Source organism: Quercus robur, chromosome 2 (assembly GCF_932294415.1).
Source record: "Quercus robur chromosome 2, dhQueRobu3.1, whole genome shotgun sequence".
Lineage (NCBI taxonomy): Eukaryota > Viridiplantae > Streptophyta > Magnoliopsida > Fagales > Fagaceae > Quercus > Quercus robur.
Genome location: NC_065535.1, coordinates 30,669,248 through 30,740,490, shown reverse-complemented (window position 1 = coordinate 30,740,490; position 71,243 = coordinate 30,669,248). Strand labels below are relative to the sequence as shown.

General features: G+C 38.7%; 4 protein-coding genes and 1 long non-coding RNA gene across 7 annotated transcripts; 2 read left to right on the top strand and 3 right to left on the bottom strand.

Moving 5' to 3' along the window:
• Window positions 1-8,586: 8,586 nt before the first annotated feature.
• LOC126713301 (GDSL esterase/lipase At5g08460) lies at window positions 8,587-11,662 on the top strand. The gene is made up of 5 exons (XM_050413026.1): window positions 8,587-9,017; window positions 9,573-9,700; window positions 10,217-10,456; window positions 11,086-11,341; window positions 11,430-11,662. Exons 1-5 carry the CDS (start codon window positions 8,666-8,668, stop codon window positions 11,660-11,662), a joined length of 1,209 nt encoding a protein of 402 aa, XP_050268983.1. The 5' UTR covers window positions 8,587-8,665.
• A 144-nt stretch (window positions 11,663-11,806) lies between these two features.
• Window positions 11,807-14,487, bottom strand: LOC126713300 (calcineurin B-like protein 7). The gene is made up of 8 exons (XM_050413025.1): window positions 14,117-14,487; window positions 13,941-14,023; window positions 13,527-13,586; window positions 13,323-13,431; window positions 13,194-13,246; window positions 12,839-12,919; window positions 12,643-12,755; window positions 11,807-11,996 (listed from the first exon to the last, which is right to left on the bottom strand). The coding sequence occupies exons 1-8, from the start codon at window positions 14,184-14,186 to the stop codon at window positions 11,927-11,929; spliced, it is 639 nt and encodes a 212-aa protein (XP_050268982.1). The 5' UTR covers window positions 14,187-14,487; the 3' UTR covers window positions 11,807-11,926.
• A 1,355-nt stretch (window positions 14,488-15,842) lies between these two features.
• LOC126713299 (uncharacterized) lies at window positions 15,843-17,588 on the bottom strand. The gene is made up of 2 exons (XR_007651320.1): window positions 16,837-17,588; window positions 15,843-16,706 (listed from the first exon to the last, which is right to left on the bottom strand). It is a non-coding gene; the product is annotated as an uncharacterized LOC126713299 (long non-coding RNA).
• A 2,735-nt stretch (window positions 17,589-20,323) lies between these two features.
• Window positions 20,324-27,314, bottom strand: LOC126713298 (calcineurin B-like protein 7). 2 transcript variants are annotated; one of them, XM_050413024.1, is made up of 9 exons: window positions 27,171-27,314; window positions 25,471-25,597; window positions 25,256-25,308; window positions 23,572-23,631; window positions 23,071-23,179; window positions 22,849-22,901; window positions 21,618-21,698; window positions 21,412-21,524; window positions 20,324-20,833 (listed from the first exon to the last, which is right to left on the bottom strand). In XM_050413024.1, the coding sequence occupies exons 2-9, from the start codon at window positions 25,559-25,561 to the stop codon at window positions 20,779-20,781; spliced, it is 615 nt and encodes a 204-aa protein (XP_050268981.1). In that variant the 5' UTR covers window positions 25,562-25,597; window positions 27,171-27,314; the 3' UTR covers window positions 20,324-20,778. The 2 variants fall into 2 exon arrangements, with proteins under 2 accessions (XP_050268981.1, XP_050268980.1); XM_050413023.1 differs by lacking the exon at window positions 25,256-25,308 and adding an exon at window positions 23,823-23,905.
• A 30,250-nt stretch (window positions 27,315-57,564) lies between these two features.
• On the top strand, window positions 57,565-67,399 carry LOC126713297 (uncharacterized protein At4g10930). 2 transcript variants are annotated; one of them, XM_050413021.1, is made up of 15 exons: window positions 57,565-57,676; window positions 57,927-58,039; window positions 58,864-58,949; window positions 59,440-59,530; window positions 59,711-59,760; window positions 60,254-60,323; window positions 60,534-60,643; window positions 60,864-60,929; window positions 61,374-62,011; window positions 62,153-62,239; window positions 62,403-62,493; window positions 63,053-64,343; window positions 64,430-64,504; window positions 65,576-66,685; window positions 66,870-67,399. In XM_050413021.1, the coding sequence occupies exons 2-15, from the start codon at window positions 57,965-57,967 to the stop codon at window positions 67,092-67,094; spliced, it is 4,065 nt and encodes a 1,354-aa protein (XP_050268978.1). In that variant the 5' UTR covers window positions 57,565-57,676; window positions 57,927-57,964; the 3' UTR covers window positions 67,095-67,399. The 2 variants fall into 2 exon arrangements, with proteins under 2 accessions (XP_050268978.1, XP_050268979.1); XM_050413022.1 differs by lacking the exons at window positions 57,565-57,676; window positions 57,927-58,039; window positions 58,864-58,949; window positions 59,440-59,530 and having other exon boundaries at window positions 60,538-60,643.
• The last annotated feature ends 3,844 nt before the right edge of the window (window positions 67,400-71,243 follow it).

Sequence of the window (71,243 nt, the reverse complement as noted above, 5' to 3'; positions counted from 1 at the left end):
TGACCGTCCAGCAGGAAGCGACACCGCCGACCCAACCTCCCAGCTGATTTTACTTTTATTTGCTAGCTTATTTTTATTTTGTTTGGTTTTATTTGCCTATGTCACCAGGATGTGGTGACTGAACAATTGCCTTAATTTATTGGTTTTATTTGCCCACGTCACCGGGGTGTGGTGACTAAACAATTGCCTTTATCTGTTTAATTAGTAGTCCGTTTTCTTTTTCCGTTTCAATTTGTTGAATGAGTTTATATCTATTTATGTGTTTTGTTTGAATCATGCCAGTGTTATGGCCGCTTAATAGAATGGTACCCCCGAAAACCTGTTGTGCGGCTCTGTGGGTAATTTGAGAGCGCTAATGGACTTAGTTTTTGTAAAAGGGTTAGGTTTTCTTCAGGCTTTGGTTTGACCGAGAATTGTGTTTTCGTCCTTAGACTATTCGCTTGTAAGGTTTCCACTTGTTCGGAGATTTGAGTTTAACCGAGAATCAAGTTTCTGTCCTTAGGGATTTGTTTGTAAGGTTTCCACCTGCTCGGCGATATTGATCGAGCCGAGGGTCAGGTTTCTGTCCTTAGAGACTTATTTGTAAGGTTCCCACCTGCTCGGCGATATTGATCGAGCCGAGGGTCAGGCTTCTGTCCTTAGAGATTTATTTGTAAGGTTTTCACCTGCTCGGCGATATTGATCGAGCCGAGAGTCAGGTTTCTGTCCTTAGAGACTTATTTGTAAGGTTTCCACCTGCTCGGCGATATTGATCGAGCCGAGGGTCAGGTTTCTGTCCTTAGAGATTTATTGGCGATTCTCTTGGCGTGCGTTTACGGAGTCAAAAACAGCATATACAAAAAAGTTCATCATGCTCTTAATCTTAATGGAATACAAGTTCTGGCTTACACCGACAATTATGCGTAGAATTTCTTCAGGTTGTTGGCGTTCCATGGTCGGGGGAGCGGCCTCTCGTCCAGGTCTTCCAAGTAGTAGGCCCCTGCACCCGCGATGGCTGTGACTCTGTATGGTCCCTCCCAACTCTGAGCAAGCTTCCCTGCAGCCATGTCCCGCATGTTCCCCACTACCCTTCTTAACACTAGTTCCCTGGCACGGAATTCCCTGGCCTTTACATTTCGGTTGTACCTTTGGGCTAGCTTCTGCTGATACTCGGCAAGCCGTACGGTCGCGGCCTCCCTGCATTCTTCTAGCCAATCCAAATGCTCCATCATCAGGTCGTCGTTCTGTACGGGGTCAAACCCGGCGACCCGTGCACTGCATAAGCTCACCTCAGTTGGTATCACTGCTTCTGCTCCGTATGCTAGAGAAAACGGGGTTTCCCCCGTGGATCTCCTGGGGGTCGTGCGGTAGGCCCATAAAACACTGGGTAGTTCTTCTGCCCATCTTCCTTTCGCTCCATCCAACCTTCTCTTGAGCCCGTTCAAAATAGTCTTGTTTACTGCTTCAGCTTGGCCGTTGCTTTGTGGGTATGCCGGGGTTGAATACTTGTTCTTGATGCCGAGCTTGTTGCAAAAGGTCCGAAAAGCGTTGCTGTCGAACTGTAGCCCATTGTCTGTCACTAGCGAATTCGGCACCCCAAATCTTGTAACTATGTTTTTCCATACAAATTTTTTCACGTCAGTATCCCGGATATTAGCCAAGGCTTCAGCTTCAGCCCACTTTGTGAAGTAATCTACAGCCACCAATACAAAACAGTGGTTCCCCGTTGCTCGGAGGAATGGCCCGAGGATGTCAAGCCCCCATTGTGCAAATGGCCACGAGCTGCTGACAGGATTTAGACGTCTTGCCGGCTGATGGATCATTGGGGCGTGCTTTTGACATTACTCGCAACTCCGAACGTATTCGGTGGCATCCTTCTGCATCTGTGGCCACCAAAACCCCTGTGTCATTGCTTTGTGTGCTAAAGATCGTCCCCCAGCATGCCCGCCGCACACTCCTTCATGCAGCTCGGTCAGAAGCTCCTTGACTCTTTCAGGATGCAGGCACAAGAGGTAAGGGCCCGCGAAGGACCTTCTGTACAACTTTCGGTCCGAAGACAGCCAGTACCTGGGAGCCATTCGTCGAATCTTGTTGGCCTTGGCCTCATCCTCTGGAACTTTATCTTCGGAAAGGAAGTCTATGATCGGGTTCATCCAGCATGGTCCGGCCACCGCCACCTGCGCAACCTCTACTCCGGCCTGGTCGAGAACACTCTTCACACAGATGCTTGGCTCCCTTATAAGTTCTATCGTGATAAGCCTCGGCATGTCCTCGGTAGCCGATGAGGCTAACGTGGCAAGAGAGTCAGCGTGCTTATTTTGTGACCGGGCTACCTGGGATATCTTTACCGTTCCAAACTGACCGATAATCTGCTTTGCCGTACTTAGATAAGCTTTCATTCGGGGGTCCCGAGCCTCGAAGTCCCCAGTGATCTGATAAACAACCAGCCGAGAGTCCGAGTAGATCTCCACGTCCTTTGCGCCCAGATGCAATACTGCCCTCAACCCGGCCAGTAGGGCCTCATATTCGGCTTCGTTGTTCGAGGCTTTGAACCCCAATCTGAAGGAGTGTTCTAGTCGCATACCTTCAGGGGTGATTATGACAATACCAGCCCCGGCCCCCACAGCATTTGATGCGCCGTCCACAAATAACCTCCACGGGCGAATCTCCGCACTACAGATTACCTTGCCTTCATTCTTGGGTGTAAACTCTGCGATGAAATCGGCGAGAACCTGTCCCTTCACCGAGCTTCTAGGTCGGTATCTTATGTCAAACGATCCCAACCGAGTCCCCCATTTAGCAATCCGTCCTGTGAAGTCGGATCTCTTCAACAGTGATTGCAATGGATACTCGGTGAGGACGAACACTGTGTGTGCCTGGAAGTAGTGTGGTAACTTCCTCGTGGCGTGCACCAGGGCCAAAACCAACTTTTCAAGAGGCAGGTACCTTGTCTCGGCATCGACCAAGGTTTTGCTCACGTAATACACCGGCATTTGCACTCCCCGGTCCCTTAGTAACACAGCACTTACGGCATGATCGGTGACTGCAAGGTACATAAACAGATCCTCCCCGGGCTCCGGGGCCGTTAACCTCGGCGCCTTTGCCAAATATTCCTTTAGTTCTCGAAAAGCTTCATCGCAGCTCTCGTCCCATTGAAACCCCTTCCACTTCTTCAGAAGTTGATAGAATGGCCGGCAGCGATCGGCAAACTTGGAGATGAATCGGTTCAGGGCGGCCAACATTCCAGTGAGAACTTGCACCTCCTTAGGATTGCTCGGTGGTTTGAGGCGATTGACGGCCTCTATTTGGTCGGGGTTAGCCTCTATTCCCCGAGTGGAGATCAGATAACCCAGGAACTTGCCAGCCCCCACTCCGAAAGTGCACTTTTCGGCATTCAGGCGCAGCTTGTGCCGTCGTAGTATCTCGAATACTCCCCGAAGGTCTTCAGTATGCAGCGACTCTTTTCTGCTTTTTACCACCATGTCGTCGATATAAACTTCAACCGTGCATCCAATTTTTTCTCGGAACATCCTTGTCATCATACGCTGGTAGGTGGCCCCGGCATTCTTCAATCCAAACGGCATGACCTCGTAGTGATGGTTTGCGTTCGGAGATATAAATGCTGTCTTTTCTCGGTCCTCGGGCGCCAAGGCAATCTGGTGGTAGCCTTGGAAGGCGTCCAGGAAGCTCATTCTCGGGTGCCTGTACGTGGCATCTACTAGCTGATCAATCTTGGGCATCGGGAATGGGTCCTTGGGACACGTTCTGTTCAAATCTGTGAAGTCCACACAAACTCTCCATTTACCGCTCTTCTTCTTCACTACGACAGTGTTTGCTAGCCATCTCGGGAAGAATATTTCTTTTATGACCCCGGCTTCCTTCAGTCGCTGGACCTCCAGGTTTACTGCATCGACGTGTTCCTTTGACGCTCTTCTCGGTTTCTGCTTCTTCGGGGGAAATGATGGGTCCACGTTGAGTTTGTGAACAATGAACTCGGGGTCTACGCCGGGCACTTCATACGGGTTCCATGCGAAGACGTCTATGTTCTGCAACAGGAACAACAACATCTCTACCCTTTCCCGGTCATTCATGCTTGTACCTATCTGAAAATATCTGTCACTATCTGGAGGAATTCTTACCTTCAGCACCTCCTCGGCAACGTCCGCCCCAGTTTCCCGGGGTTTCTGTAATTGCTATGCAGTCTCTTTCTCGGTGTGCTCAGCTTGACCGAGCTGTTCCTTTTCCCACCGGACCGCGGCTACAAGGCATTGCTTCGCCACCTGTTGATTCCCCCTTACCTCTGCAACTCCATACTCAGTAGGAAATTTTACTTTCACGTGAAGGGTGGACGGAACAGCCCCCATGGCGTGAATCCACGGCCTCCCCAGGATTGCGGTGTAAGGTGCGAATGATCGGACTACTATGAATGTAACTATAACTCCCTTGCCTTCCATGTCCACTGGGAGAGAGATTTGCACCTCGGGAATCACAACTCTCCCGTCAAACGAGACCAATGGCGTGTCATACTTCGCCAAATCCTGGGTCTTTAACCCGAGCCCTTCGAAGAGGTCCAGGTACATGATGTCAGCCCCGCTACCTTGATCAATCATCACCCTCTTCACCAAGAATCCGCCTATCCGGGCTGTCACCACCAAAGCATCGTCGTGAGGTTGGATCGTCCCTTCCAAATCATCTTCTCCGAACGAGATGGCCAGCCGTCCAACTTTCTTTTTCTTCTTGGATGATTCTCCCTCCGCGCAAGCCACTGTCATTACCCTTTTTGCCGCTGCTGCTCTTCTTGGTGCGGCATGAATGACGTCGATTACCCCCAGGGGTGGTGGAAGGGGGTTCCTTTTCTGTTGGGCGCCCTGCCCGAGTTCCCGGTCAATGGAATCTGCTACAAACTCTTTCAGGTGCCCTGCCTTCACTAACTGTCCGAGATGATCTTTTAATACCCTACACTGCTCGGTGGTGTGCCCCTTGTCTCTGTGATAGGTGCAGTATAGGTTTTGGTTCCTCCGAGATGGGTCGCCCCCCATTTTGTTCGGCCATCTGAAGAATGGCTCGTTCCTGATCCGTTCCAAGATTTTGTGCACGGGCTCTTTAAACACCACATTAACCCCTTCGATCTGCACCTCTGGTTCCTGCATTCTGAAGTCTCTTTTCGGCTTTGGCGGCAAGATGCTTTGTTGAGATCTCCCCGCAAAAGGAGCTTTCCCCCTGCTTTGCAGCCGGTCATCCTCCAGGCGTTTGTACTCCTCTATGCGTCTCATCAGTTGCCTCATATCCTCCGGGGGTCTTCTTGTCAGCGACTCCCGCAATTCAGAATCTTCGGGGAGCCCCATCCTGAAGGTGCTAGCCGCAATTTTCTCGTTTCCTCCACCAATCTCGTTGTAGAGTTCCCAGTATCGGCTGGCATAACTCCGAAGGGTTTCCCCGACCCTCATTTTCATGGAAAGCAATGCGTCGACCGGCTGTTGCACTCGGCTGCATGTTACGAACCTACTGCCGAATTCCTGAATCAGCTCGGCGAAGCTGTGTATAGAACCTTTCCGCAACCCATTGAACCATCTCAGTGCGGTAGAGCCGAGACTAGAGGGGAATACTTTACACATCAATGCATCATTGTGCGCATGCAAAGACATCATGTGGATGTAATGACTGACATGCTCCACGGGGTCTGTCCTCCCCTCATAGGAATTGAATGGTGGTCGCGTGAATCTGCTCGACATGGGTGCCCGTTCAATCTCATCGGAGAATGGAGACCGGGCTGCCATCCGCAAGGCTCTGCTCATGGCGTCCATTGCGGCGTTGTGGTGCCGCCACTCCTCTGGCGACTCTGATCCTTGGTCATCATATCCATGCGATCGGGAACGGTCCCGTCTACGACGCGTCTCCCGGGAGTGTCGATGTGACTCTTGAGAGCGTGATCGGTCTCGGTATTGTTGCGTAACAGATCGGCTGGAACCCTCCTCGCCACGGTTTCTCCTGGGTTGGGGGTTGTGGTTCCTTTCGTGGCGCCGACCCCTTGCTTCCAGCTCCAAGTCCATTACCAATCTGCGTAATCGCTCCAGCTCTCGGTCTCTATCATCATATTGCCGATGTGCTGAGACGCCTGAAATTGTCCGGTGTGTCTGGGCCGATCCTTCTCCCAATCCGGACCTTTCCTCTCCTCTTGGATGCTCCCTATCCTCCAGCCGTTTCTGCCTCCTCTCCCTCCATGTCGATCCCCGAGAAGATCCTGCGGAATTGCTCGGAACATGCCCTCCTGAACGCTCCTCAGACATCTCCCTTGCTTGAGTCTCACTCGAACCACAGCTTCGTAGGAGAGCCCCACGGTGGGCGCCAATTGTAGGAACCAAGTACAAGACTTCTGGGCCTTAGGTCACTTGGGCTCACAATTTATTTGTAGTGGGCTTAAAGATTTCCTACAATGGGTCGTTCTCGGCAGAGAGACTCAAAGCAACACTCAGTTGATACTCTCTTCTTGATTGTTTTCTCTCAATTTTTCTGAACCCCTTCTTCTCCCCAATTTCTTCTATTTATAGCCAAGGTTGGTGGGGAGATCATGATTACAGCCACCGTTAGTGCTACTAAGGGTCCAATATTATCTAGTCAAAGTGGATGTTTAGGTGAGAGGGCGGTGCAGCATTTATAACCTTGGAACTTGGTTCTTGCTTGATGGATATGTTCGGCAACTCGGTCTCCCGTGCACATCAGGAGTTTCCCGCGCATGTCATGACTTTCCCGGACACGACCAATTCACTTGCCCGGGAAAGTTAAACTGATCGTCTGTTGGGACTCAGACCCCAAAACGTGTTTTCACGTTAAGGCAGTTTCAAGAAGGGTGTAGGATAACTGGGCCTTTCTGCTGGGCCTGTGCCCAAGGCCGGTATGGGACTGGGCCCAGGGCCTGTATGGGACTGGGCCCAGGGCCTGTATGGGCCTAGGATCTTGGTGCCGTACAATTACTTATTTAGTATAATAATTATATATATTCTATAAATTTTAACATAAAACTAAATTTTTAGAGTTTTAAAGAACTAAAAATGAATAGTATATGTGGGAATGTGTCTCCGCATTAAGCAGTTTTTGTCCGCTTTAGGGAGCCAGTCCCTCACGGTTTTGTCACGAAGGGGTGGGATTGTCCCACATCGCCTAAGTAACCCTCCCACTCATGGTTTATAAGTTTCTGGAGCGACCACAGTATACTAGTAGGACTCTAATTCATTTTTATCGTTAAATAGTTTATCTAAGAAAAAAAATACTACTTCACGTTAGTTTATCTCCAAAAAAAAAAAAATCACCTGCTTCACGTAACTATCATTAAGTAGTTTATCTAAGGAAAAAAAAATACTTCTTTTTTGTATTAACTTAAAAGTAAACAAAAGAAAAAAAAAGAAAAAAAAGAAATAAAAAAAATCTAATAACAATCTAGCTAATAACGTCAACTATTTTTTTGGGATAAAATATACCTAAACTTATTGATTAGGTAAGTTCCTTTTTCTTTTTGTTCATATCAAATTATCAATTTCTTCACAACTTAAAATTATCTAATATAAAAGTTAGGGTATACTACCATGACTCTAATTCACTCTTATCATTAAGTAGTTTATCTCCAAAAATGAAAAGAAAAGTGCTTCATGTCTAAAGTAAGTGTATATCTAAAAAAAAAAAAATACTTCTTCATGTTAACTTTAACGTAAAAAATAATAAAATAAAATAAGATAAAGAAAAAAAATCTAATAACAATCTAGCTAATAACGTTAACTATTTTTTTGGGATAAATTATTTAAAAAAAAAACTAATATGTAATTAAACCTAAACTTCTTGATTAGGTAAACTCCATTTTCTTTTTGTTCATATCAAGTTATCAACTTCTTCGCAACTTAAAATTATGTATTTGTTGCCATATTCTATAGCCATATTTCTTCTATGTTGCTTTGAGCTTCGATTTCTATTAGCTAGGTATCTGGCTATGGAGGTTAGGTTTGTAATCTAGATGTAGAACTTTGCAATTTTTTTTTTTTCATTTACACTAAGTTTATGTATTAAATTGTGCGTTGCATGGAAAAAATTAGAACAAAGGTTGTATTTCTCGAATAGTTCTATCTATTAAAACTGGCCAATTTTATGTTACTTTGTCTAAATATTTTAATCATTAATATTATTGTTAACAATATTGCAAATCACTTTTATTGTAGATTCATTAGATATATAATTCATATGCAAATAGTTTGATACATGTAACTACAAATGATATTATAGCACAATTGACATGTTAGAAGATAATTTTGTATTGAGGTGTTATCATTTTATATTTAATGTACCAATGCAATTTATTCCTTTCATTTAATAATTACTTATTTGGTAACTTTCAAAAAAAAAATAATAATTACTTATTTGGTATAATAATTATATATATTCTATAAATTTTAATATAAAACCATGCAACGCACCAACCTTTAACTAATAAATAAATAAATAGCAATTATTATAAAGTGTACTCTAAGTTTGAATCTTAAGAAGAGAAGGGAAAATGTACTTTCTGCCACAAAATTGGGCTACTATTAATTAGTCCCTCAGGCCCAAGCAAATCTAAAAGGACTTTGTTGACATTTCACAAACTTCAACTAATCTTTTACCCGCTAAAAATCTCTCTCTCTTTGTTGCTCAGAAAGAAACCATGGCGCTCAATCTTCTTGTTTCTCTATTCTCCATTCTCATCTCCACCATTTTCCCACAACCAAGAGCTCTCCAATACTCACAACACGACCGCTTCGCTTTCGGGCCAAACCTCATCCACTCCATTATCAGCCCCACAAGTTCACCCACTTCTTCCACTTCAATCTCTCCTCCACAACCCTCTTCTCTTGTCCCTGCACTCTTCATCATTGGCGACTCCTCCGTTGACTGTGGCACCAACAACTTCCTCGCCACGCTGGCACGTGCCGACCACCTTCCTTATGGTCGAGACTTTGACACGCACCGCCCAACTGGGCGGTTCTGTAATGGAAGAATACCGGTTGATTATCTTGGTAATGTTGGTTTGTATTTTTTGAAGACCCTTTTGTTTGGTTACTGAGAGAATGAAGAGGAAGAAAACTAAAGTTTGAGTCTTGTGGGATTACTTGTTTATTCGAAGACCCTTTTGTTTGGTTATTGAGAAAATGGAGAGGAAGAGAGGAAAAAACTCTAAATTTTGAGTCTTGTGGGATGTTTCTGTTTTCTTGATTTTGTTCATGTCTCCTGTTTAGTGACCCTATGTTTGGTCACTGAGAAAAAAAGAGAGAAAATATAATAAATTTTGGTCTTATGGGTACTTTTTGTTTTGGTTATTACTTTAGTTCGTTTGTAATTGTAATTTTCTTGGGATCTTAATGGTTAAAGTTCTAACTTTCTTTTTGTTTTACCAATTTTTGTCAGCAACTATACTGAGCATACATGTTTCTTGCTAGAGAGCCTAGAATGAAAACAAGTCGTGAATATGTTCTTGTTATTTGAAACAGAAGTTTAAAGTGTGGATATTGTCTTTGGATTTGTTTTATGAAATTTTTCTTATTAGGCTTTTCTGTGTTGGATACTTTAATCAGCTTTGCGGCTTGGGCTTCCCTTTGTACCAAGTTATCTTGGGCAGAATGGAAATGTTGAAGATATGATCCATGGAGTGAATTATGCCTCTGCTGGTGCTGGGATTATTTTCACAAGTGGTTCAGAATTGGTATGCTTTCCATTACTTTTAATGTTGATAACTTTGAATTAAAACACTGAAGTGATTAACTGTGCTTGTGAGTAAACAAATTGACTTTCAGTTGTTTGATAAAATGTTCTAATTGTATTGCAGATTTTATTGTTTGATTCTAGGGTATTGGGTTCTTTGATATGTGTGTGTGTGGAAATGAACTTATTGACTGTGGTTGTAAACTATCATGATGTATTAACTGCCTTAGACAGCCTTTAGTTTCTCCCGAAGTCAGGAAAAAGTATAAGAAAACTTGGAATTTTGATATAGCAATTAGCTGCTCTAACCCCAATCAGTAATGAGAGCCAAAGTGTATTTCTTTTCCTTATGTTTACTCGGTAACCTTTAGGATCACAAGTTAAATTGGATCTCCATCCATCTAAAATTTTGCCCCATGTGTTGGTTTTTGCATATGATCTGCTGAGCTGAGTAATTGGAATACTAATATACTATGAAGTATTAATTCTAAACATTGGTTGTTGTAAATTACTACAGGGCCAACACATCTCGCTGTTAGAGCAAATTCAACAGTTTACAGATACCTATCAGCAGTTTATATTAAGTATGGGTGAGCATCGTGCAGCTGATCTCATCTCAAATTCAGTGTTCTACCTTTCAATTGGAATCAATGACTATATACATTACTATCTGCGTAATGTATCTAATGTACAAAATCTCTACTTACCGTGGAGTTTCAACCAGTTCTTAGCTTCTACAATATGGCAGCAAATCAAGGTTTTTTTCCTAGTCTTTTGTTTCCCTGGAATTTAATTATTGATGATGGATGCTTTTGATCTCTGTACTAATATGCTTAGGAGGATGCCTTGTATTTTTGTGTTAATCTGTTGAATATAATCTAGCTGCCTTGTGCTTCTAAGTATTCCTTTTGTGTGCATCATTGCACTGTAACACTATTACCCAAATCGGTAAAAAGCATTGAATATCTTATAAATGCATAACATTCCAAACGGAGTCCAAATAGAAGCAAACCACTCTATGACAACAGGCCAATGACATTTAGGTCAATTAGCATTTCCTGCTGTTTCAAGATTCCAACAGAAACGTCCAGTGTTTGAATCCTCCCGGACCTCCCCCACTTGAGATGTATCAAAAATGGCTTGACAACAGAATATATCCTTCTGTACTGCTAAACTCTCCCAAAAGATGCATCACTTTTATTCCTTCTCAAATGTTTAGCCATTATCATTCAAAATTCTTATTGAATTAATTAGAGCATGGGTAAATTAATAATCATTGCTCTAAAGGCTGGAACAGTTTCCAAAATTCGACTCTCACTTGGATTTCGTTTTCTTTGCATTTGTCAGTTTGGAAACTTCCTTAACATTTTAACATTGATGTTGCAGAACCTGTATGACCTTAATGTCAGGAAACTGGTGGTCATGGGGTTGGCACCTATTGGTTGTGCACCTCACTACTTGTGGCAATACAGAAGTGAGAATGGAGAGTGCATTGAGTCGATAAATGACATGGTTAGGGAATTCAACTTTCTCATGAGATACATGATTGAGGAGCTTGGTGAGGAACTTCCCGATTCCAACATCATCTTCTGTGATCTGTTTGAAGGCTCCATGGATATAATAAAGAACCATGAAAATTATGGTGAGAGATGTTGTAAATTCTTATATTTTTTTACCCAAAAAATTGTCTTTTCTATTGTTCTCATACTATAAATTGTGCTCATGTTCAGGTTTTAATGACACTACTGCTGCTTGCTGTGGGTTGGGTGAGTACAGGGGTTGGATCTTGTGCCTATCATCACAAATGGCTTGCAGTAATGCATCCACCTATATCTGGTGGGATCAGTTCCACCCAACTGATGCAGTAAATGCCATACTAGCAGATAATGTGTGGAATGGCCTGCACACAAAAATGTGCTATCCCATGAACTTGAAGGAAATGGTACTTCTCAAGGAAAACTGATCCAATGCAAAAGGCTTCAAGAATGCAAACTACTCCAAATACGGACAAGTATCTGGTCTGGAATTTTTCCTTGGTTTACACATCCTCTACATCTATTACTAGCCCACATAGTGTAAAAAACTCTTTAGGATACATAGCTGAGACTGTAAGGATGATGTTATCACTATATAAATGTGAAAGTGAGCATACAAAATATTTGATTCATGTAAAGCTGGCAAATAATAGGGCATATTTCATTCTTTTAATAATCCAATGTCATCCTTTTCAAAGATTGTTAATATCATCTTCAAAGTCTGATCTCATCATGAAACTAGGAAATGCAGTTGTGATGTCCCTGCAATGAATGAAATTATATAGACAATCAGCTCTAAAATTGTAATAAATGAACCATAGTAGCAAACATAGACTATAAAAACACTGCTTTGTTTTACAATCCAGATAGATGGGCGTTTTCGTTAGACATAAGTACTTTCGATGCGACCTATCTCTAACCCCAAAAGGAAAACAGAATGAGAAGAAGATGAAAAAAAAAAAAAAAAACCCTCAACATAGTAACGTAATGAAGATGTGAATCTACAATTGCATAGAATCTCATTTGGTGAGTTGAGGGGAGAAAAAATATTTGTGTCAGGATCATTTTCATTTATTGCAGTTTTTCAAGGCTTTTACCTAGGATGACAAGAAGACATCCAAACATACAACGATGAACGTCAAGAGTACAATCATAGTATCATAATTATCACTAAGCATTAATGAATCGTTTCTTTTCCAAAAATTTCTAAACAAAGCAATTGGGAAATATATATTTTTCTAGTATTTGGGATGAAATTAAAGTTTACTGTGACATGTTGCAGATATTCTTATATGATTCTTTTTTACACAATAGATCTCCATAGAAGGTTGTGTATAGAATTCACATCACATTAAGACTAAATTAATCACATTAAGAGATACGCAGAAACAGGATAAAAAGGAATTACTTCAGATATGGAATTGTCATGTTCTTCAGTAAGGATGGATTGCGAGACACAAACTCCTTCCACTCTTCCATGTCAATTTTTCCATCTTTTTTTGAATCAGCTTCCTCAAATGTCTATACAATTACAAAACGAAAGGTATGGTTAAGTACAACACAATTACAGAGTTTTACATGTTGCACCATCTTGTAAACCATACCTTATCAATAATGGCTTCAATTATATCTTCAGAAAGGATCAAGTCTGACTCCTTCATAAATGCCAAAAGCATTGCCTTGACCTTTCATGAGTGTGTATGGCACAGATTTTGTTAGACAACATGATAAATTGAAGATATTCCATTGTAAACATCTTTGAATAAATTCAATCGATCGCATTTAACTCAAAAAACTCTTTTGAGTGCTGAACAGCATACTATGTTACTTTATTTTGTTGTTGTTGCCATTATCTCTTAACTTGACCACATTTTAGGGGACTCTAAGCTTTATGTATTATACACCAGTAACATCTGTTTAGGCAAGAACAAGAATTAAGGTCAAAATCTCACTCTTTACCTCATCCCGTTCGATAAAGCCTGTTTGCCATATATCATATAATTGAAATGCAACTGCAACATCAGATATGAAGCTTTAGTAGTCTTTAAACATGCACAAAAGCACACACAGATTAGAAGAATTTCATACAAGCAACTTTATCTGCTTGAGGTGCTTCTGGGTGGAAGACACTCAGAGAAAGAACAAACTCTCCAAATTCTATCACCCCATCATGTTTGGAGTCAAAGAGTTGGAAGATCTGTTAAGATAGGGACAAGCAAAAACATTTTACTATCAGAAAGTTAAAGCAAAAACATTTTAGCTCAAATATCAAGATAAAAGCCAGAAGCTGACCCTGTCTGCAAAGAGACTTTGTTTCTTGACACTCCTGAATAAACCAAGCTGAAGTTCTTCCTGCAAACTCAAAACCAAGTTCAGATTAGATACTCATACGGCCATATGAAAAGAGCTTAATTACTATATATTTTAGTATTGGATTGTAAACTCAAACTGTGATAAACTACTACTTGTTCTAAAAGCTTAAACAATTAGGAAAGGGTGATAAACAACCACCTATCTCAAAACTTTAAAATGTTAAGAAATGATGAATTTAATCATTTAACCATTATTCTAACAAGGGATTAAGGTTAGTATAATATTATCTAAACAAGTCTGCCCACTTCATAGCAACTTGTATTGCATCTGGATATTACAATTCTATATGTTCATACATATGTGCCATGGGAACTAGTGATGGGTGCAACTTACTTTGCTTATAAGCCCGTCATTAACTATAGAACTGCTTAGTTTCGTGAATAGCTCATACAAATTTTTAACCTCGGTCACATTAACTGCAAAAATATAAGGCATAGATATGTTTTTAACAAGTAAAACCCGTGCATCACAACCTGAAAATGAGTAAATGAAAAGAAAATGAAGCTTACAACAGGTTTGAGAAGCGAGAAAAGCTGGGTCATCGTGTTTAACTCGCTGCTTTATGCACATGCAGCCCATTGTGAAGGTGAAGCTCGCTGATGTTTAATAAAAGCCTTTCTTTTGTGGAAAACAATATGGTATATCAAATATGAGTACTTCTATAACCATTGTTTGGAAAATAGGATTCAGAAGAGCTGCCTATATGAGAATGCTGTTGTGGTTTTATTGTTTCATTCACCCAAGTGCCAAAAAGGCTTTCAAAGGATGCCAAAGTTTTTGATTCTGAATTGCCTACAAACTACAAAGCTATGCAAATCTGCACCTGTCACCTACTTTTGTGCGTATTTATGCTTTCGATATTGCATGACTTTTTGTTTTAGATGTAGTCCACCTGGGAAAAAGGCTGCAGGGATGGAGGCGACTTTACTGTTGATTGTGTGCAGCAATTTTAATTTTTGACTCTATTACTATTTAGTTGTTGAGATTTTTTTTTTTTTTTGGTGACGACTCTATTACTATTTAGTTGTTGAGATTTTTTTTTTTTTTTGGTGACGATAAGAACAAAATTATTTTTGTTTAGAATTTTTTAAAGGGCAGGATTGTTTATTTTAAATAAAATTGGTTAATTGAGCTTAATTTTTATTTTTAGTTTCACTATTGGTAATTTTTGTTATTGAGCTATTTTTTTTGGTCTTGTATATTTTGTTTTAGATTTTAGATATATAATTTTTTTTATAATCACTAAAATGAGGAAAATACTAGTGCTACAAACTTTTTTTTTTATAAATTATTAATGTAATAAGTGGTTACTAGTAAGTAAAAAAATTATGTGAGTGGTAGGTCCATGTGCGAACCAATAAGAATTTGATACCAAAATAGTTTGTAAAAATATTGTAAAAAAATTTGTGAATATGACATTATTCTTAAAAGAATTAATGATATTGTTTAAGGGAGAAGAATGTAATTTTGTAAAAAAAATTGCTAAAATTAGTACATAATAATAATAATAATAATAATAATTAAAAAAAATGGGGAGGTGGGGGCCATTGCCCCCCCAGTCCAAAGGTAACGTCACCATGTGCACTTTTCCAACCGTCCAAGTTGGGAACATGGTACAGTGATTTGGCGGTGTCAACCTCTCAAGACAGATACTACTCTACCAATAATTATTTTAGGGTTGTGTTCCGTTAAGCACACCTTTTTCTGAAAAAAAATTGTGTCATCTTTTTCAATTTATGTTACTTTTTCAATTTACAGATACTATTTTAGGATATTTTTTACTTTTTCTAACAAATATTTTTTGTTTTTTCTGCCCTTAACCAGCACCAAGCGGTGCTGGTTAACATTCTCCATTATTTTATTCATTCGATATATATGTCATCGATCTCCCAACATATGAGTCTCACAATTTTGTGAGACTTGCACGTTGCAAGTGGGATAGTGCATATGTAAAATGTACGAGATACACTCTTTTACTTTACTGTCCACTAACATTTGCTTTACCAAGACAATAAGCATAGTGACATAAAAAGATTTCACACATTTTTTTTTGTAATTATCAAGGTGGTATGTGGTGATTAGTAGTATAGTATACAATGAAAGTAATAACAATGGTGAGTCCTACTGGGAAAAACTCTATATAAGCGGGAATAAATTTTAGCAAGTACAACGGAAGCACAACCCCACAAGAACATAAAGATTTACGTGTAAATCCTTTCTCCTTGAAGGGAAAAATTACTGGACAAATTTCAAATAATTTCACTATATTAAATAGAGATTATAACACTTAAAGATATAACTTGAGCAAAAAAACTCTCTTTTTCTCTTCACTCACTGCTCTCTTTCTCACTGTGTCTCTCTCACAATTTTCTCTTGCTCTCTATTTTTTTCTCTTCTCTTTTGCTTGCTCTCACTCAAGTAGTTTTTCAAGACTGCACTGTCCTCAATCGCATTCTCTCGGACTTCTCCACTTACTCACTGGCCGAATGGCCTCTCCTTTTATTTCTAAATCTTTTCATTCTTTTCTTCCTTTTACACTCTTGACATCAATTCACAATAAATGCAACCCACTTGCCTTAACTTTGGTTTAGCCAATTTCTTTTTTCTTCTGCTCTTCCTTAAAGCATTAGAGAATTCAAATCCTATCCTATCCTATTTTGTAATCCCAAAAAGCTACTTTATCAATTATACAATATCATTTTACAATAAACCCAACATCCCAACTTTTATTTTTACTTACAATATATTAAAATAATATAAATTACATAATAAAATAATATAAAAAATCTCTCTCTCTTCTCTCTTCCTCTTCATCTTTGTTCTTCGTCTCTCTATTTTTCTCTCTTTCTCATCCACCTACCACCAAAAATCACCACCACCACCACCACCACCACCAACAGGAAAAAAAAAAAAAAGCCACAGTCATTCCCATACCCACGACCATACCCATATCCACGGCCAAACCCATGGCCAAACCCAGAGCCACCACTGCTGGACTAACCCAAAAAAAAAAACCATCGATACAAAATCATCAGATACAAACTTACCGAAACATGCCTCACTGCAAAACACACACAAAACTCATCAATCCATACCTTACTGCAAAACACACACAAAACCCATCATTGGTAGCGATCTTGAGCATCCCATCGCTACAAAACCCATCACTGCAAAACTCATTGCTACAAATTTGAATACACAAATCACAAATTCAAAATTTTACCCATACCATTTTCACTATCAGTCTCCCTCTCTCATCTCTCTCTCCCCATTTGTGGCTTGGCGCTTCTCTACCTCCCCTTCGATCCAATCTACTGTTAATGCTCACAGCTCCATGCCAATTTCTACCATGCCGAACAGCAATCTCCAAACCATAACCCACCTGACTCACACCAAACAAAACTCACCACTTAAACCACGCCGCCAAAGAAACCTACTCATAATAACCCACACCTCCAAAGAAACCCACCACCGATCTGCCACGATCTCCACCACTAACCAACCATAAACCCACAAGATCAAAGAGAGACCCATAACAAACCCATCAATAAACCCACTAGATCGAAGAGAGACCCATGATCTGCCACGATCTCCTCTACGAACAACCCAAGTACAAACCTCCACACCATGCCGATCACTGTGAGAGAACCATCAGACCACACCGGGTGAGACAGTGGCCAACGGCAGCCTGGGTTTGGGCATCGCTGGGTGAGATGCAGCCTGGGCTTGGTGTTGTTGGGCGATGGTGGCCAATGGTGGCCTGAGGGAGAGCAAAGGGAGATGGAGAAATCATTGAGAGAAAGCAAAGGGAGAGGGAGAAACCTGAGAAAGAGAGAGAGAGAGACATGGGAGACAGACCTGAGAGAGTGGGAGAGTCAAGGAGACAGAGTGGAGAGAGAAAAAGAATAAAATAATATTTTTGGTTTTACAATTGAGCTACAGTACAATTCTACATTACCTGGTCTTGCAATTGTGCTATAGTGCCATCCTAAATGTAGGATGGCACTATAGCAAAAATTGTAAAATGTTTATTATATTTTATTGGGTAGGATGGCACTATAGCACTATATATATTATTTTATTAGATAGTATATATTATTATAATGAGTTGAATAGAAAAATAAAAATTGGGATGTTGGGTGTGTTATAAATGATATGGTATAAACGATAAAGTAGTTTTTGAGATGGTAAAATGGATTTTTTTATAGAAATCAGATGTGTATGCTCTTAGGCCGAATAGCCTTAATATATCAACCCCTTTCTTTTCTCTTTTTCTCCTCAACGTGTCCAACACACCTAAGCCAACCAACCCCAATAAATCCAAAGCCAGCCAACCTGATAACTCATGCTGACTTTTGTACATGATGAAGAAAAGTTAATGCTATGTTTGGAAGTTTTGGGAGATAGGAGAGTAGAGGGGAGTAAAGGGGAGGAGAGTAGAGGGGAATGGTTATCCTCCACCTTATTTGGATATTTTTAAAATTAAGTAAGGGGGAGTGGAATAATTAACTTTTTCATAGTTTGTAATTTTGTTAGTATGGTAATGGTAAATTTGGTAATTCATTTGGTCAAGCATTTCTATGTTTTCCTCTCCTTCCAAATCTCTCCAATTTGGGGAAATTAAAAACGAGGAGATAGAAGTAGTTAGAATCCCTCCAAATCTCTCCAAATCTCTCCTTCTCCTTTCTTAAAAAACATCCAAACAAGGTAACTTAACTCACTCTTTTTCCCTATATTCTACTTCCCCTCCATCCAAAAAAGCTATAAGAGACATGAAAGATAAGACAAAATTTGTAGAACATCATCTTTTTGGAAAAATATTAACAAAAAAGCATGTGGATGAAACATTTTAGTAAGTTAGACTGTTTTTTTTTTTTTTTAAAGTGGAGATTTTTCACAAGGAACTCGAGTTTAGGAAACTTGAGTTCTGTATAAATGGAACTTGAGTTCCACAATTTTTTTTTTTTTTGGTCCATGTCAGACTTCATCCAAGAGGGAATGGGTTGGAACTCAAGTTTGTTAAACTCGAGTTCCAAAAACAGTCCAACTTACTAAAATATTTCATCCGCATGCTATGTACCAAAATTTTTTCTGAAAATCTACCATTGGGCAAATTTTGCCCGAAAGATAAGCTCATTAAATGAGTATGTCTATTACAAGTGGGCTGGACCCGTGGTGCAGTGCACCCAACAAATCCGTATGAAAGTAAATTGTGAAAAAAATTGCGCTACTTTTTTTTTTATTTACACACGTAAACCTTACGTAGGAGATATTTACATAAGATATGGTCTCTTTACATGAAACAAATAGGATTGATTCGTTTAAAATGTTAATTATCAACATCAATTGGTGACAGGGAATATCAATTTAAGGTTTTTCAACAAGTGACCAGGAAGGATAGAGGACTACCATATACACCAAAGTGGACTGCTAGTGCTACTACTACCCTCCGCAATGTTTCCGTATAATTGGAATCCTGTGCTTAAGGACAACCCTCCGCAGTAGTACCTAATTCCTGATTTAAAGATGACAAGAAAATTTCCTTATAATGGTCATGGATTTTTTTTTTTTTTTTTTGAATATATAGCATGGTTTTAAACTTTGATGCTGGAATCTAGTTCTTCTCTTTCGTACTAAGAATGGAAGCTTGTTAAAGTAGAGGACGAGGTTCTCTCTTCAAGCATTGCCTTAATTAACCAGATTAGAAAATGTCCAATCGCTGCACAGCTATATGCTTCCGAATTTGGAATTATATTGTGGGAATACGCAATTTTCCATGCTATACTGTGTTCAATTTTTCTCCATTTGGTGATTCTAGAAGATTGGACCAACTTGTGGATGAATGAGAAAAGGATCATGAGTTTTTTTAGCATCATTTGTACGGTAAAGGAATCTGGAATTATATAGGAAATGACATAATATTTGGCAATATTATTATGGTAAGTGACAACATTATGGCTCTTAGGAAAAAAAAAAAAAAGGCTCGCTCTTTTACCCCCTGATTTTTCAAGGTTACACTCTACCTCCGTATATCTTGGACTAAAATTGCAATGTCATATTTTCCATTCAGATTGACAAAAAATGATTAATAAAATGATAAAAATATCCATCTTCTCTTTCAAAGACACACATGACACTAGTCCTTTTTTTTGTGTGGGGTTATTTTCCATTAAGTTGGATGGAAAGCATGACTTTATAAACTCATAGGAGTCTTAATCAGAGGGAATTATCATGTCATTTACCGTACTTTAAAGTATAGTCCAGACAAGACCATTGACAACAATCTGGCTCTACCATTACATAGTTGCTTCAGCAAGTTAGCATACTATCTTTGTGTAGCACATAAATCCAATGCAACTGCCAATAAGCCTTGGTTCAAACAACACTTCCTCCTCTTATCTGGGTAGAGGGTTGAGAGAACCTAATAAAGGTGTGTATAACTTACTCATGAGAGAGAGAGAGAGAAGAGAGCAATCCACCTTCTCTTTTAGAATGGGAAAAGGTACAACTTGGTTGTTGACTAAGCATGGTTCCAAATGCTAACTTGACCAAATTACTCTCAATGATTCTGATCAATTAACAAATCATTAAAAATGACAACCGAACCTCATGGAGTTGTAATCCTGAAGTAATGAAATTCTCCCCCTTGTAGTGGCAGCACCATGGGTAAAGATAATCAGGATGTATGATAGTGTAAAACTAAAGACTTGAAAAACTCAAGAAGAATGATGAATGCATGACAATCAGTTAACATAGAGGTGTTGCATATACAAATACAAGTGTCAGTATGAGTAGTTAAGTCTCACATCGAATGGAAGTCACAAGTGATTAATATAATGTAATTGACCAGTACCTAAACTTTTAGGTAAGGTGGTAACATGTTATATCATGACTCACTATAAACTTTTTTTTATGCCATACAGATGAGGAAAAATAATGTAAACTAAACTATGTGGTGAAACATTAAGATTTGTTGTTGTGAATAGCAAGCAGGATACACTGGCTGGATCTCACTAACAAAAGTGCTTGGGAGGCGCCTCAGAGATTGTTGGTTCTTTGCTCCTCTCTCTGCCACTTTAGCAGCAACCATGATTGACCAAGTTGTCCACAGGGAATGTGCCTTGAAGTGAACAGCATCTATGGGTGAACTATTTTTATTTGGCAAGTACTTCTACTCTTCAAAGTCAGTGTTCAGTATAAAGCTGGGAAATGCCAGAGTTATGTCCCTGGAAAATGGGAACCACTTATGAATAATTAGAATAACTATATAGTTTGAGTAGTAAAGCAATTTCAAATGGATAGTTCATCTTGTTAGTGAATATTTCCAACCCCCGGTGAATTGCTTATTTTACTCTTAAATAGTCAAACTGTTAGATATGGTAAGGTTCAGGGCCCGAGGCCATATAGATTCAATATATACTAGGACCTAGTTGTAGTGCAAGCAAAGTAATCTTAATTCTACTTGTAGTGCAAGTAAAGTAACCCCAAGGTTAGTATATGGTTAGCCTAGAATTAGTCTCTATATATATACCCCAATCAACTCATTGTAACACACAATTTAAGACAATATAGACGTTGTTGGGGTTAGGACAAGAGGCTGAACCACTTTAATCTCTATGTACTTCTACTCTCTCTCCTAACATAACTTCTAATACAAACCATCTCAAGATTCTTGCTTCAATGTATGGTTAGTGATATAGAGTTGTAACTAGCTAGAGTTTAAATCCAAAATGATATCATGACCAAGCATTATAAAAAATGAACTGAACAACAGATGATGCATGGATACAACAGTAGGACCTACTTTAAATATGGAAGAGTCATGTTCTTTATCAGAGCTGGATTCTTTTCTACCAATTCCTTCCACTCTTCTTGATCAATTTTCCCATCTCCTTTTGAATCAGCCTCCATCATTGTCTAAACAAATAAACAAATTTGACAACCAATGGAAATTTAGATATAGACATTGAGTGAAAATACAGCAAATATGAAGTGTAGCATGTGTAACACCTTATTGACAATTGATTCCACTTCTTCATCGGAAAGTGTCAATTCAGATTCAGTCAGAATAGCCAAAACCATCTCCTTCAACTTCAAGAGTAGCAATAGTGTAGTTCATGAGATAGAGGACGCAACAATTGAGTGATTAAAGATAACTTGTAGAGAGTGTTAGGAAGTTCAACAACAGTAAAATGTTTGGAACAAGATTTATATGCTGCTATACTTACACAAGAGATTATATACCAAATCTGACAAAAACCATATGATAAGGAAAGGTATAGTAACTGTAACATTGTATGCAAGAACAAAGCTATGACAGACAGTAGTTGTTAACATGACTCACACTTCTTCTGCAATTCCATAAATGAAATTTCCAATAAAATCAGCTTTCTCCAAAGCTTTGTAGAAGTTCATGGTGATATTTTTTTGCAAAAATTTCCTTTTTACAACAATGAGAACTGCTCAGTCTAACAATGAGAACTGTAACATTGTATGCAAGAACAAAGCTATGACAGACAGTAGTTGTTAACATGACTCACACTTCTTCTGCAATTCCATAAATGAAATTTCCAATAAAATCAGCTTTCTCCAAAGCTTTGTAGAAGTTCATGGTGATATTTTTTTTCAAAAATTTCCTATTTACAACAATGAGAACTGCTCAGTCTAATAATCAGGCTTGCAATAATTGTGAAGGAAAATAACAAACCAGATATCTAATTGGAATCCTCTAATATCTTATTTAGTCTTGTATTGTGATTTCTTTAATTTTAATTTTAATTTTTTATCTTTGAAGGAAATTATAGATATGTCACTTTGAAGACCATCCTGAAACAAAACATATTTGATGTGATTATTCTTTTGGTCCCCGAGTGATGGTAAACTAGCAATAAAATTTTCCATTGGCAGCTATCCAAGGTTAAAATTGAGACTAGTTTAAGCCTTGCAGGATATGGTTGAAAATAACATATAGAATAGGTTACAATTAAATTCTTGATATCAGATTAACTAGATAATAAATTGGGGGGAATTCCCGCACCCAGCTGGCCCCCTTCTACTGGATAGGCTCCAATTTGAAGTATTTGTGCTATATGAAAAAACGTAAAGACATTTCGCATATGGTCATGTGAGTGTTAAAGCCACATAAATATTAGCAACAGTTGAGCAATTATTGTTGCCATTAATTGGATTTTGTGATATATTTAAAGATACCATGAGGACAAAAAGAAAATTTGTAACTCACCTCTTCATGCTCAATGTAGCCAGTATGTCGCAAATCATACAATCTAAATGCAACTGCAAAAGAATCCTTTCCCAGCTTAGTAATCATAAAAGATCTTGGATAGATAAAGGGAGGGTTGCATATTTCAACATACAATTTATATCTTCACTGGAACAAGAAACATACATCAAGATGAAAATTAAGAAGAAGGAAATGATTTATTGTTGTGGCAAATTGTCATACATGTAATTTTGTCTTCTTTAGGTGCATTTGGGTGGAAGATGCTTAAAGACCGAACAAATTCTTCAAATTCAATAACCCCATTATGCTTGACATCAAACAGATCAAATACCTGCAATATGTTTTAGTGTAGGCATGCATATAACTCAATATCAGCTGGCTGAAATTTCTTATGTACAAAGTAAGACAGTTGACAATTAGATGGATTATGGACAACAAGCTACAATGGATAATAAAGTTTTTTATCATTTGTTTTACAATGAAAACATTTTTAGATCCATTTGTTATTCTAAATTCACTTTGAATTCCAGGAAACTGACAAGTTGGATTTCTTTGATAAACAGATACAACCTTTCGTTTTACCCAATTGAGTATACATTTAAAAGAAAAATTACAAGTAATAAATAATTGACATGAGAAGAAACTCAAGTATACAAGGTGACAAGAGACAACAATAGTAGAAAAAGGAAACAAAGAGTACAGTGCAACGCAGAAAATACAGACCCTGTCTGCAAAAAGATTCTGCTTATGGCTGTTTCTAAGAAGTGCAAGATGGAATTCCTCCTGTCCATAGAATTTGAATAAATTAGCACAGGTGCACCAATAATTTCAAGTTCTAATCAAAGTGTTAAAAAGTCTATGTTAACCTTCAACCATATCGATCACAGATTTCAGAAAGTGGACCAAGCTGCCACCACTAACTCATGAAAAGAGACAAATCAGAAACTACATAATAAAACATTGCATAGATATACCTTGTGAATAAGACTATCATCATATATGCAATTGCTTAGTTTCTTGAATAGATCATACAAGGCCTTGATTTCATTGACTGTAACTGTCAAAAATTTAAAAATTCATAAGATTGTCTCAAATGGCAAATCAAACACACAGTTTTGACAATTCTTTGTTTATCTTCAGCTTTTTGTGGCAACTGTGGCTGCCTCAGTCCCTCCAGTAATTGTGCAAAAGGTTTTGAAGTTTTAATGAATGAGCATTACAAATAGTCTCTTTGAAGAAAATTTGTTCTGCCCTAACAGCTCTCAGCATTGCCTTTACAAGTTCCTTATAAAGAAAACCAGATTTTTCTTATGCCTTTAGGGGTAGTCCCCCCACCCCTCCCCTATATGCCCGCTAACAGAACTTTGATCTTAGCAAATGGTTTTTTCACCTAAAAAACTTCTAAAAAATTAACATATAGATTCTAAAAATTATGATGAAAAAGCATTTACTCCCTACAGGTAGGTTAGAAGTACATGTACTGTAACACGTTCAACTAGATATGTGTTATTCCCTTGGTGGACAGAAATAGAAGTAGATGGTGTCAACTTGCACCTATACCAAAACCAACACACAATGTGCAAGGGAGTCAAGATATTGGCAAGCAAAGTGGAAAATGAGCTAAACAACAATGCTTGCAGCAACTAACACCAAGGCTACACCCATGCAAGGGCAATTTCGAAGATAGAGGAGAGAAACACCCTGGCATGTGCAGCATGGAAACAAGCATGGTGCATTAAGCACTAGACCTATAATCAACTTACTGGCAGACTTGTATTAGGTAAAAAATAAAGGCATGAACAAACTTGATGTTCCTACTAACAACCTGGTTCAATCTACTTTAGAGGCATGAGGGAGTTTTTCTCTACTTGAATTGTGGGTGCAATACAGGCAACACCATGTTGAGAATGGCATGAGTATAGCTTGAGGAGAAATATCCATAAGCACAATGCTAGCGTACATTGAGACAATAGCCAGTTGGTTACATACACACACTTCCATGGACCATAGTTATATCCCACACAAATAAATACTCAAGAAGCCACTGCGAAGGAATGGCAGGGCATGAGGTTGAGAAAGTAAACTAATGCAAAGAGCCAAAAACCTATCAAGTGAGCTAAGTACTTAAAAAAATCAAGTGAGCTAAGCTTTTAGCTAGCACTTACATGGACCAACAATTATCAAGTAAACTAGCATTGATTCAAAATGCATGAACTGATTGGCCGATGCAACGCGGGGCATTGCATGGTATATGTGGCTGTCCTAGCCTTGCAGGTTAACTAACTAATAAAAGGAGACGTATCCTACAGGCAGCTGAGAATAACTACCAAGACACTTGACAACATAGCAAATGAAAAGCCAGTTGAAAAATCTTTTCCTAGATAGGCTAGAATATAGACTTCCTTACTCTGAATAAATATGCTTTCTGTTTCAGTTTCATATTTCCACTTGTTTGTGTAGCTGAGAGCAAGTAGAGAACTTAAGGCCACAAAGAAGAAAAACTGAAGCAGGGCCTAATTAGGATATATAAAAGAATTTGATAACTTAAAGTTGTCTGTCCTTGATCTGATTATTTCATTTGTAAGTCAAAATTGATCAAGTCAGCTCAAATTTTCTACTTACAAGATGTTTCAGAAGCAAGAATGATAGCCTCTTGATACCGAGGTTTTTGCTTATTCTTCTTCAAGCTGAGGCAGCTCAAAAAAGCACGCATGATGCAAATACCGAGCGGATGCTTTGTAATATAGAACTGCAACATCCAAAGAAAAAAAAAAAAAAAAATCTTCAATATAAGAGATAAGCTTACAAACATTCATGTCTCATTTTAATAGATTTACATTTTTGGCTGGAGTTCTCTTTGACGGAAAGACAATTTAAATCCTTGTTACATATAATATTGTTCTATTCTTTTTTACATAACATCTGATTTGAGTCTATTTTGATTTAGTGAACATGTGAAATATGCCAATTTTGTTGCACTAAAGGAAAGTTTTCTAAATTTTCATGAAATGACAGAAGGATGCATGTCAAATCCAATTGCAAATAAATGGACTCGTTCTATCTCATGCAAGGTTCAAGCATGTCCAAAACTGTTTAAGTTTGATCCATAGGATGAATGGTTTGCTGTTCTTTCTCTCTAGTGTCACGGGCCTTCATAGGCACTTGTGCTTCCACTGCTGATGAATCAAATTAATAAAAACCTAAAAGACATTTATGGTGAGTCATGTATTTATCACTACGCAACAAACCATGTGGATTCACAACTTGGATGGCAACATGACACATCTAAAGACATAGATATCAGAAACTTCAACCTTTCAAGCATCTTTTTTATTGATTTCTGAGAAGGCCCAATCTAGACCACTGGCCCTTGGTATTTAAGAAACTACTGGTACTTGCCTTTAAAAGGGGGGAAATAAATTATACTTTTCCTCCCAAAATTTGGTGTAGGTTTGATTTTGGTCCTTTAAACTTAAAAACTTCAGATTTGCTATCTGAAATTTTAGAAATAGAACAATTTGCTCCCTTCATCTATTTTTTTGTCAGTGACTAATGGTATGCAAAGGCATCTCATTTTTAAGAGAATTAATTGAATTAACCGTATTTTTAGGGGACCAAATTCGAACCAACCTCATATTTAAGGGACCAAAATTGAACCAGTTTTATAGGCACGGAGAGATGGAATTTTTTCCTTACTGAAATTTCAAGAATCGAATCCGAGTTTTTTAAATTAAAGGACCAAAATCGAACTTAAACCAAATTTCAGGGATCAAAATCTAACTTTTTTAAGGTACCCATCATGAATATGTTACTGTAAAAGTTATAGCAAGAAATGAGCAATTCGATCTCATAAAGTAAAAAATCATAAGCACCCAGTTGCCATACCGGATTGAATCTCTCAAAACCAGCCAATTATAACATCAAAACTATAAAGCATGAGATATATAACATAATTCAAAATTGATACTGTAACTATAGGCGTAGGACCCAAGTTAAGCCCAAAAAAAAATGTAAAACAGTGAAGTCAAACCAACACAAAGTAAATAAACATAACCGGCCTGTTTATGAAAACGAAATACCAACTCTTCTGATCCTCATTGTCAAAACAAAAACAAAAACGAAAACAAAAACAAAACAAAAAAACAAAAACATAACTCAAATTGGACTTGATGAAAGAAATAAACTATATATGAATGTCTATCTCAAGCAAACCAAAAAAAAAAAACTATATATGAATGTAAAACAGTATGCTAAACTTGATGATGGAAGAATGGAAAGAACTAGTTTGATAGTTTTTATTGATGAGGGCAATAAAAACGGACCTGGGTAGTCCTCAATAGCTAGCTGTTCTCTTGCACACCGCACAGTTTCACAGCTTTTCAATCTGCAGGACTTGTGTGTTGCACTTCTTCTTCTTCTTTCTGCATGTATCTGCTATAATATAAACATATATATATTTTAACTTTAAAGTCCATAATGTCACTTTTATTATATTTAGTTAGGTTCGACCTGAACTCAACCTATCTTAATAATACGTTGAAAAGTAGTATTTCAGGCATTCAAAAGTCCAAGCCAGCTCCTATAGGCTTAAGACCGTTTACTATCACTGTGATTCGTGGAGCCAACTTCTTGAGAGGTACTGTGATATACAACATTTTTATTACACTTTTACAATAAATCATGAGTTATAAATTGTTATTGGTTCTAATTTAAATCTTCACTGATTTTACTTCTTCTTCTTTTCTACTAATTATAACCCGTAATAATGTATCAATTATAATTTGTTGTGAAAATATTGTAAATATAACATTTCTCAAATTTTAATGCACCGACAATTTAACGATCGGTCACTTTTTAGAGAAAGCACGAGAGATGGAAGGTGGACTCACGTTTGGTTTGAGAATATTCCTGATGCTACCAATTCACCAAAAGCCATAAAAACTATAGTTTTCTCGTGATAAATTAAACCCTTTATTTTTAAATGAGAAATGCATCACTTTAAACCTCGTGCTTTCGTTATTGTGCCAAACAGAACTCCACCCATGGTCTCAATTGTTTTATAATTTTTAAGTGTTTGGCACAGTAACAAAAATTACGGAATTTGAAATGGTTCATTTGACAATATGGAGTTTAATTTGTTACAAGAATAAATTAAAGGATTTTTTTGGACTTTTCCCAAATTTTTTTGTGACATATACCAATTAAATAGTCATTACATAAAGTTTTTTTTTTTTTTTTAATTTTTTTTTATACAAGATAAAATTATACTCTAGTCTAATCTAAGTATATATGTGTGTAAAGCTTCTTTCTAGAGGGTTGAACCTCGACCCTTACCTTCCACACCCCACAAGCACTTCTACTTGGGGAGTGACCATCGTGCCAATGGTGCGCGGTTGTAGTCATTACATAAAGTTTTAATAATGGAAAAAATTATATTTTGAACCCTATATTTTACGGGTGTAATAATGTTGTGTTTTGGAGTTTAATATGAGTTGAAGGTTTATTTATTTATTTATTTTAGAAACTGTTGAAGGTTTAATTTAAATTTTATAATGCTCTTTTTTTTTTTCTCGATGTCTCGAAGCCATTGCCTAAATATTTTGTGCCAATTACTTGCTTTTATTTTCTTAAATTTATACATGGTCCAAGTCCATTTAATTTTTCATGGGAAATTTTGAGGGAGAAAAGTTTTGAGGGTAAGGAGTAAGGCCGATTTGAGCTTACCCATAATTCCAAGAAGCAAATTTTGCCAAGTGGGCTAACTTTGGCAAAAGTCCATTGATGCATGAGTAAGTTTATGTGTAGGAGAAATTATTAGATCCACTAGGAGGACTGTTGACTTGGTCCTCCTTAACCTTCTAACAAATAAAGTGTTATTATTTATGCAAATGTAACATCACTTAGTAATTTTTTTATTTTTTATTTTTTATTCCTTGTAATGATTAGGATACTCACTCACACATTTGAATAAATAACATTGTCTCATTAGTTGGGAGGACCATGTCAACTAGGGGTGTTCGTGGTGTGGTGTGGTGCGGTGCGGTTTTAGGCCATTTTTAGCACCGCACTTTGTGGGGCGGTTTAGCCAAAACCATAACTGCACCGCACCTCATTTTTGCGATCACATATGTGGTGCGGTGCGGTGTATAGTTTAACCAAAACCATAATCGTATCGCACCTCATTTTTGCAGTCACATGTGCGGTGCGATGCGACGTAAATTGAAATAGAATATCACATTCTATCATTGCTAGCTTCCCAATCTGCCTTTTCCTCTCCTTCCTTCTAAGCAAAAAGCAAAGTTTATATATATATATATATATATATATATATATATATATATATACCCAATTCAATATCAAACAAAAACAAAGAAAATCCACAAAAATTAAACTTAAATATCTAACATAGGACCCATCAATAAACAAGTAATATCTAACATAGGAAGTTCCAAGTGCTAGTATACCAACAGTAACACAACAATCAATAAAAAAAATAATATAATTAACAACTGGTGCAACGACAGTGAATTGAACAAAGAAAAACTTTAACAATAGATTAACTTTAACAACTTGTCTTGAGTGAATAGTATAATAGGCCAATAGAAGCAACTGGTGCAACGTCAGTGAGTAGCCTAGGTGGAAGTCTGGCGACTAGGGTCAGACTTTTGAGGGTTGAGAGAGTGATAAGATTTTTATTTTTTACTAACAGAAATTACATATACAGCTAGGGACTAGGGTATTAAATTATTAATGTATTGATCTTTTGTCCTTATTTTATATATATATATATATATATATATAATATTAAATAAATAAATATATTAATATATATATAAAGGGTGCGGTGCGGTGTGGTACGTTTTTCATATTATAAAACCGCAAACCGCACTGCATCATGCGGTGTGGTGCACTATTACTTGCGGTGCAGTGCGGTTATGCCATTTTGCGAGCGATTTTGGTGCAATTTTTGGGTTTGTGCAGTTTGATCAACACCCTTAATATTGTTAGCAATCCTCCTAGTGGTAGACATAATAATTTCTCCATGTGTAAGCCACGTAACACTTAAGTAATTTGTTATAGGGAAATACTTAGGTACAATACTTAGGTGTTGTTCCTTAAGTTCCCCTGTTAAGATTTTGTCATGTGGATTCTTTCTCTTGGAATGGAAGTGTATTTTTCAGTTAAGTAACTACATAACTGAATCTTAAGAGAAGAACTTAAGAAACAACACCTAAATTACTGAACCTAAATTTTGTCATTTGTTATATATTATATATCGCCAAAAGGCCTAAAATCACCTTAAGCCATGAACAAGCTTTTTGACCACATTTAATGCTAACTGACGAGGTCCCTCCTAAACAGGCTCAGCAAAGCAAGTTTAGCTGACTGGATTATCCAAATTCAGTAGCAAACCAAATTGTTGCAATGTCTAAAAAAATTCACAGCTCAAGTTTGCCATTCTTTCAAAAATCCAACAAATAAAACTTTTGAACATTACCTAGAGATGGATATTAGACGTACCTTTCATCTACTATAAAGCCTTGTCCCGAGCCAATCATTAATCGGATTTATATCTACCTCACCATCCACATTTATATTTCTAAGTTAGGCCAAAACTTTTGATTATTAGAAGCAGCAAATTTTATAGGGTGATTTTGGGTGTGAGAGAGCACAATTAGTGCTCTCTCTATCTTTAATTTATTTTTTTACCCACTTATTTGTATCACGAGAATGATTTTTTTTACCATTATTGAAGAATTATTACTACTTGATGCTTCTTTTAGTGAGCAAGAAACCTTTGGGTTTTTAATAGTGCACCATTAGCCTACACCGTCTAAAAGATTAGAATGAGTTTTGAGCTTTACTCCCCCTCTTTTGCATTCAAGTCAAAAAGGCCCAAAAACCGGTTCGGATACCATAGTGTTTACCGTCCAAATTAGTTATAGAGATGATCATTTTAAAAATGAAATAAAATTTGGTGGAGGAAAAAAAAAATCAAACTTAAAATAAAAACAATTTCAAATTTTAAGGATAAAAAGGTATACTTTAGTCCATTGTTATGAATTCCGTTCTGTTCCGTCCAGAACGGACAGAATTTCTCGTATCGGTATATAATCCGAAACCGGAATACCCTTTGTTCCACCTCGGGTCAAAATCCAGCCAGTTCCAAGGCATTTCGGTCATTCCGATATGTTTCGGAAAATACCGGCCGAAACTAAAGATTCGGCCGGTATGTGTTTTGGGTTTGCTTCACAGTTCACAGTTCACAGAGATCGAAGAAGAAGAAGAAGAAGAAGAAAGATAAGATTCACATCAGATCGAAGAAGAAGAAGAGAGATAAGATTAACTCAAAGCCACTGTTTCTCCTTCAGCTTCATCCTTGTTGTTTTGAGCCACCATACTTCTCTGTTGTTGACATTTCCTTTGCTGGAGAACACTTACCTGTTGGGCTTGTTGAGCTCCAGCCTTTGTTTGTGTGAGGAAGAGTTAAGACTTACACTCCGTTTGTTTTGATGTAAAATATTTTCAAATGTAAAATATTTTACATGTAAAAAATTTGACAGTAAAATATTTGACCATAAAATATTTTCAAGTATTTGGAATGACAAAACACGTGAAAATGCAAACCACCAACAGCCACCCCAAATGAGCAAAAACCACCAACGTAACAGCCACCCCAAAATGAGCGTAAACCATTAAACCAATCCAAAAACCAGATTTGGAAGAGAGGAAAAAGACAACTACCACTTAAAAATCTGACCATTAAACCACAAATTCGACCAAACAACTCCATAACCACCCAAAAGAAAGCCAAAAAAAGCCCATGAAATAAAATCTAATTTCAAATCACAGTTCTGTTTCATCTTTGCTCGCCACCGTAGCACCTTCCAGACGTTGATGGTAGATCATGACTGTAGCACCTTCCTTTGATTTACCCACGAAACGGAACTGTGATCTACATTTCAAACAAATCAAAACCCACGAAGTCTTTCTTGGTCGCCGCTATCCACCGTAGCACCTTCCTTTGATTGCGGCTATCCAAATCATGTCGGAAAGCTTCCTTGACCACCACCGGCATCACAGCTCCCCACCAAGAAGCCCTCCTCGTGACTTTCTTTTTCTCTATGAGGTGGTTATGAGAGAAGGGAGACAAATTCGATGATGGGAGGCATCGACGGAAGCTGGAGTTGGTCAGTGGTACCTCAGACCTTGGAGCTGGTGATTGGTGGGAGAGGGGACCAAAGGTGGCTATGTTTTTGGAGAGAAATTTGGTCTGGGAGATTTTGAGCTTCAAGTGAATGTAGGAGTGCTGTAGGGTGATAAGTGTTGGGGTGTGAGGAGTAAGCAAATGTAAAATGTTTTACCAAAATTTTAAGTGTAAAATATTTTACATAAATTTGCTTAGGTTGATTTAGTTGACTGAAAATATTTTACTCTTGACCAAATATTTTACTGTAAAACAAACACCGTAAAATTGGAAAATATTTTCTTGAAAATATTTTACATCGAAACAAACAAAGCATTAAGGATGCATTTATAAAATAAAATAAAAAAAATTAAAAAAGGCGGAGAAGTTTGTGAAGTAGAAGATAGAAGGAGATCAGATGAAGAGGAAATGATACGTGGAAAAATATGTGTGGGCTAATGGAAATGGTAAGGAAACTTCTAGGAAATTTCCTACTTAAAATACTATTCATAGATACTTAGTTATTTACAACAATGCCACAAGTAAAAAGTTAAAAAATATTTACATAATTTTTTTTATCCACTTCACTAAATTTTTTTTAAGGTGAAAGTTTATACACTATATTTATTGTATTATTTGTAGAAAAATTATAAATAAATATTTTTTAATCCCACTTTATTTAAGATTTTTTTAAAAATAAAATAAAATTCATTACTTTATATAATAGTAATAACATCTAATTATATATATATTATATATATTTTAGGAACCCCGAAACACCCTGAAATGTTATGCCAGAATAAACTGATGCCGAAATATTTTGTTCCACTGGACAAACCGAAACGAGGTCCGAAATGGAATTAATAACATTGCTTTAGTCTAACTAGCAAGTAGCATAACAAACTGGTCTAAGGTCTTTCACACGCTTATCCAGCCAACAAGTCCTCTATTTGCCCGACAACAATGGAGAGCAAGTCCTCATTGTTGGTAATAAGTTATTTATTGTTGTTCCCATCAAACTTTTTTTTTTTTTTGGTTTCCCAACCGGTATCCGAACCCACTGGGCCGACTAATCCGGTTTCGGAGCGGGTCCCGGGGTTAAGGTTTTAAACTCCTCCCAACGGGCTTGCGGGGGATCGAACCGTAGTTCTCCCTACCAAGTCTAGCCCCTGGCACCACTAGACCAAGACACCGTTGGTCATCAAACTTTTTTTACTTCTTTTTTTTAGATGACCAAAGTTTATATATATTAATGTACTATTCACACCGATTCCTGATGATGTATACGAGAATAAATAATTTTAGGAAAAAAAAAAGAAAAAAAAAAAAAGCAATATCTAACTTCTTATTAAAATAACAATAAATCTTAACAGTCTTCAAGCAAAAAAATACAATTGAATAATTCTTAACAGTCCATTAAATCTAATAGTTTAAACTCGAACGGTTAGGGTGTACCTATATTTGGTAACTTGAAATTAGTTATACCCTTTTCGTTCATTTAAAAAAAGAAAGAAAGAAAGAAAGAAAGAAAGAAAATAATATCCTTTTCATGATTCAAAAAATACATCTAATAGACCTTTAACCTTTTAGGTCAATTATATTTTTAAGCTGTCAATTGTGTTACACACAATTAATACTGTAATATATATACAGTATATATGCTACATGCACGTACAAATTATTAAAAGGAAAGTTTATCAAACGAAAAAAATATTTTGAAAAATATAAGTTTTTTTATCACTAAAAACTATAAAATGGATATTTTTTATAGACTACAAAACACTTATTAAACGCTCTTTGAATCTTGTTTAAAATTTAAATTTAACTAAATTTTAGTACTCTTATAATTGGCACTTAACTTAATAATGTGCAAAGATCTATATTTTTTTCTTTACACTAGCATTATGCCCATGTGATATACAGTTTAATTAAAATTCATATGTAAATAATTTTTTTATTAATTTACTTAAAAATAGATAATAAAAATAAATGAATATTTTACCTTCTTCTTTCTTCTTTTTTCTTTTTTTGGAGAAACCAGACTCAAAGTCTGGGCATTTATTGGAAAAACTGAAACTAAAATACAAAGAGTTTAGTGAACACTAAGGATAGCCAAGGGAGCAATGTCAGATGGCAAATCTTCAATCCACGCCTGAAAAACATCTCCATTTTTGGCTTTTTTAGCTAGAGCATATGCTACCCTATTACAAGTTCTTTTGACATGCTTGAATTCAGCTTTGGAAAGGTGAGAGGCAAACACTACAATGTCATCAATTAGATTGTCGTATGGGGCCTCACTTGCTCCACCTTTGTTTATAGCTTGGATCACTATCAATGAGTCGCCTTCAAAAATAACTTCTTGTATATCAACTTCATATGCAAACTTCACCGCTCGTGTGCATGCCATTGCTTCGACCTCCAGGACTGAGTTAGGAAGAGGGATGCACCCAGACATGGCTGCTATCACCTCTCCATTTCTGTCATAGATGATCATGCCTACACCAGCCGAGTGAGAATTGTTGAAGACAGCATCGTCAAAATTTGCTTTGAAGTGTTGGGAGCTCGGGGGGCACCAGGAGTGCGTGGAAGTAGCTGTGGGATTGCCTGTGGACCGATCTTCTTGTGCATTGAAAAAATCTTGCAGAAACTTGGCAGCTTGTGGACCAACCAAGTTCGGCGGTGGAGATGGGAGTCCAATCCTCAGTGTATTCCACCGCTGCCAAAGACTCCATGCTATACAGATGAATAATTTAGCTCTATTACCTTTTGATACCTACAAAAATCTAGACAAAAGATCAGTAAAATCAATCGGTGGGGAGGAGATAGCTTGGCTAAACCAACCATGCTCCCTCCACACTTGTTCCACCTCGGGGCAGCCTAGCACCATATGCAAAGGATCTTCGGCACCTGTCTTGCATGCTAGGCACAGGTTTTACCAACAATATGGAGCCTGACAAGAGTATCGATTGTGGGTAAAGCTCTGTTGCATACTCTCCAAGCAAATACCTTCACCTTATTTGGAACTTGTAGCTTCCAAAGGCCTCTCCAAAATTGTTTCTGGGGGTTTGGATTAGAGCTAGTAGCATTATTGGCCATAGCTAAATTGGCCAACATTTTATAAGCACTTCGGGTTGTAAAGACACCCGTGGGTGTATGAGACCATTAGACGATCCAGAGGGAGTCTAGCACTAAGGGGAATGCTAAGAATCAACTTGGCATCAAGAGGCATGAACAATTGCTGAACTTGATCCACCTTCCAAGTGGCTGACTCGGGATCAATCAGGGTGCTGACTTTGGCATCAGGTGGTAGAGAAGGAGGGGGAATCATTACTGTTTTGCAGACTTGATCGGGTAGCCACTTATCCTCCCTAATACACATAGATTGGCCATTCCCAACCCATCATACCATGCCTTTTCTCACAACATCTCTTGCACTAAGTATGCTCTTCCAAGCGTACAAACCCACCATGCAATCTTTGGCCTCTAATATAGAACAATCGGGGGAAAATCTCACCTTAAACACCTTATAGCAAAGGGAATCCGGGTTGTGCATCATGTGCCATACTTGCTTTGCTAATAAGGCATCATTAAATTTTTCAATGTCTTTGAACCCCATACAACCATTTTCTTTGGCCTTAGACAACCGTTCCCAATTTACCCAATGAATTTTCCTTCTCTCATTGCCATACCCCCACCAAAATTTTCGGATCATGGTATCATAATATATATATATATATATATATATAATTGAATGGAAGATGGTAGAAATACTTTTATATATATATATAATTATTTTCAATAATACATTGAACTTGAAGGCTCAATTAATCACATGTATTTAAATGGATAAACATTGAATTTAATAATTAAAAACTATCAAAAGCAACAATTGAAATCATATTTAAGTGGAAACCTCAATTCAATCATTAAGAACAATCTAAATTACTAAATATTAAATTTTGGAAGTAGAGAGACTTACATGAGAATTTAATTTTTGTCCTTGAAAGCATGAGAGAAAACACTGAAACTTGAAGTTTAAGTCCCGAGAGTATAAACTCATAAAACGTATAATTTTATTAAAAAAATAATAACTAAATGAATTACAATTATATAATTGAAAGTAAAAATCACACTACATGTTTGTGCATATGCATGAAAAAAGAACTGAATTCAACATTTTTTTTTTGTTATAATACACGTTGCTAATTTTTTTTAAAATTTTATATCATGATTAGATGGATTAGATAAAGAATTTGAAAAAGATTAGATTACCCTATGTTTCTGCATTTTTTTTTTATTATACACATTGCTGGGTTTTTTTTTTTTTTTTTTTTTTTTTAATACACGTTGCTACCTTTTTTCTTAATATATATAAATGTTTTCTCTTATGTGTAGTATAGTAATTAAATAAGGATTAGATAGATCAAATGAAGAATTTGAATTGCAATTAAATTAAGATATTTATTAACTTAGAAATTATAGGAGAAGAAAAATTATATATTTTTTATAATACACGTTGCTGTTTTTTTTTTTTTTTTTTTTTAAATAATACACATTGCTACCTTTTTTTATGTATATAAATGTTTTCTTTTATGTGTAGTATAGTAATAAAACAAGAATTAGATGGGTTAGATGAAGAATTTGAATTGTAATTAAATTAAATTATTTTTTGACTTAGAAATTATAGGAGAGAAAAATTATATATTTTTTTAAAAATCTGAAAATCTAAAAAAATTTCTGCAATATGGTGCAGTCACTTGGTGCAACCACGGCTTTAAACCCAACTTTTATTATATAGTACTAGCTCGTAACCCCATGCATATGCATAGATACACTTAAATATATACAATAAAATGCATAATATGATTCCTATATATATAATTTAAATACTATTGATAGTCATTTTTATATTTTATTAACTCTTTAAAAATTTTTGTAAGGATATTATTAGGTATAAAATGTAAATTGTCCATTTTTTTTTTAATTATTGTGAAGCACTTTTTTTTTTTTTTTTATGATTCATTTATTCTAAACTCTTCGGTTTTTTTACTTAATAATTCACTTGGATGAATATTTAAGATGTGGTCCACATTTGATTCTAAAATTAAGAAATAAAACTCTTTATGAATGAATAATTTAGGACACATGGCACAAAATTGGAACTCTAATTTAGAATCCTAATTTAAGTATCACTCAGCTTCACCTATTATTATTGTGGGGATCGGCCCAAAATAATAGGCTGGTTGGGCCCTAGGCCCGTCCGAGAACGAAGTCCGTCCGAGGAGACATCGTGGCCCAAGCAATCCTTATTTAGGCCCACTGGGGCAAAGAGAACATGTCCGAGGAGTAATTTCTCCTCGGACACTGCAAAATCCAGATCAAAGGCGCGTCCAAGCCACTACAGTCCATCTTCCAAATACATAAGAAGGAAGGAAACCCGAGATATCTCAGCAAAAGCTACCACCACCACATTAAATGTATTACAACTACTCTCCTGGCCGCATTAATGAAGAGAAGACCCCTGAACAGTGCTACCTTGGCTACCGCAACTCATAAAGAATTGATAGGGGTGTCTGATGGGACAGGTGCTCAAGTGGGGGATTGGATGATCAACAAGTGTAAAGCCCAGATGGTAGGAAAGGGCCTATATAATATGTAAAGGTCCCCCAAGAGGGGGGACGGAGAAAAAGGAAGAGAGAACACTGTAGAGAAATCTTACTGCGATAATCTGTGTCCATTAATCAAGTTTCAGGCCTTATCATTTGTGAGGGACCTCTCTTTACGGTGGCATTTTTCATTCTTATTTATGTATTCCCTTAACTCATGCAACAAACCGTTTAAGCTAACTGAAACTAAGTTCTTTAGCCCATACTCTACAAAAAATTCATTGTGTGGGACTTCTTGGGCCAAGACTTGACCGACAAGGATTGGGTCACTAAAATCGTGTCCTTACAATTGGCGCCGTCTGTGGGAAGAACTAAAGTGTCAATAAGCACAACGGTTGAGCATGGCAGGACTAGGTCCACACCAGGAGAATCCTCACCAGGCTAACCCTCAACAGACAGAACCCATAGAGTCTCAGCGGCAAAATGATCCTGCCAACCCAGGCAACAGAAGGAATCATGAGGGGAGCGTACATACTGCCCAAACGAGCCAAAGTCATACCCAAATAGGTAGTCACGTATCCCAAAGGCGAAACAATCATTAGGCCATGCAGTGAAAGATAGATGACCTGAAAAGAAAGTTGTGACGTGCGCAGCGAAAGCGATCTCCCTCTAGCTCAGACGCATCCTCTAACGAGGAGGACGTAAGTTATCGACGGAGGTCGAGAACACCCCCAAGTGAGACATTTTTTTACGAGAAGGAGTCTCACCCTGTGCGAAGGTATGAGAGCCAGTCCAGCAAGGGTTTGGGAAATGACGCTATGAACAAGGCATTAGATCAGATCTCCAGATCACCTTTCGCGCACAGAATCGAAGGGGCTAAGTTACCTCGACACTTTAATCAACCAACGTTTGCCATCTACAACGGCCGAGCAGACCCGATGGAGCACATAAGCTAGTTTAACCAAAGAATGGCCATCCACTCCCAAAATGAGGCTCTGATGTGCAAAGTCTTCCCGTCGAGCTTGGGGCCAATGGCGATGAGATGGTTCAACAGCCTAGAGACAAATTCCATAGGCTCCTATAAGCAGCTCACTCAGGCTTTTTGTTCTCGCTTTATTACGAATAGCAGGGTCCCTCGACCCCTAAGTTCGTTATTGTCCTTATCCATGCGCGAAGAAGAGACCCTAAAGGCGTACTCGGATAGATATTGGGAGATGTATAACGAGCTGGATGAGAACCACGATAACGTCGCTATCAGCACATTCAAAAGCGGTCTCCCCACCGAACATGGCTTAAGAAAATCTCTCACTGGTAAACCTGTTGCCAACGTTCATCAGTTAATGGATAGGATTGACAAGTACAAAAGGGTGGAAGAAGATCAGCTACAAGGAAAGGGAAAGGAGAATATCGTTCCCCCCAAAGGGAATGATTTCAGGTCGGAACGATATAACCATAACCAGCCGAGGAGAGATTTTTCGAGACAAGCTGGACAAAGTAACATGCAAACGGTTAATGCCGTGTTCAGAGAGTCAGTACAACAAGTTTTAGAGAAAGTCAAGAATGAACCCTTTTTCAGATGGCCGGGAAAAATGGCTGGGGACCCTTCGAAACGTAACTAGAACCTATATTGCCACTATCATCAGGACCATGGACATACCACTGAGGATTGCAGGAATCTATGGAATCACTTAGATCAGTTGGTCCGAGAAGGAAAGTTACGTCACCTTTTACACCCCTCAAGCGGTCATCCGGGCCAGGCAATGCAAGAGCCTCGAAAAGATGTATCCTTAAGACCCCCCACAGGAACGATCCATGTCATCCTCGCCGCTCCAGGAAGAACCAGGTCATTTCCTTCCAGGGTGCTGTCTGTGGCTCGGCTCTCAGCCGAGGACAAGGAAAGAGAATTTAAAAGGTTTGAAAAGGGAAGCTCTTTGATATTAGGATTCTCGGACGAGGATAAGAGGGGAACTATCCAACCTCACAACGATGCCTTAGTGGTTACGCTAAGAATCGGAGGTTTCGATGTGAGAAAGGTGCTAGTAGACCCGGGTAGCGCAGTAGAGGTAATGTACCTTGATCTATACAAGGGGCTGAACCTGAGGCTGGAGGATTTGACGGCTTATGACTCTCCCCTTATCAGCTTCGAAGGGAAGACTGTTACACCAAAAGGGCAGATCAGACTACCTATACAGACTGGGTCAGAGGTGGTGGAGGTGAACTTTATCGTGGTCGATGCCTACTCGCCCTACACAGCGATAGTAGCCAGGCCATGGATCCATGCCCTAGAAGCTGTATCTTCCACACTTCACCAAAAGGTAAAATACCCGTCCAGAGGCCAAGTAGAAGAGATTCGTGGAGATCAGGCCATGGCCAGGTAGTGTATGGTGGCCGCCATCTCACGTCGATCCAATGCTGAGTCCTCGGCCTCTGAGAACTTATAGCAACCAGCCACCTCGGCAGGGCAAGTCAATGAGCCAGTTGAGGAGATAAGGTGTGAAAGTTTGGAAAAGTTTATCGTTTACAATGACCCGGAGAGATTTTTCCAGGTCGGCTCCGAGTTGCCTCCTCAAGAAAAAGAGGAACTGGTCGGGTTTCTGAGAAGAAATGTCGATGTGTTTGCATGGGACACTTACGATGCCCCGGGGGTTGACCCTAGCCTTATTTGTCACCACTTGAATGTTAACCCATCTTCCATTCCAAAGAAGCAACCACCCCGACGTCCCTCAAAGGAACATGCCAGTGCCGTTAGAGACGAAATGACAAAACTGAAAAAGGCAGGGGCTATCAAAGTAGTCTTTTACCCCGAATGGCTGGCAAATACGGTGGTGGTAAGAAAGAAAACGGGGAAGTGGCGAGTCTGCGTAGACTTCACAGACTTGAACAAGGCATGCCCGAAAGACCCGTTCCCGTTACCTCGAATAGACCGACTGGTAGATACGACTGTCGGCCACCCTCGAATGAGCTTCCTGGATGCCTTCCAGGGCTATCATCAGATACCTCTGGCATTAGAGGATCAGGAGAAAACGGCGTTCATGACATCCGTCGGAAACTACCACTATAAGGTGATGCCTTTCGGACTAAAGAACGCAGGATCAACGTACCAAAGGATGATGACCAGAATGTTTGAACCACAACTAGGAAAAGTTATTGAAGTCTACATAGACGATATGGTGGTGAAAAATAAGGTGGTGTCCAAGCACGTGAAAGACCTAGAGATCATTTTTGGCATCTTAAGGGAGCATAAGTTGCGGCTCAATGCTTCCAAGTGTTCATTCGGGGTCGGATCTGAGAAATTCCTAGGCTATATGGTAACCCACAGAGGGATAGAGGTAAACCCAGATCAAATCAAAGCGATTAATAGCCTACAGGCTCCTCGGAATCCGAAAGAAGTGCAGAAACTCACTGGCATGGTTGCGGCATTGAATCGGTTCATATCACGATCTGCAGACCGATGCCGACCTTTCTACCTATTAATGAATAAGTGGAAAGGGTTTGAGTGGTCGGAGGATTGTGTCCTGGCCTTCTAGCAACTCAAAGAATACTTGTTGCGACCACCCATCATGTCTAGCCCTGAGGCAGACGAGGTACTGTTTGCATACATAGCAGTAGCCCTTCATGCTGTAAGCCTGGTACTGTTACAGGATGATAATGGAGTACAGCGACCAGTGTATTACGTAAGTAAATCGTTACATGAGGCTGAAGTGCGTTACTTACCATTGGAGAAGGCAATTCTAGCAGTGGTGCACGCCACGCGAAAACTCCCCCATTACTTTCAGGCACACACGGTCATCGTTTTAACCCAGCTTCCCCTTCGATCGGTGCTTCGAAGCGCCGACTACACAGGAAGGATCGCCATGTGGAGTGCACTTTTGGGGGCCTTTATTTCAAATATATGCCTAGGTCCTCTGTCAAGGGTCAAGTCCTCGCGGACTTAGTCGCAGAATTCGCTGAACCCTCTGTAGAAACAATAACCGAGAAGGAAGACATGGATGGAAAATCGGTTGGCACAATCTCAGCACGGGAGACCTTGCGCTGGAAAGTCTACGTGGATGGTGCGGCCAACCAAAGAGGATCTGGAATTGGGCTAGTTCTAATATCGCCCGAAGGTATCGCCATTGAAAAATCGCTAAGACTCGGGTTCTCGGCTACGAACAACGAGGCCGAGTACGAAGCCTTACTTCAAGGAATGATGATAGTTCAAAAATTGGGCGGAAGGGCAATGGAAGCATTCTCGGACTCCAAATTGGTCGTTGGCCAAGTGATGGGTGAGTTAGAAGCTAGAGATGCTAGAATACAAGAGTATCTCGGACGAGTCAAACGCCTGCAGTCGGACTTTGAATCCTTCAATCTGACACATGTTTCCAGAAGTGGGAACACACATGCAGATTCGCTGGCCACTCTTGCCACGTCCTTGGCGCATGATCTGCCGCAAACGATCCTAGTTGAGGATCTAGTCCAAACGAGTTCAATTAGAAGAGACATAGCTCTGGTCCATCAGGTTAGAAAGAGTCCCAGCTGGATGGATCCTATAATGAACTTCCTCAAAGACGATACATTACCAGAGGGAAAACTAGAGGCCGAGAAGATACGGAGGAATGCTCCTCGGTTTTGGTTGTCGGAAGACCACAAGCTATACCGGCATTCCTATTCTGGGCCGTACCTATTATGTATACACCCAGAGGGGTCCGAGTCCCTACTTGAAAAGCTACATGAAGGAATTTGTGGGAGTCACACAGGAGGAAGATCGCTGGCGCACAGGGCACTCACCCAGGGATACTAGTGGCCGAATATGTAGAGAGAGGCCCAAGAATATACGAAGAAGTGTGATCAATGCCAGAGATTTGCCCCAAATATCCACCAACCTGGAGGAATCCTTAACCCCCTCTCCATCCCTTAGCCGTTTGCTCAATGGGGTCTTGATATTATTGGTCCTTTCCCTAAAGCAGCAGGGAATAAACGATACATAATAGTCGACACCGACTATTTCACAAAGTGGGTAGAGGCTGAACTTTTGGCCAACAATAGGGATGTGGATGCCAAGAAATTCATTTGGAAAAACATTATTACGTGCTTCGGAACTCCTCACACCCTCATCTTGGACAACGGTCTTCAATTTGATAGTAAGAACTTCAGGGAATACTGCAACGAGTTTGGCATCACCAACCGATATTCCACTCCTGTCTACCCCCAAGGAAATGGGCAAGCCGAGGCCGTGAACAAAGTCATAGTGAGCGGTCTGAAAAAGAGATTGGATGATGCAAAGGGGAGATGGGTGGAAGAGCTCCCGCATGTTTTATGGACCTATCGAACGACGTCGCGACGGTCAACGGGCGAAACTCCCTTTTCAATGACTTATGGGGTTGAAGTTGTACTCCCAATCAAGAACAGCTTCCCCACATTGAGGTCTAGTATTTTTACCCCCGAAAACAATGACGAGTTACTGGGGAGAAGTCTAGACTTAGCTGAGGAAAAAAGGGAAAAAGCGATGATCCATATGGCCTATTATCATCAGAAGCTAAAGCGGGGATATGATGCTAATGTAAAGCTGCGACCTTTAAGTCCAGGCGACCTCGTAATGAGGAAGATTCTCGGCAGCGCTAAGAACCCTTCCTGGGGCAAGCTGGGACCCAACTGGAAGGGACCGTATCGCATCACATCGGTGGCCGGAATAGGTGCTTATTACCTCAAAGACTTAGATGAAAAAATTGTACCTCGCCCGTGGAATGTAAATAATCTAAGAAGATATTATTATTAATGAAAATAGCTCTGCCTATGTTTTGTTCCATGATCATCGCATACCCATTGGTCCATTTTCATCTATCCAAGTTTTAAACAGAACCTAAGTCCTGCATGGATCCTTGGACCACAGACTTAGGGGAAATTAATAACTTATGGCATCTATCCAAATTTTAAACAGAACCTAAGTCCTGTATGAATCCTCGGACCACAGACTTAGGGAAAATTAATAACTTATGACATCTATCCAAGTTTTAAACAGAAACTAAGTCCTGCATGGCTCCTCGGACCACAGACTTAAGGGAAATTAATAACTTATGGCATCTATCCAAGTTTTAAACAGAACCTAAGTCCTGCATGGCTCTTCGGACCACAGACTTAGGGGAAATTAATAACTTGAGGCATCTCTACAAGTTTTAAACAGAACCTAAGTCCTGCATAGCTCCTCGGACCACAGACTTAGGGGAAATTAATAGCTTATGGCATCTATCCAAGTTTTAAACAGAACCTAAATCCTGCATGGCTCCTCGGACCACAGACTTAGGGGAAATTAATAACTTATGGCATCTATCCAAGTTTTAAACAGAACCTAAGTCCTGCATGGATCCTCGAACCACAGACTTAGGGAAAAGTAATAACTTATGGCATCTATCCAAGTTTTAAACAGAACCTAAATCCTGCATGGCTCTTTGGACCACAGACTTAGGGGAAATTAATAACTTGAGGTATCTCTACAAGTTTTAAACAGAACCTAAGTCCTGCATGGCTCCTCGGACCACAGACTTAGGAGAAATTAATAACTTATGGCATCTATCCAAGTTTTAAACAGAACCTAAGTCCTGCATGGCTCCTCAGACCACAGACTTAGGGGAAATTAATAACTTACGTGCGTAGTTTAGTATAATGGCATCTATTGTTCTCAGTTCGCCGCACGACATTGCTTTTTCTCATTCGTTTATATTTGTTTATATTGTCGCAAACATTAAATAGAGGAACTGTATTAGCTTTGAACAGAATAATGGAATTATATCAACATCAATCATAAGTACCAAAAGAGAATGGAAAAAAGAACATTCTATATTAATAAGCCGAGGACAATACAAAGAGAGGTCTTTACAAAAGAACAAAAAATAAGACAACTCCCATTCTAAAAAAAAAAAAAAAATGAAATACAGTAATTAAAAACCCTACAAGCTAGGCCTCAGTAGGAGGATTCTCTTTCTGCTCTGGTTGAGGAGGAGGAACCACTTTGGCTTGGGAATCTGCCCCAAAACCCTCGGAGACGGACTCCTTGGTAGGATCCTTGGCATTAGCAAGCAAAGGGATAGCATTAGGAATAACCAGGGCTTGCTCGGAAGCTTCAGGGGCACCTTCAGGGATCTCTCGGATCTCAGGAGGGAAGAAGACCTTCTCGGGTAACCTCAATGCTGAGTCTACAGGAACCCCTGCAGCATCAAGGGCATGAGCCCATGAGATGCTGCAGTAATCCCTGCATACCTCTGGAATCTCCTCGGAGAGCCTGGCTTCAGTCTCCTCAGCCTCAAGCTGATAAGAGGCCCTCTTTTCAGCCTCGACTGCTTCCCGAACCAACTGAACCTCTTCTTTAGCTAGCCGGACCTTCTCCTCGGCTTTCTGTAACGCCGCCTTGAGATCCAACACTGTTTGCCTTTCAGTGGCAAGGTTGGTCTCAGTCACGAACAACTTCTAGCGCTAGTCCTCGGCTTGGGTTTCAGCGTTTTTCAAGCCAGCCTCGGCGTTCCAGCAGTTTTTCTCCAACTCCTTGAACTTCTCCAAGAGTTCAAAATTCTCCTGCTTAAGGGACCCTACAGATTTCTCAACCTCAGCACGAGACTGAGCCTCAGCTTCAGCTAAGTTGCGGTTGTTGCAGCAGTACTTCTCGGCCACAAACACCTGCTGAGTGATCTGTCCATAAAACAAGAAGACAATGTCTTAGAATGCAACAAGGTCTAATGATTTAATGGAGGGATATAAGAGTCACTTACCATTGCAAGGTCCCTCTTGAGGGATAGAAAGAGCTCGGGCTGGGAGAATCGCTTGTAGGCCTCCATGTCCCGAGGAAGGAGCACTGGCTGCTCCAAGGCCTCAGCTATGTATCCTGCTCAGCCCCTATTGTATTCCCGGACAGAGGCAGTATAGGGAATAGCGACCTCGTCTAACTCTAGCTTCGGGCTCCAAGTGCGCGGATTAACACGCACCTCGGCCCGGTTCTCTTCCTCCCTGCTTTTTACGGAGGAAGCCCTTTTATTCTTCCGCCCCCGGGTGGTTTTTTGCTGCTTGACCAGGCGGGGGACCACCTCGCCTTCCTCGGGGGTGTTAACCGGCCTTTTCTTCTTTAGGTCCGGGTTCACCTTAAGGCCGAGATCAAACGGGAGCTGAGGAGCAACCGGTGGTAGAATAGGGGTCTGCGACTGAGCTGGTGCTTTGGATGATTGACCCTTGCCTCAGGTGGCCATCAACTCTCTAAGGCTTTTTCCTTTTTCGGGGGCCATATTATCTACCTCTTCATCTGAGGAGTCGTCTGAGCAGGCTATAACTATTGGCGCGCCGACCACTGAATTTCGGTCTTGCTCTTCCTCGGGATCAGAAAGTTCAATCAGAGGAGCTTTGGGAATATCTTCTTCGAAGTAGAACTCGTCTATCTCCTCCTCTAGAGAAAGACGAGATGATTCAGCTTCTTCTTCAGGTTGTGCAGCAACCTCAAGATTGTCTGGTGGAGGCAATTGTGCAACTGGTGGAGGATTCCGAACGCCAGGTAACACGACAGGCTTGAGATCTTGTCGGGCCAAAAACTTGGGCTTGGATACGTCAATCCTAGCTAACCTGGGACTACCAGCTCTTATGGCGCGGCCAATGGCTTGGAAAGAGCGGGTTAGGGGTTGGTAGCCCAAAACCAAATGAGCCGCGCGTAGCTGCCCGTCCTCGGTAGCGTAGATTTCTGACCTCAACAGATAGTTCAAGGCTTGAACGTTAACGTGGCTCAGATTAGGAGCAACTTGAGCTCTATCTGCAAAATAGCCGAGAAGGAGATTAGAGTTAAGTTATGAAATTTTTTTATTCTTAAGCAAAAAGGGGAATGAATCCAAAGAGCTAAACCCCCTCCTTAAAGGACTGGCCCTAAAGGCGCCGCACCTGGAATTCCTGTCCGAGTTGGACAATGAAAACCATCGCTCCATTCTCCTGAGGCAATGAGGAAATCATCCTTCATAGTCTTATTGGATATAGGGAGGCAGGAGATTAGCCTAACGACCTCGGACCGAGATTTAAGATAATACCCCCCCTTCTCGACGTAATGGCACTCGTACAGATGAACCACGTCGTGGCAGGTAAGGCCTAGACCCATCCGCTCGTTTAGAACATCTACGCAGCCTAATACCCTGAACATGTTTGGAGCACACTAATGCGGTGTCAACCTATGGTGGTATAAGTAGTCCCGAGTGATCCTACGCATGGGAAGTGTCATTCCCCCTTCTATGAAAGCAATCATGGAAATGACGACTTGACCCACATCTCTATTTGTTAATATTCCTTCTGAGGGACAATACTGCAGAACCACACCCGGTGGGATATGATATTTTTCCCTAAAGGCCTCCATGGCAGCCGGAGTATCTACTAGATCCTTGAATCTACCCATCTAAGCTAAACTGGGGGGACAGAAAGAAAACCAAGATGAAAATTGAGAGCCAAGGAGAAATTCGAAGCAACGAAACGAGCAGAACTTACGAGTATCTTCACAAACGATCAGCAAGATGCGTGGAAATATTTTCAAGGAGGGATGCTTTGCAGAAATGGCTACAGAAATTTGGAGGTCGGAAGTGCTCGTAAATCTTTAGGCGCTAGAGTTCTCTAGAGTTCTCTGGACTTCTAATATGCAGATAAAAAAGAAAAATGAACCTATCTAGGGCTTTATATAGCTAGGTGGAAAAAAGGAAATCACTCCCGCTCAAGAATTCAGGGAAGAATGTCAGTCGTTAGATCTACGCCTCACCGTTGGATAAGGGAGACACAAAGCCACCTGGAGTAAGTAGCTGCGCCTCGTAAATTGTAGCGCGTCAAAAGTAACTGCCCCCACACGTGTGAACCAGTATCTAATTAATTCCATCCTTTGTAATGTCAAAACCCCGCTTTTCTCCTCGGAAGGAGATCAAAAACCGGAGTTTTGAGGGGCTATTGTAGGGACCGGCCCAAAATAATAGGCTGGCTGGGCCCTAGGCCCATCCGAGAACGAAGCCCGTCCGAGGAGACATCGTGGCCCAAGCAATCCTTATTTAGGCCCACTGGGGCAAAGAGAATATGTCCGAGGAGTAATTTCTCCTCAGACACTGAAAAATCCAGATCAAAGGCGCGTCCAAGCCACTACAGTCCATCTTCCAAATACATAAGAAGGAAGGAAACCCGAGATATCTCAGCAAAGGCTGCCACCACCACATTAAATGCATTACAACTACTCTCCTGGCCGCATTAATGAAGAGAAGACCCCTGAACAGTGCTACCTTGGCTACTGCAACTCACAAAGAATTGATAGGGGTGTCTGATGGGATAGGTGCTCAAGTGGGGGATTGGATGATCAACAAGTGTAAAGCCCAGGTGGTAGGAAAGGGCCTATATAATATGTAAAGGTCCCCCAAGAGGGGGGACGGAGAAAAAGGAAGAGAGAACACTGTAGAGAAATCTTACTGCGATAATCTGTGTCCATTAATCAAGTTTCAGGCCTTATCATTTGTGAGGGACCTCTCTTTACAGTGGCATTTTTCGTTCTTATTTCTGTATTTTCTTAACCCATGCAACAAACCGTTTAAGCTAACTGAAACTAAGTTCTTTAGCCCATACTCTACAAAAAATTCATTGTGTGGGACTTCTTGGGCCAAGACTTGACCGACAAGGATTGGGTCACTAAAATCGTGTCCTTACAATTATATATATAGATATGCAATGATGTTTAGCTATTTAAAAGTATATTTTTATATTAAACATAAACATTTTTATATTTTATTATAATTTTTTAAACATTATTTGTTAATATTTTTCTTTAACTTAGATTATTCATATATTAATGCCAATAATCAATATATAACATATATGCATGAATATATGTGTATTTTATTTTACATAGATAAAATTCAAATTAATTAAAATTAAAATTATATGACAATAAGTAATTTTGTTCATTGTTTTGCTTGGCCAAAATTTGAAAACGTATATGCAATACTTAATTTTTTTTTTGGTTGAAAATTTCTCATGAAATAACATTTTTTTTTTTTTAAGAGGGAAACACTTCAAACTTTATTAAGAAAATCCAACAATGTCATCTTGGACAACAGAATGTATGGGTGGTGGAACATCCTCCATCCACACCGAAAAATCTGAGATACAAAAAGCATGTCTTGCTAACTTATGCGCAACCTCATTACCCTCTCTCTTTACATGAGAGTAAAGTAATTGATTAAAAAAACTAGCATTAAATCTAATATAATCCATTAACAAACCATCCATGGAAAGATAAGTGCTGTTCTTGATCAATGCCGTAGCCAACACCAATGAGTCAGACTCCAAGATGCCGCTATGAAATCCCACCTGAGTAACAAAGGACAGCACTATTGAAGCTACTAGGGGTGTCCACGGGTCGGTCTGGGTCGGGTTTGTGCCCAACCCGGAACCGACCCGCTCACATCGGGTGGGACGTTGAACGACCCGCCGCCGAACGCCGGCAACCTCAGGTCGAGTCGGATCAGGCTCCAGTGGACAACAGTCGGGTCGGTCGAAGTCGGAGTGAGTTTTAACCTCCAGATCTTCACCGAATCTTCGCCGGAAATTGCCAAATCTTTGCTTAATCTCGCCGTATCTTCTCTGGATCTTCGCCAGATCTATTGATTTTTCTTCGGATCTGTGTGACAACCACGGGATCGAAGCAAGAAAGACCACCTCAAGCCTAGATTTGAATGAAAACTTCCATCTCATCGCCGGATCTTCGCCGTATCTTCACTAGATCTTCGTCGAATCTGTTGATTTTTCTTCGGATCTGTGTGACAACCACTGGATCGAAGCAAAAAACACCACCTCAAGCCCAGATTTGAGAGAAAACTTCCATCTCATCGCCGGATCTTCGCCATATCTTCACTGGATCTTCGCCGAATCTGTTGATTTTTCTTCGGATTTGTGTGACAACCACGGGATCGAAGCAAAAAACACCACCTCAAGCCCAGATTTGAGAGAAAACTTCCATCTCATCGCCGGATCTAACCAAAAACTACCAAATCTTCACCGGATCTGAGTGGATCTAGGTAGATTCGGTCTTCTTTCATGGGATTCGACGGTCGGATCAGGTTCATCGGGTTTTGGAGAAGAAAACCCGCCATCCGACCCACCTGAATCGGTTCTTCATGGCGAAGACCCGCCACCGACCGTCACCAGCGTCGAATCGGCCGGTTTTCGGGTCGGCCCGAACGGTTTGAGCGGGTGGGTTGGTTTTCAGTTTCTGGTGGACAGCCCTAGAAGCTACCATGGCCTCAATCTCCAGAGCCATGTATGGTTGTGGTATCTGTTTAGCCATTGAAGCCAAAACCATACCGTTTTCGTCGCGGATCACCACGCCAATGCCCGATTTGTTCTAGTCTTTGAAAGTAGCACCATCACAGTTAATTTTCACCAATCCTTGAGATGGAGGACACCATCTGGTCTGAGAGGCAGTGGCTATAACCCGTGGAAACTGAGGTGTGGTAATAGTTTGTGCAAACTCGGCAAGATGCTCTCTTGCCGTTGCAACAATCTGATGAGAGCTAATTATGGCTTTGTTCAAACATATCCTGTTCCTTTGAGTCCAGATCAGCCAAGCCGAGGTGAAGAAAAACTCCAGGTCTCTCTGGTTGGTAGTAAGCCACGATAATAGCTCTTTGAAGTACACAAAGGTATGGTTTCTTCTGCATTACCACTGCAAATCATTCTTCCAAACCACATCTAATTCTTGGCAAGACCACAAGACCACATAGCATGCAGAGCAGACTCTGAAGCTTGTTTGCAACGATCACAAGTCGCGCTGTCAATGATCATTCGACACCAGATTCTCCTTTGTAGACAGAGAGTTTCGGCATGCCCTTCACATCAGGTTCTTGATTTTGTTCAGAACTTTAACAGACCAAATTGTCCTCCACGGATGTCTCTCTTACACCCTTTGCTCCTTTTCCACCTCGGATTGATCTTCAGCTTTCAAGAACCTATACCCGGATTTGGAAGTGTAGATGCCATTGTTTGTGAAAGGCCAAAACAAACTATCCTCTGCCTCACACCATGACAGTGGGATGGCTTTGATCAGCTTTGCCTCTAAGGGGGTGAAAATACCATCAATCATCTCATGGTTCCACTGCCTAGAAGTTTCCTCAATCAAAGTTGCCACTTTTGCATCAGCCAATGTATCAACCATAGGTGAGAGAACCTGTGGTGGGTGCTTCCTTGGCAACCAATGGTGTTGCCATATACTCACTGCCTTGCCATTCCTAATCCTCCAACGGCAGCCCCTAAGTAAGACATCTCTTCCATGTAGGATGTTATTCCAAGCATGTGAACCCCCACTAGTGTGTTTAGCCTCCATAATTGTACAATTTGGGAAGAAGCAAGCCTTAAAAACTTTGTAAAATAAGGACTTGGGATTTTTCAAGAGTTTCCAAGCTTGTTTTGCCAACAAGGAATCATTGAACATGACAATGTCTCTAAATCTCATACCCCCCTCCAATTTTGATTTAGTTAACTCATCCCACTTCAACCAATGTATCTTCCTTTTCTCCCCCTTTGGCCCCACCAAAATTTCTTAATCATGGTCTCAATTTCATGGCAAATACCTAAAGGGAGTTTGAAACATCCCATAGCATATGTTGGTATGGCTTGAATGACTGCTTTTATGAGGACCTCACGTCCGGCTTAAGATAAGAGCTTTCTTTCCCAACCTTGTAACTTACGCCATATTTTTCCTTAAATGAAATTGAACCCTTCCTTCTTCCTTCTACCCACCAAAGATGGCAACCCAAGGTATTGCTCAAAGTGAACAATTTCTTGTAGACCCAAGGCAGCCTTGATTTCTTGTTTGGTTGCTTCATCGATTGATTTGCTAAAAAATATAGCTGTTTTGTTTTTGTTCACCTTTTGCCCCGATTCTCCTTCGTAAGTTTCAAGGATGTCAATGATTTTTCTGCATTCTTCTCTCGTTGCCCTACAAAAGAGGAGGCTATCATCTGCAAACAAAAGATGGGTTAGTGTTGGACCCCTCCGACAAAGAGAGAAACCTTTTATCTCCCCCACACTTGCTGCATGTTGAATGAGACCATGGAAACCTTCCGTGCAAAGAAGGAAGAGGAAAGGAGATAATGGGTCTCCTTGGCGAATTCCTCTAGTGGGGTGAATTAATCCTTAGGGTTCACCGTTGACCATGATGGAGTAAGTGATTATTTTCACGCATACCATGATCAATCCAATCCATCTCTCATTGAAGCCCATTTTTCTCATGACATTTTCAAGATAACCCCATTCCACCCGGTCGTATGCCTTGCTCATATCAAGCTTAATGGCCATGTAACCTGTTTTTTTCCATACTCATATTTTTCATACTATTTAGTGACTCAAATGCAACAAGTATATTATCCGTAATCAACCTATTTTTGGCAAAAGCTGATTGGTGTTCAGTGATGATGGTGGGTAAAATTTTCTTAAGTCTATTTGCAAGAACTTTAGAGAAAATTTCATAAAGGACGTTACACAAGCTAATGGGGTGGTATTGAGTGACATATTCAGGGTTATTTGTCTTGGGAATGAGTGTGATGAAGGTATGATTTAGAGGGTATGGAAGAGTACTTGAATTGAGCCATGAGAGTATAGAGCTCGTCACATCATTGTCAACTACACCCCAAAAATGCTGGTAAAACAATGGTGGCATGCTATCAGGTCCAGGAGCTTTAAGAGGGGCCATCTACTTGAGAGCTTCTTTTACCTCATCACCATGAAAAGGTGCAATTAGGGTTGCATTCATATGCTCGGTGATGACCGTAGGGATGTGTGACAAGGCTGCGCCTTATGTGGTTGGATTGGAGGAGGTGAAGAGTTCTTTGTGGTAGTTGATTAAGTGAGCTGCAATCTCATCCGGTTCCACTCTCCAAATATTTGCTTCATCCATGATCCCACGGATTAGATTTTTTTAAAATCTTTTAGTGGCTCGGCAATGAAAAAATTTGTTGTTGTTATCTCCATTTTTCAACCAAAGTGTGCGTGATCGTTGGCTCCACATACGTGCTTCCTTGTCCAAGAGAGAGTTAATCTCCTCTTTGAGAGCCCTAACCCATGCATTCTGCCCATATACTTGTGCCTCATTTTCGGCAATTACCAACATCTCTTTCTTCTTTGTCTATTCCTTCCTCACATTGCCAAAAACATTGTGGTTCCACCATGCAAGGTCTCTACCACATCTTTCCACTTTTTTAATGATTGCACCATCCCCATACCCATGGGAATAGGAAGACCATGAAGCCTCCACCAATTCGGCACACCCAACATCTGAAAGCCACATCTCCTTGAATCTAAACACCTTTTTCCGTGGTGGGATTTCCAAACCTGACAGATTAATACAGAGAGGCAAGTGATCTGATGAATTACAATGAAGATGATGAACAATTGTACCTGGAAATTTAAGGAACCAATTAGCATTAGCCACACCCCGGTCAAGTCTCTCCCAAATAGAGTGGCCGTCTACGAAGTGCTTACTCCATGTGAACCTATTACCCTCAAACCCAAGATCAAGGAATCCACTCTCATCCAACACATCCTGAAATAATTGCATTTGCCCATGGTGCCGAATTGCTCCACCAAGTTTTTCTTCCTGTAGAATTATTTCATTGAAATCACCTGCACACATCCATGGCACCTCCAAATGATGGTTCAAAGTTCTCAAACTGTCCCATGCTTCACTCCGTCTTGAAGTTTCTGGTTTGCATAAAAACCACTAAACCTCCACTCATTGGCAGTGCCTTTATCAATCCAAGTATCAATGTAATAATTGGATGAGTCCATCACTACCAAATTCACCGACGACCTCCAAAAAAGTACTAATACACCTCCATGTTTGACCCTTGGTACCACCCATTTGTGTTCGAAGTCTAAATTTGCTTGAATCATGTCTAGCCTTGCATCATCTGCTAGCGTTTCGACAATGAATATGATAGAGGGATCTTTAGCCCGGATAATATCACCAAGCTCTTTCCCTGTACACAGGTTCCCAAGCCCACAACAGTTCCACACTAAGCAATTCATGGCGACTGGCAGGGTTGAATATTAGCCACCGCCAATTTTGTACAATCATCTTCCTCGCTCCTTGAAACCCGGTAACGTTTGTTAGGTAACTTGGAGTGATCATCACTGAGTGTAAATGACCTTTTCCCATAATTCAGATTACCTTGGGACACTTCGTCCTTTGGTGTTGGAGATACACGACAAACCCTAGTCCATCATGGCTTGGATGCAAGCGTAGAAACCCTAGGACTTTGGCTGTCACGTGTAGAGTTAATTGCCTCGTGTGTGTTTAATTTTGGGTGTAAATCGGAATTAAATGCTTCGAGATGTTACCTATTGGGGCTAGGATTGTATGGTTATTCTCTGCGGATGCATGTGGACGTGATTCCGTGAAAGGAAGGGTTGAGGGGTTATCAATATGGATGGAATTATTTTTGGATTCAAACTTATTCAATGCCCTGCCAATCTCATTAAGGTGTAAATCTGTGCTCTGCGAATTTAAGGGAACGGAACTAATGCTCTTATCTAGATTAGGACCATTTGACTTTGCTACCGTTGGAGACTTATTGCATGTAACGGACTGCACTGAATTTTGGCGCTCCTCTAGCGTAACGGTCACACTTCGACTCTGCCTCACCTCCCCAGACTCATGGTTGCTCTGTGGTGGCGAGTACGATGCTTCCACCTGATTGTTAGTGTGATCTCTTCTATCCCCATCACTTTTGTTCCCAACTGGTACCCTTTTCGCTGAATCTGAAGCTTAATTCGGTCTAGACTTGTAGAAACCAGGGACTGCAATGACCTGTTTACGTGAGTGTGAGAAGGGAGCAGCCCTTAGGCTTGGTTCGAATTGCTTCAGATCTAGAGTAAGTGAACCTTCGCTATTCAACCAAACCTCACAATCCTTGTCATCATGGTCGAAGCAGCCACACCAATAGCAAATATTTGGAAGTCTTTCATACTTAAAACTTATCCAAATCTGTTTCTCACACCCTACTGACACCAAACGTCCATGGCAAAGAGGGCTCGTAATATCCATTGCGACACGAACCCGAATAAAATTCCCTCCCTCCGATTTAGTTGGGTTTGTAGTAGGGATGATTGTCCCAAGAACCTTACAAATCTTTTCTGTTGCCTTCACATTCACGAAATTTATGGGAAGACTGTGAACTTGCACCCAAAAAGTAGTCTTGTCCAATGTGAGGTCGTCAAGGGATGAAGTAGTATCATACCTCTCCATAACCATCAAATGCTTATCAAATGTCCATGGTTCACTATGGATCACTTTGTCAGCCTCTGCTTGTTATTAAATACAAATAGTACCTTGTGATCACCTAGATTACGCACCCTGAACCCGTTCTTAGAGCGCCAAAGAGGAGTGAACATTTTTGCGATAGCATCAATGTTCAGTGCTCTCTTTGTGAGGAATTTTATGGCAATGATAAACTCCGGAGAGCTTAGTTCCTCGTCTAAGGAGCAACCTAGACCTTCTTTGTTTGACAGAGCTTAGTTCCAATATATTACGTATTGTATATATTTCATCTAGTACATTACTAAACTATCAATATACACATAACGACACAACGATGCCAAGTTTAGTAATATAAGCTTGTAATCAAGTGAGAGATTAAAGTGGATGAAGTATGTAGAGTAATCTTTAATGTGCCCCCTTTGACATTGAGTTAAAGGGCATTCCCACCCACCACCCACCACAAGTGGGTAGCCATCTATAAACTTTGGTTGAGAGAATCTAGATTGGGGTTGGGGTTTCCCCACAAATCAACAAAATGACATAAAGAATTATGACTTATGCACTCTTGGTCAAGTTGAAGTAGCTGGAATTTTGTGGGCTTTAAACTTGGCTAGGTCTAAAAATTGTGCAACGTTATAGTGGAAGGAGATGCAAAAGAATGTTTTTATGCCCTATTTAAAGAAGAAGATCCAACTATCTGGTCTATTTCTATTGTTATTAGTAATGTTTTTTATGTAATTGTCTTTTGTTAGCCGTGAGTTTTGTTGGGTTAAAAGATTTCTAAACTCAACAACATATTATGCTGTTAAGCTTTTTGTTACTCTTAAAGCTAACTTCTCTTGTAATTGTAGTTTTGAAAGCATGCATGTGTAAGGGTGGCAATTCATGTTCACGTGTCGGGTTTATGTTGTGTCGACTCATAAGTATTCGACTATATGGGTCAACCCTAACCCGACATGTTTATTAGACAGGTCAAGATTCCTCAACCCTAACACAACCCATTTATTAAATGAATCAATTGTGTTGACCTGTTTATCAAATTTTATAATAATAAAAAAAAAACTAATTTTGGTATTAACCAAATTGATATGAATTATGAAAAACGAAACAAATAAATATTTTTAATATAAAATTTAGAACAAACGAGTAACTGCATCACAAATAATCATTCAAAACTAAAGTATATCTCAATATCGCAAATAATCAATCATAATATGTCAAAGAAAATAAACCACAACCACTAATAAGTTTATATACCTAGGGTTTGAAGGGTATATTGGTAAAATGTTATTTAATTAAACGGGTCAGACAGGTCAAATAAGTTTCATGTGATGTATACTAACCCAACCTGTTTTATTAAACGAGTCAGTCATGTCAACCCAAATATGACACAAACTCATTAAGCCTCAACCTATAACTTACTAATTTCATATCATGTCAGGTTCGCAAGTCGTGTTTAATTTTGAAACCCCCAGCATGTGTGATTGATGTACTGCCCTTTTTTTTTTTTGAAACCATGTACTGCCTTTTGATTCTTAATAAAATTTTGGTTTAAAAAAAAAAAAAAAACGACATATGTAGCTTATTTTGGATACCGCTTATTTTGCTGAAAATTGAAAACCGAAAATAATAAAAAAATCATTTTTCGGTTATTGTTCGCTTTTAAAATTACTGTTTACATGTCTATTTGTGTTGTTCATGTCAATGAACAATGCAATAGGTGCTGGTAAGGCCAAAATGGCCCATTAGCATTAATTTTTGAAATATTTAGCAACAGAGCACTGTTTCGGAAATAATTAGGGAAATACCACTTTTTCTGGTACTCGAGCATGGTGAGCTCGAGTACCATCTTTTCATTGGTCAAACATCTTCTCAAAAAAAAAAAAAAAAAAGCCGCTATAGGGCCCGAAAACGTCACTATAGGGCTTAAAAACGCCACTATAGGGCCCCTTGAACCTGTTATGGGGACCTATAAAAAAATTTTGTAGGAAAACGTCGCTATAGGGCCCAAAAACGTCACTATAGGGCTTAAAAACGCCACTATAGGGCCCCTTGAACCTGTTATGGGGACTTATAAAAAAAATTTTGCAGGAAAACGCCGCTATAGGGCCCGAAAACGTCACTATAGGGCCCCTTAACCTGGTATGGGGGCTTAAAAACGCCGCTATAGGGCCTGAAAACGTCACTATAGGGCTTAAAAACGCCACTATAGGGCTCCTTGAATATGGAGCGACGGTGGATTAAAAAAACATGGTACTCGAGCTCACCAAGCTCGAGTACCAGAAAAAGTGGTATTTCCCTAATTATTTCCGAAATAGTGCTCTGTTGCTAAATATTTCAAAAATTAATGCTAATGGGCCATTTTGGCCTGCTGGTAAAAAAAAAAAAAAAAAAAACGCTTGAATCAACCAGACGCAGACGAGGCAAGCTCAAAATGCACTTCCCAAACGCATTGGGTTTATAAGTCAGTAGCTCGTTTAAGGTTGGGCTGCAAGCTGAGTGTGTAACTACATACTATGGGCTGGGCTTAACCCAATCTCTTCTAATAAGCAGCCTGCTACTCTACATTGAATAATAGTAATTCATGAATACGTTTCTAAATTCCTATTAAAAGAACGTTTCGCATAAACGAAAAAGCCTGAGCTCGAAAGTCGAAACCTTGGTCGTAGAATTAGAAATTTATTTATATATATGTATCCTCTAACTTCTTCATCGTCTACATCAAAAGAAACACAAACAAATGGTTCTTTCTCTCAGTCCCAGGTATAAAAAACACACTCCCATTTTTGTTACCTATATACCCTCAACTTTTTGCTTATTCCCCATTTGACTCTTTCAAAATTTTTTTTTTCTTTTTTCCAAGCTTCAAGAGCTTGATCTTCAAATTCCATGAAAATCTGACTTTTCCCATCAACAATTTTCAATTTTTTTTCCTGGGTTCATTTTTTTTTTTCAACTACTTTTACTTATCAGTAGCTTACCATCTTTTATTTATTTATTACTTTTTTATTAGAATTTGATTTGGGTTGGCAAGTTGTGTTGGGTTTGAAAATGGAGGTGGAATTTGTTACAAGTGGCATTGCAGAGGAAGAGTTCTTTGAAGTTGATGATAATAGCAATAATATTGTAAGCCCATGTTGTTTTGCCTTATTCTTTAAGTCGCAATTCATGAAATAGCTAAAATTTCTGTTTCTGTTGCATTGAATTTTGTGATATCTATTTTTTTGATTCGGTTATACTTGGGCATTTGGGTGGGTGGTGAGTGTCTAGTAACAAATCTCTAGTTGTCAAATCTTTTCAATTTAGGGGAACAAAGATCACTAAAGAAGAAATAGACATATGGGTCTTTTTTTTCTTTAACAAGTAATAGATTTCATTAATAAAAAAGTGCAATGGGGTGCATAAGCTAACCTAGGTACACTGGAAGTTCCAATTAGTTTTAGGACTCTAACAAGTTTGAAGACAAGAGTAAATCAGTTTGCAGAATCCACGTGTTGAGGGATCTTAAAAGCAAAAAGTTTGAGCCTCATTACCGGCAGCTGAATCCTCTTGGAATGCACTAGTGTACAAAAAAGGAATCAATGACCAATTCATATCACCCTAGTAATGTCATAGTGAAGGAATAAATGATCCATGGTCTTCCCATTTGATTTACACATGCAAGACCAATCCACAATGCTTTTAAAATTCAATGAATAGCTTCCTGAAAAATCGTATAACCTTTGTAACATATTTAGGCAATCTTTGCTCTGTGAATTATGTTGTTCTCAAGCTCCATTTGCTTGCTGTGTTGCACTAGTAAAAAAATGTGAAGCTTATGGAACAATTTGTTGGATTGCATTTATTCTGGTACTTATGGATACTCAAGCTTAGGTAATAGCTATTTATTTATGATGTCTTTTTTCTTTTTTTTTTTAATCTAAATCCAAAATTATTTATAATGTGGAAAGGAAAATGCTAATTTTGAGGGCGGAAGGTGTGGAATATGTATGGATGTTGTCATAGACAGAGGGGTTCTTGACTGCTGCCAGCACTGGTATGTATCTCCATATTCCTTTCATCACTTATGATTGTTGAAACATGCATTCTCGCAGAGTTTAGTTGAGTTAAAAAGCCCAGAGATTCTTTAGTTGGATGTTTGTGCTTATGAAATTTATCTTCCTTTATCCATGTTTATAGAACCCTTTATGGTTTGTCTATATAGTCAATGATAGTGCTAGTTTTTTTTTTTAATTATTTTTTTAAATAAATAAATAAACACACACACACACACACATATATATATATATATATATCTTTTGTGCATTCAGATTGAGGAAAACTATGAACTCTTCATTTCTATCAAATTATATTTGCATGGGGGCTTCAAGTGATAATACAGTGGTAATGGCATCCTTTGTGGTATCCCATGTCTGTGGTTTGAACCCCACATATTCCCTCTCCCCCACTATCCACCTATCAAGTTATATTTGCTTGGACATGTAGCAAGTTTGACTTCATTATCTGGCATCATCATGTGATTTCAGGTTCTGTTTTCTATGCATTGACAATTGGTCTACCATCACAAACTTGTGCCCGCTTTGCCAGAATGAATTTCAATTGATCACATGTGTTCCGGTTAGTGTTACAACATTGTTGAAGACTTTTTTTTTTCATTGGTTGCTATTACTCTTGCTGTAATTGATATACATTCGGAACCTTATTTGCCTATTTTCTATTGAACTTCTATTCAATCTGTAATTAAAATTTGGTGCCAAATGGAAGCCAAAGTTTAATTAGTTTCATTCAATTATGAAGGTCTATGATACTATTGGTAGCAACAAAGCTGATGAAGACTCATTTTCCAGGTATTAAAAAATTATGCACTTTGCTTGTGTTGTTTTGCCTGTCTCATAGCTTTGTTCCTCTTGGTTTTGTAGCTCCACATGATACTAGCATTGCTTCCTGAAAACTTAAGACTTCACTCTAAGACATTACTTTCTTGTAATAGCAATTCACTTTACCCGTTATCTTATTCGTTAGTCATCTTTGACTCAAAGCAATATCGCTACACTTATAGATGTTAATGGAGCCTCAAAATCAATTAATTGTGATAGAATTCTTGCTATGGGTCTCCTCTAATAGTATAGTTATGAAGCTCCTTTTGTTAGAAGAGATTGAAATAGAACATAGAAAGAATTATAGCTTGCATTACACGAGTTTGAGTGCCATGTGGACAATCTGTGGCCCATAGAACTTATCATATTTTATTATAAATAATGATGAAATTATTCATGTTTTGACTGTGCTTTTGTTTTCAGCACTGATGAATTGTCATTTTTTGTCTGTTCATATATGCAGAGATGATGAATGGTCCATTGAAGGGAAGAATAATACTCTCTCTTTTCCGTCCTACTATATTGATGAAAATGTAATTATCCTCCATATGTAATCTCATAAAGTTTATTGAAATGTTTTGAGGTTTCTGAGATTAGTTGTAGCTTTTGTAAAAGATCTGACCTCTCATGCCAGTGTTATTGGCACATTTACCATATAAACTCAAGGCTGCCTTCCACACATTTTCATTTTGTAGAGGCATTTACATCTTAATCTCTTTCTTATGTACTTTATCATGTTGTAGGCAGTTATCTGCTTGGATGGAGATGGCTGTAAAATTCGAAGTGGATTAGCAACTATTGAGGGAGATTCCAATCTTGATACATCAATTGCTTGTGACTCATGTGATATATGGTATATTTGATCTAAATAATTTGATTACTAAGGTCTTACATATACATTGAATGACATTTAGGGATTTCTTCCCTTCTCAATGTGGCTTAAGTTGAGATGTGAAGTTTCAGTAGGTTGATTTTCCTAAATATTTCTGTGAACAAGTTGTGAAATTTCTTATTCTCTTTGAAGGAGAAAAAAGCATCATAACCAATTTTTTCTTGGTTTTGCATGGAGTTAGGTATCATGCATTTTGTGTGGGATTTGATCCGGAAGCCACATCTGAGAGTACCTGGTTATGCCCAAGGTAAGTTTTCAGAGGATGATTGTTTGTTGGTTGGTGCTGGACTGTTGGTTCCCTGGCTAAGTCTAAAAGCTAATGGATTTTCTTGAGGTTCACATGTGTTATTCAATTAACTAGCATGCATTATGAATCTGCAAACCCTCTTAAATACCAACTACCTCTCTGCTTGGAGTATAGTTAGGTAACTAACAATCGTCAATACTGCCAGGTGATCATTAACCACCGCATCTATGGCTTAGAGATAAATAACCTTGTAACTGTTTCATGATCATCTGATGTTGTCAAGTAAAGGTCTCCTTAAGTTAAAAATAATTATTGCAGCTTTGGAGCTCCACATGTATTCTAGGCTTGAACCATGGATAAATGGAAATGTCAAAAATGTGTCTTTTTCTAAATGTAGCTTCCCTTTTCATTTCTTTCAACATTCTTGCTTGTGGATTATTGTAGATGTGTGCCACAAAAATCAGATGTAATTTCAATACAGAGGCCTGATAATCAGGGTGGCTCCGAAAATGGTAATAGTGAATGTTTCATTGAGGATGCTTTATCTGGAAAGGTATCTGTTTCTGTTGCTGATGCCGGAGAAACAGCTCTTGTGGTCTCAATGGTTGATGAAAATCAATGTACTGGAGAACCAAATGAGAACTTTTTGTCAATTGTCAAAGTTGAGGACTTGGAAACTGAAACGTTGCTATTGACTTCCGATGCCAATAGTTACAAGGCAACTGTTAAAGTTGAGAAGGACTTGCAAACTGAAACATTGATATTGAGCTCTGATGCCAGTAGTCAAAAGGTGGAAACACTGTCTGGGGGGAAGACTATCATTCAACCAATCTTTGATGCAAAGGAACTCGAATTGTCCTTATCACGTGATGCATCCTTTATTTCAGCTTCTAATTCCTTGGTGCTTAGTGAGTCGAAGACAAGTTGTGCTGAGAAAGCAATGAAGGAACTAAGAAGCAATAATGGCATTGAAAATCCTTCAAAAAAGTTTATTAATGAGTCCTCTACTGGAAACAGGCTATCTGAAAATGAATCCAGTATAGGCCTTCATCTTGGTTTATCTGTAGGCGCTTTTTTATCTGGTAATTTTGTGTGTACAACTTTTCCCTACCATTACTTTTATAGCTACAATTCCATCATTATGATAGCAGGCAGCTGAAAGTATATACATTCTTTGTGTATTTGAGAGCATCTCATTGTTATCAATTTTAATGTGTTTCTAGTTGATGAAAAAAAGAATGATGGAATTGAAGATCAAGTTGCTGAAGATGTCCAGCAGCAAATTCCTTCAGAAGATTCTTTGGAAAAAGGTTTGAAAGTGGTTTAGGAATATTTCCTTCTTCTTCTTGTTTATTTTTTGGCCTTTAATGGGCTGTAGAAAAGCTAATATATTTAGCAAAGGTAGTTTAGGTTTTTAGTAAGGCATTGATATGAGTATCCTGTTTCATTGCCTCATTGCTGAAATGTTTTCAGTTGACAAAGTTGAACTGGACAAAGTTGAACTGGATGCTAATAAGGATGCTGCCAGAATGGTTGGTGTAAAGAGAAAGCCTACAGATTGCAGGTAACTTATTGTTCAAGTCTCCATTGATTCTCTCACTGTTCTTTGCAGTAAGTTCTTGTAACTATGTTACCCAAGGACTTGTTACTGCTACCCCCATGTCAAAATTTTCCAGTGCTGCTTGCTTATTTCCAGGTCCAGTAATCCTCATTTATATTCTGCATTGTGTTTCTGCTCTTCATTGAGGTTCTTAGGCCTTTCAGCTTGCAGAAACATGGCTTTGTAGGATACATGAGGAAAAGTTTCTTTTATTGCTGTATTGTGGTTGTTTCATCTTTATTAAATATGCCATGTTGCATTTTAAACTATGCTTAATATTTTTGACGATTCTTGAATAGTAATTCAGAGTGGGTGGTCGCCAAATTTTATCATTTATCTTAAATTATTGTGTTGCTGAGTGGTCTATTAATGTATCCTATGTTCATCTCTTTAAATGTCATTTTCCCTCTTAAACACATGCTTGTTTGAAATGAATATTGTGAAAGCTTTATGTCATTCAATGCAGGTAGTATCAAATTCTGACTATTCTTTTATGTTGTCTTTCTGATTTCTTTACAATAAGCGAGCAAGTGTGTATGAATACTGATGATGGAGATACCAAACACAAGATTGTGACAGAAGTTTCTAGAAAGAAAACTAAAGCTGAAGGGAGGATTCAACAGTTGGCTAAAAGGGACAAAGTCAATGCACCTGTGTCAGATAATTCTCAGAAATTCCCAACCCCAGTAGCAGATCCCAAAGATGACAGGTTGAAACATCATCAAGATAAGGAAGATGCTACCTCTGATATAATGAGCATAGTTCGAGGGGCAAAACATAGACCTTCCAAGGGGCTTGGACACCCAAATCCAGCTGATAAATCATTGATAGAACGAGAAAATATGGCTGGCTTACGAGTGAAAAAGATCATGAGGAGAGATTCTGAGGACAAGGAGTCATCCATGGTAGTCCAAAAACTAAGAAAAGAAATAAGAGAAGCTGTCCATAACAAATCCTCAAAAGATTTCGGGGAAAGCCTTTTTGATCCGAAGCTTCTTGCTGCCTTCAGGGCTGCTGTAGCAGGACCCAAAACTGAACCTGCTAAGAAGTTATCACCTTTAGCTGTAAAGACAAAGAAGTCAATGTTACAGAAGGGGAAAGTACGTGAGAATCTAACAAAGAAGATATATGCATCATCCAATGGAAGACGAAAACGTGCTTGGGATCGGGACTGTGAAGTTGAGTTTTGGAAGTATCGTTGCATGAGAGCTACGAAGCCTGAAAAGATTGCGACTTTGAAGTCAGTTCTTGGCCTCCTAAGAAACAGTTTGGATAATTCAGATCAGGGGTCTGAATCACAGGCCACAAATCCAATTCTTTCCAGGTTGTATTTAGCAGATACATCTATATTCCCAAGAAAGGATAATATCAAGCCTCTTTCAGCTCTTAACGTTACAGGCAATTCAGAGCAGAATAAAGAACAGCTCATTTCTTCAGAAAACTGTTTGAAGTCATCTCTTGATAGTAATACTATGAAATCCACAGAATCAAGTAAGGTTTTGGCAAAGGCTGGACTTCCTTCATTTGAAAATAATGAAAACAAGAACATTGTTCCAACCTCAAAGAGTGAGGTTGCTTCTACTTCTAGCAAAGTACCTTTAAGCAGACGCCTAGAAGGGCCAACCATTTCTGCATTAAGTGACTCTAAAGTTAATGCTCAGAAGCAGAGAGTTGGTAAATCTGATGATGTAAAGAGTGACAAAAGAAAATGGGCCTTAGAGGTCCTTTCAAGGAAAGCAGCTGCTGCAAGCAGGAACTCAAGAGATGATTCAAAGGAAGACAATGTAGTGCTTAAAGGAAATTATCCGTTACTGGTATGCAATAGTTTGTTTTCTGAAAGGATGTTTCATGCCTTTAAACTTGTTTTGATACGATTCCTTTTTCTGACTGGTGTGAGCAGGCGCAACTACCAGCAGACATGAGACCAGTACTGGCACCCAGTTGCCATAATAAAATTCCCTTATCTGTGAGGCAGGTATGCTGTAATTTGCTGTCTCCACTTGATCGTAATCAGGCTGAGTATATGTCCTACCACAAATGGATTATCTTTCTCCTTGGATTATTATTGAAGTTGCCTTTTTCTTTTTTGGATAAGTAATGAATAAAAAGACTTCATGTTTACAATGATGAACACAGAGAATCTTAAAAAATTACACTAAATATTTTAATGTAAAAGACATTAAGCATTTAAGTTTCCTTTTAATGTAAAAATATTTGGGAATGGAAATAAAAGTTATTTTTCTGTTTGACTTTGGATAAAAATTTAGAAAAGCTGAAAAGGATGTGGATACTCTTGTAACAAAATTGAGAAAAAATTGTGCCCCTAATCCTTACTAGGCATTTTTATGGTAGATTTTGTTCATTACCTCCTAACATAGAAGAAATCACAATCTCCAACTACATCAAACCAATGCTCCCACCATGTGGAAGAAATCAGAATCATCAACTTTTCAATACCAATGCTCCAGCCACTAACACCACCATACCACTATGCAGTTCCCAGTATCATTTCTGCTCCCACTGCTACTGCCACCTCGAGTACCATCACTACCAGTGCAGTACTGCTATAACACTGCCAACACCAACTCAACCACCTTACATCACCAATTCTATCTTTGTTGTTTGCTACTCATCACCACCACTGCACCACCACAACTGTGTCAACGCCAACTTGTCACTACCATCCCTACTTCTGTAAGTTGTAAAGAAAATCTTCCAAAAAGAAAAAAAGAAAAAAATCAATTCCATAATTTGTTTGCTTGGAATTGGAGCAGTTAGGATTCATGGTTTGTTTTTATATAAATGGATTTGGAGGCAATTTTAACAAAGACTTATGCCACAGTAAAACAAGGATTTATTTACACAACATTATTGGATTTCTAAACCACATTCATTCTTTTATATTAAAACTGTCCTCACTGTGGTTTAAGTTTTCTATATATCAAAATCATCTCTCACTAGCAAATGTTATACTAGTTCTTTTCTTTATAATACTGGAATTGATTTTTCTGGTCGTTTAGACTCATCGATGACATCTGCTATACAGGCACAGCTTTACCGCCTGACAGAGCACTTCTTGAGGAAGGCAAATTTGCCAGTCATTCGCAGAACTGCAGAAACAGAGTTGGCGGTTGCAGATGCAATTAATATTGAAAAAGAGGTTGCTGATAGGTCAAACAGCAAATTAGTATATGTAAATTTATGTTCCCAGGAGCTATTGCATCGTTCAGATAACATTAAGTCCAGTAGAGCCACTGAATCAAATACCTCACCCTTGTTAGAAGTCCCTGCTGATGGATCTGAAAAAGCTACCACCGAACCTTCAACTGATCCTGTAATTTTAGAAGCATTGAGAACTGCGGGCCTTGTGTCTGATTCTCCTCCAAATAGTCCACAACCAGAAAAGCAAGTCCTCGATGATGTTCCCTCCAAAAGAGAGGAAGAACTGGATAATGTATTTGACATGGCTTCTCATCCAGAACTGGATATTTATGGTGATTTTGAGTATGATTTGGAAGATGAAGACTACATTGGTGTAAGTTCAACAAACATCTTTAAGATACCACCAGAAGAAGGTGCCTCAAAAATGAAAGTGGTTTTCTCTACGCTTAACCCTGAACGGTTGAATGATGGTCTAAATTCCGATGATCATGAAAAGTCAGGGAATGTTGAAGCACCAAAGGACTCCAACTTGCCCCAGAATCATAGTGATGCAGGAATCAGAAGCGCTACCATAAAGGGTGAGACCAATGATTCTTGTGTTCCTCCAGAACCTTTAATCAATGAAGACAGTGAAGAGCCTTCAATTGCAGAATGTGAAGAGCTATATGGCCCAGACAAAGAACCACTCATTAAAAAATTTCCTGAAGTAGCTTTACGAAAGCTATCTGGACAGGTTGAAACAGTAGCTCTAACTGAGAACAAAGATCCTATAGGAAATGAAAATTGTGTGTCAAATAAAATGGTGAAAACATCTGAAGTCAGGAGTGAGAGCTGTACAGAGAACATGCTTGTTGCTGCTGTTGATCCCGACTCTCCTGGTGGGAAACATTCACCCAACCATTTTCAAACAGGGGAAAATGTTGAAAGTAAGGAGAAGAAATCTAGCCTTGAGACTAACAAGCAGTCTGACAGCTTCAATCATGTATTCAAGAAGGTAGTAGAAGACCCTCTTTTCATCATCTCTTTGATTTCATGTTCTTATCTTTTCCGTTCGTTTTTCTCCGTGTCACAGCTCTATGTAAATTGTTCCAGTCTTCAGTTCTGTCCATTACTTGTTCTTGTTTACCACCTTTTCTTCTTATAGATTTTAGTTGATCAGTCACACTAATTCTGTATAGGTGGAAGCCTACATCAAAGAACACATCAGGCCACTGTGCAAGAGTGGTGTGATAACAGCTGAACAGTATAGGTGGGCTGTGTCAAAAACGACTGATAAGGTTATGAAGTACCACAGCAAATCCAAGAATGCTAATTTTCTCATCAAGGAAGGTGAGAAGGTGAAGAAACTGGCAGAGCAGTATATTGAGACAGCCCAACAGAAGGACAAAAGTGAATCTTCATAACTGCGGCTGTTTTCATCTTTCTCAAGTTCTGCATATTTTTGCACCCCTCTTTAATAATCTGTAGATAGTTATGGGGTCTGGTCCAACACAGCATTAATATAGGCATTTGTATAAAATGAGAGTCGCTAGAACTTTGACCCTACTTGATAACTGGGTAGGGCCGTTGGCTTGGCCTGAACGTAAATTGTATGGTAGTGCCAACTGCCAAGGAGACATAGCTCCCTTACTTTATGCCGAGTTGCTTGTGCTAAAAAAACAGAATTTAATATGAAATTGTAAATTGCAGTTGAAATTTTTTAAAACAATCTGTTGGATGAGTTACGCTATGTAGTTTTTAATGAAACATGTGTGAATTTTCATGTATAGTTACCATAAAACTAGTTAGTGTTTCAACTTTAAGGAACTTTGGGGCAAAGAAAGTTACAAAAATCCCATGTAGGGAATGAATTTGATAGCCATGGGATCTGATTGCCATGATTGGAATCTTTAATATAGTCGAAGGTTTAGTGAGGAATTTTTATACTAGAAAGCCTATGGACAAAAAATTTTACTCCCAATTGAGATAGTAGATTGTTAGTGGTAGGTAAAAAAGTGATATTAGTAGTAAGTTCAAATAATAACCAATAAAAGTTTGTTAACTCAATTGTTGTGATAAATGTTGTGCAATTTTTTGTGTGCGTAGAATTGCTCTTTTTATACCTCTCTAACTCTCTTCTTAGGTTGGCCGTATGTATACTATTCTTGTGTCCTTCAGTGTCACATGTTCCGAGGTCTTTGTAACTTGTTCTTCTAACACCTATCCATTCAAATTCTCTTGAGTCTATCAATTGTAGCAAAGTGGATGAGAATCTATATATATAATAATAGGTAAAACTGAGATAAACTCAAATTAGAATTCCAAATTAGAATTCCAATTTTGCGCTATGTGTCATAAATTATTTATTGTTAAAGAGTTTTATTTCTTAGTTTTAGAATCAAATATAAGACCACATTATAAATATTCATCCAAGTGAGTTATTAAATACAAAAACCAAAGAGTCTAAAATAAATGAATTGTAAAAAAAAAGTGCTTCACAATAATTTTTTTTTAAAAATGGACAATTTACATTTTATACCTAATAATATTCTTACAAAAATTTTTAAAGAGTTAACAAAATATAAAAATGACTATTAATAATATTTAAATTATATATATAGTAATTATATTATGTATCTTATCGTATATCTTTAAGTTTCATACATATGTATGGAGTTACAAGCTAGTGTTATTAATGCATGAGTAATGTTAGTACCACATAAAATGGCACAACTTGTATCACAACTCGCCCACTAAGTTTGTCCAAGACTTAAACTAGCCTCCTTTTTATGGTCATGCATGATTTACTTTCTATTGTCTAGTTTGACTATCCTATAGAATGCTAGGATATTTGACCTTGTGACTTTAAATCAATCAATATTCTTAATTGGGCTCGAACCTTGAACATTCTAGTCCATCCATGTCCATTTTTAAAACTTTTTAGGGCAAAAATGGGCTTTTACCCCTTTCGCCCAAAAGGTGTAGCAAAATGTCCATATTCTGAAATTATCTAGCGAAATACCACTGTTTTGAAATTCGATTTTCTAAAAATCGAGTTTTAAATTGAAACTCAATTTTCTAAAAATCAAGTTATAGGCAATCAAACTTAAAAAAATTTATAGAACTCGAGTTCTTGGAACTTGGGTTCCATGTGAATTTTTCCAAATAACTCGATTTTCATCAAATCGAGTTTTACATTGAAACTTGATTTTCTAAAAATCGAGTTTCAAAACAGGGACATTTTACTAGATAGTTTAGAACAAGGGCATTTTACTACATCTTTTGGACGAAAGGGGCAAATGCCCATTTTGGCCAACTTTTTAGAACTAAAAGCACAAATTTGAAAATTTATGAATTAAAAACATTCAACATGTAATTTTGAGGGACCAGGACTTTATTTTGATAAATATATATATATATATATATATATATATATTACTTGGAGTATTTCCATGCATTTGAGTCTTAGTGAGAACTCTAGAATCCATAGGGTGATATTTTAGATAAAATAAAAAACTCAATATAAACTTACCAACTCAATTATCTTAGTTGGAAACATTAGAATGTACTTATCCTACATGACTTTGATAGTATTTATAGAAATAAAAAATCTAGTATCACAACCTTATGTGGCACAACTTTGTCACAACTCTGATATAACAAACTGTGAATGGTGGAAAGAAATATAATGAGTCCATGTTAAGTGACAATGTGGAAAAAGTCTCGGTACTAAAATTACTCTTATAGAAATGGTTTGTTGAAAAATAAAATAAAAAATTTGCAAGCAAGTCCCGAGAGAAACTAAAAGTAGAGCGTGCCTGCACTTTGCAGCACCAAACTAACCATTTGTTAGCGAGGAAGGAAATGAATGAAAAGTATAATTTTAGAATATTCTTCAATTTCTTTGTTTGAGAGTTTTAATTAATGAAATAAAAAGTTTAAGTGTGAGAGAATGAAATGAATAGGAGGAAGCATTTTTTTTTTTTTTATTCCCTTAGAACCTCAAATTTTTATTTCTTAAAAAATTATGAGGAATTAGAGGGAATTGAATTAGATTTAATGAATTTTTTTACTAAAATTTCAAAAATACCCCTATATATTTATTCATTTATTTTAAAAGAGAGGTATAACGTTAATATTGTCATAAAATGATTCTATTCATTTCCTTTAAACAAAGTTATTTATATTCGTGGGTTCCAGTTAGTTCAGCTGATAAAATTTTTTATGGTTAAATAAGAAACCCACAGTTCAATCTCCGTTTACATCAAAAATTGATTAATGCCTTGATTTAATGATAAAGAGTTATCATTAGGAGCGAACGCTATAGGTCATAAAATGATTCTATTCATTTCCTTTAAACAAAGTTATTTATATTCGTGGGTTCCAGTTAGTTCAGCTGATAAAATTTTTTATGGTTAAATAAGAAATCCGCGGTTCAATCTCCATTTACATCAAAAATTGATTAATGCCTTGATTTGATGATAAAGAGTTATCATTAGGAGCGAACACTATAGGTCATAGGTTGAAACTCTCTCAAAAGAACTAGTTTTTTACTGAAAGGTTGAGATTAAAAGCATTGTTATTAATTATGTTCTATTCCGGCCAAAATGGCCGGAAAATTTCATACCGGCATACAACCAGAACAGTTTTCCGTTCCACCTCAGATCAAATTTCGGCTTATTCTAGTGAGTTTAGGGTGTTCTAGGCTGTTTTGGTCAATTTCGGCCGAAATACAAGATTCGGCCGGTATGAGTTGAGGTTATGGGTCTGAATATAAAGAGAGAAAGAGAGAGGTTTTAAGGTATGGGTGTGATGTGAGCGAGTGCTTGTGTGAGATAGAGAGAAAACAAAAGGGGAAAACAAGTTTAATACATGCTTATTTGCATTTAGCATCAAGAAAAAGGTGGCGAACAGAAGGAGAGTCGGTTAGTTCTCCATTGTTCTTCAAAGTTTTGGGATAGGATTTTTTTTTTTTTTTAATTATATATATAAGATAAAATTTCTACTCTCTCCCTCCTGGAGACTTGAATCTCGGCCTTTACCCCCCTCACACTCTACAAGTATTTATACTTATAAAGTGACCATCGTACCAATGATGTGGTAGTTGAGACAAAATTTTGAATTTGAGAGAGAGAGAGAGAGAGAGAGAGAGAGAGAGAGAGAGAGAGAGAGAGAGAGAGAGAGAGAGAGGCAGAGATGTGTAGATTGGGTCGTGGGGGTAGGTAGGGTAATAAATGGGGAAGGTATTTAGACAAATTTATTGCTTTTTTATTCAACAATCTATGAATCTATTACTTCAAGAGCTTTTATCTATTTTTTTAATTATATTTTTGGGATGTGTATTGCACACGTGGTAGGTAGCTTATGTTACACACAATCTCAATGATGAATGTAGTGGGTTATTCAGGGGAAAAAAAATAAAGAAAGAAGAGAGAAGAACAATCTCAATAGTATGCTTTATGCTATTTAAGCTGCGTTTGTTTCAGTGGTAAAGGAAATCAGGAAAACGTTTTACACCCTTGACGGTGTTTGGGTGCGCAAGGAAAATTGGGTCAAACGGAAAATCATTTCCG

Excerpts from the sequence above, each read along its gene's own strand:
- LOC126713301 (XM_050413026.1), top strand. The coding sequence starts at position 8,666 with ATGGCGCTCAATCTTCTTGTTTCTCTATTCTCCATTCTCATCTCCACC. Across the intron at positions 9,701-10,216 it reads TCACAAGTGGTTCAGAATTG|GGCCAACACATCTCGCTGTT; the intron begins GTATGCTTTCCA and ends AAATTACTACAG. Across the intron at positions 11,342-11,429 it reads AAAGAACCATGAAAATTATG|GTTTTAATGACACTACTGCT; the intron begins GTGAGAGATGTT and ends GCTCATGTTCAG.
- LOC126713297 (XM_050413021.1), top strand. The coding sequence starts at position 57,965 with ATGGAGGTGGAATTTGTTACAAGTGGCATTGCAGAGGAAGAGTTCTTT. Across the intron at positions 60,644-60,863 it reads TGTGACTCATGTGATATATG|GTATCATGCATTTTGTGTGG; the intron begins GTATATTTGATC and ends GCATGGAGTTAG. Across the intron at positions 66,686-66,869 it reads TCAATCATGTATTCAAGAAG|GTGGAAGCCTACATCAAAGA; the intron begins GTAGTAGAAGAC and ends AATTCTGTATAG.
- LOC126713298 (XM_050413023.1), bottom strand. The coding sequence starts at position 25,561 with ATGCGTGCTTTTTTGAGCTGCCTCAGCTTGAAGAAGAATAAGCAAAAA. Across the intron at positions 23,906-25,470 it reads TCTTGCTTCTGAAACATCTT|TTACAGTCAATGAAATCAAG; the intron begins GTAAGTAGAAAA and ends AATTTTTGACAG. Across the intron at positions 22,902-23,070 it reads TAAAGAAGACAAAATTACAT|TTGCATTTAGATTGTATGAT; the intron begins GTATGACAATTT and ends ATTCTTTTGCAG.
- LOC126713300 (XM_050413025.1), bottom strand. The coding sequence starts at position 14,186 with ATGGGCTGCATGTGCATAAAGCAGCGAGTTAAACACGATGACCCAGCT. Across the intron at positions 14,024-14,116 it reads TCTCGCTTCTCAAACCTGTT|TTAATGTGACCGAGGTTAAA; the intron begins GTAAGCTTCATT and ends ATATTTTTGCAG. Across the intron at positions 13,432-13,526 it reads AAAGTCTCTTTGCAGACAGG|ATCTTCCAACTCTTTGACTC; the intron begins GTCAGCTTCTGG and ends CTATCTTAACAG.